The sequence below is a fragment of the Vidua macroura genome, chromosome 8, assembly GCF_024509145.1.
Source record: "Vidua macroura isolate BioBank_ID:100142 chromosome 8, ASM2450914v1, whole genome shotgun sequence".
NCBI classification, from domain to species: domain Eukaryota; kingdom Metazoa; phylum Chordata; class Aves; order Passeriformes; family Viduidae; genus Vidua; species Vidua macroura.
Genome location: NC_071578.1, coordinates 6,031,971 through 6,104,059, shown reverse-complemented (window position 1 = coordinate 6,104,059; position 72,089 = coordinate 6,031,971). Strand labels below are relative to the sequence as shown.

Genomic DNA, 72,089 nt, shown 5'->3' with positions numbered 1-72,089 from the left:
ATCAATTATAATCTATACATTTGAGCCAAACATTTTCTCCTGCAGTAGGGAAGGGATAGGGGATTAGCCTTTCCCTGTGCCAGGAGTTTGCCTTGCATTGAAGAAATAGCACAGGTCCAGTGAATTATTAGCTTGGTGCAGCACCGTGTGGGGGTTGAGAGTCAAATTTACTGATGTTCACCCATGGAGTCACTCCTGTCACAGCCCAGAGGCCTGTGAACCAAACAAAATTAGAAATTTTGCCCTTCACTTTATGCAGGAATTCCTAATTCTAATCATTCCTAATTCCTGGTCCAGGCAGAGTTCTTTCCCTGCACAGGGGAACACATTTCTAAGCTGACACCTGCAGCAGCTTGTGGGATATTTCATAGCCAGGCTATTACAGCCTTTGGAATGGAAATAGGAGTGGTTATTAACAAAGCCAGCACAAGCACAGGCATTGCAGAGGAGCATTAGAAACCATCCAGGGTGGGAGAAGAATATATAGAAATACACGGATGTAGATATAAATTGATATAGAGATATAGATATAGATATAGATATAGATATAGATATAGATATAGATATAGATAGATGGTATAGATGTAGATAGTAGCTCCTGATATAGAAAGAAACTCTTTCCAACACATCATTGCAGATTCTGAGTGGAGGAAGTAGATTGACTCACCAAAAACCTTTGCTAATACCAGCTTCAAGAGTTTGACTTTACAGTCCTTGTACAACGGTTTCCCAAATCATTTGCTCAATGTGCTTTCTTGGGAAATGTATCAAACTGCATTTTCCAGCCTTAGGGATCCCATGCTGAGGTCAAACTTCATATTGTGCATTCCTGTGGCTCCCTGACTCAACCTTGGGGTGCATAAAGTCCTATCCCCGATGACACCAGCTTTTAACAGCTTTTATTTTGTAATTAATTGTTCTACTCACAGTGCTTAGTTACTAGTGTAAATTACAGCTTTGGGTATGGAGTTATTTTTAAAATCAGCCAATATTCAATAATAACCTTTTAAAATTTTATTTGAAGTAGCAGAGTAATTCCCCTTCTTCTGTTTTTTAAATTCCACTTGCAAGTCTTCACCTGTCTGATGCAGGAACTGGAGGTTTTTTTTTTTGTTGTTCAAGTTAATCTCAGAAACTCAGGTAATCAAGTTCCCACAGCACTGAGTATAGCCAAGGAGATTTACACAGATAATTTAAAGGCACCATGCTGATCTGTTGTAAAATCCAGGCTGTCAGGAGTTCAGAAATTAAATCAACAAGAGAAATCACTAGGACTTCAGCAGATCCTTTAAGTTAAGCTGATACATTAAAAGATGCCCTAGACATGAACTTTTATTGCACAATTTGAAACCCTTACACTGCAGAAACGTTAACAATCATTGAAACATGTCTAACTTTAATGTTTTAGCTGGTGTAGTAATCAAAAATAAACATCTGTACTGACACTGGTTCTACAACAACAACATCCTGGTGACACTGAACATTATTTATAACAGAATGATGCAACCACATTGTTTGATTAATATCTGCAGAGTCATTTCTGCACTTCATACCCCTCTTGGAACACAAACCAGCTTTCTGAGGCTGCATGTGTGTTTGGGGCACTCTGGGGCATGGTTTGCAAGATGCTGAATGCCCACATGCCTCACTGTTGTCCACAGGGCCATTTAATTCCTTGCAACATCCACCCTTTAGCTCCTTGTCTGTGTTCTCCTCCCTCAGATTCCATTTGGTGTTGGAGCCATCAACATGTTTGAAGGGCAAGAAATGAGGAAGGAATAAGAAGCTGAAAAAGCAGAGTCTCCCTTCTCTCCAGTGCTCCTTTTCTCTGTTTTCCTAATCCTGCTGCCCAAAGGAAATCACAAAAAAAACCCCAAATTACCAGTGGATACATCCACATGACTTCTGCAGCAGGGAAAAGTGATTTCTAATGATGTCCAGGGAGCTCCTGTGCCTCTGAAGATGACGCTTTTTAAACTTAGAGCTGAAACATTGGCTCCTCACCATCACCCCGAGAAGCTGTGGAGCTCCCATCCCTGGAAGTGTTGAAGGCCAGGCTGGATGGGGCTTGGGGCAGCCTGGAGCAGCTCAGGGTGTCCCTGCCCGTGGCAGGGGGGAGGAACCAGACGATCTTCAAGGTCCCTTCCAACACAAGACCAGGACCAGGTGCTGAACTTTGATTGCTACCTGACCTGCAAAAGATTGTCTTGACACAAGCAGTGAATCCCTCAGGCCACTTGTTGCACCTCCTAAAATGTTGTAGCCCCAGATTTCCCTCAGTTAGTGGCACAAGCTGTGATTCCTACCAACAGCTTTTAGCACAGCAGCCAGCAATGCAAACAGAAACAGGAGCTGACCCAAACAAATCAGGAGACAGCTCTTCACAAGTGATGCACCATCCATAATTTTATATACCATAATATTATATAATTATATATAATATATAAATATATATATATATAATTCAGTATGTATATATACTGAATATATATATTCAGTGTATATCTATATATATACTGAATATATATAGCATATATAGTATATAATATACTATATAATTATATAATTGTTTATTATAAATATATAAATTTAATTAATCTATTATTAAATTAATGAATTTAGTTAAAATCAAAATATTTCTTTATTTTAAATATTAGAATATTTCTTTTCAATATTAAAATGTTAAATATCATTAAATTTATAAATTTATTGAATTTCTTATTATAAAATATAAATCTAATTATTTATGATTTTATACTTTTATAATTTTATATATAATCAGTAAAGGCTTCATTGAACACCTACAGGCAGGTACTGGAAAGGCTCACAAGAACCAGCAAGGTTGATTTTTAGGTCCAGGGATTCAAGGTGATGCAGTCACATCAAGAGAGTACAGTGTGAAAGTACTGAAATTGTGCAGGTCAGAAGGCAGGAAATCACTAGAAAGGAAAGCAATATCCTGAAAATAAAATACCCCAGATAAGAAAACATAAATGCAGGTAGAAAAAGCCAATCCAGCCTTGCATGTCAGGGCTGCATTAACAAGGCTTGCTTTCCAGAGATCAAAGGACACTGATCCTTCTCCCAGATCAGTCCTTACAGACAGAACAGGAGGATTTTCCTAAGTCAGGTAAGTAAGAGAAAAGAGACAGCAGCAGAAGTCATGTTTGCATTTCTCTGTCTTAATTCCTCACTGTCTCCAAGCATTTTGAGATTTACAGTTCAAGATCTCCTGTTCTCCACAGAGCTTTTCCACAAGCAGTTCTCGTGCAGCCAACTTGTTTTAGTCCCACCTGAGACATAAAAGAATCCTTTTGCCAAAAGCATGTTTCTCTGGGGATCATTCTTGCTCGAACATGTTTGTCTCTAAGCCTCACATTCAACCATGCTGGTAAAAGTGCAGGTCAGAAAAACACTGCATTTCTTTATAAAATAACAAAAAAATATTTTCCTAAGGGAATAATTATGTGGAATTTGTATGTTTTATATCTTTACCCTTCACATTCTGCACTTTGGACTTATTAAGAAATAATAAATGTCCTGAGAAGAGTAATTTCTGAGTCTTTTCAACCACCTGTCCCATCCAACACACTTAGCGCTCATGGATGCAGCTACAGAGCCTGAAGTAACAACAGCAAGAGAGATCATTGTGGGGCTTTTTTATTTCTGAATGGTGACAAATGCTTGGACTGGTTTGCCAAGATTTATCTTGTAGGGTGGGACTCCACATCCTCCAGTGGGGATCAGACTCTGGATGAGCTCAGATGTGGCAGCAATATGGTTAATCTAGTAGCCATAACAACCATAATCCTCACTGCAGGACTCTCAAAAACTTGTCTTGCTCCTATTTCTTCCTAAAAAACACTTTAGCTCAAGGAAGATCAGGGGTTTGCTGAGGTTTGGGGAGCACAGAAGAGCACAAATTGAAACGAGGAGGGTGAGTGAGGTTAGAATCAAAAGAGGATAATGAACAAATTATCAGGATACAAAGGGCTGTACAAATATCAGAACAAAGCACTTCCTTTGGTCCTGCAGCAAACGAGATGTTAAATACCCCAAGAGGCATGTCAGAACACCTAAAGGAACAGCTTAGGAAGTCAGGCACTTTTCTGTTAAATCACCTTGTCATGTTTACAGCTCCCCAAAGCCCTCCTTAAATATGATAATAGGAGTCTGACTAGTCTGACTTTGTCATTTTAATTAAAAGCTCTATTCCTCATGGCAGGAGCAAGTGAAAAAAAATACAGTTCCCACTGCAAGCCCATGGAAAATATGAATGTCTTCCTCTATTGCTAGCTTAGGGATTGGTCTGGCCTGTGTTCCATATGTAAACATCCATAATTCACCTTCAAAAATTCACAGATTCACTTTGATAACGTGAAAAACATCAACCATGGACCCATTTTCACCACTCAGAGAACTTTTGTTTTTCTCCCTAGAAGATTTTTCATCCAGAAATGTCCAAGGTTTCCACCATTAAAAATCAATTGAAGCTGCCAATTTTATAAGAAAGTTTCCACTAATTTGAAATTTGTATTCAGAATTTTATTCTGCTTGAAACTGTCACATTTTAGCTAAACTGTGAGTTACCCATTAAAGAGAAAATCCAGCTTCCAGCCTGTTCCATTAAGCCACATGACTGTGCAGAATATAATAGCTTGAGTCCATATCCTTGCATGTCTTAAGTCCAAACCTACAGATTGCCAGGCACAGCAGGTAGATCCCACTGCCACCAAACTCATTCCTACTGTTGGATCACAGCTCCTACAACTTAATTCCCTCTTTGCCAAACCTGGAGAACTCCCTCAATAGTCCCAAAATCCAGTTTGCACCTATTAAAAAAAAAAAAAAAAAAAAAAAAAAAAGTCACTCTGGCACACATAACAGGGGAGGATAAACGTTATCAGGCATTAAAAACATCATTTTCCTAAGTGATTGCTGGCAGCTGATGCTGCCCTTTCAAAGGGCAGAGATATTTATCTGAATAACTTTCACCAGCCAGCTCGGCACACTCCTCTCTGATCGTCAACCAGCGATTCTGGTCCTTTTTGGTGCACAGAGGGAGCACTGGAGTACTTTAGATGGTTTCTTTTTATCCAGCTGAGCAGCTCCATTGTCCCCCGGGTGCTCCATGTGAACCCAAGAGTCTCAGGCTGGCATTGCCATCCAGCAGTGGGTCAAGAACACTCTCAAGGAGAAATCAATACTCTGAGAGTTCAGATGACAACAGCAGAGATCAACAGCAGCTCTGGCTGAGAGGGGTGACAGCCGGGGTAGTTCTGTGCAGTAAACTCCCCTATCTGCAGAGGACAGAGGGCAGCTCACGCCCTGTAATGTTTTTGCTGCTTGGAAAATAAGGATGTGCAGACGCTGCATCTTCAGCCCAGGCTGTGAACTGCTGCACCTTTAGGTGAGGGACAGAGGGCAGGTGGGGCACAAAGGGACAGAGGCAAACCCCCTTTTCCAAGAAGAAGAGTTTAAAAATGAACACTAGAACCACACAAACATCCTTCATTAGCCAGCACAGCCCATGACTTGCAGTCCAGATGTAGATATGCATTTCTGTTTCCTAGACCAAGCTGGAAGAAAAGATCCATCAGAATCATTCCCTCGTCCCTTGAGCTCTCCATAAACACTCATGCTCTTTATTAATTCATTTCCTTTGTTGTTATTTATTAAAACATTATCCTACTCTGATTTCAGATGTTACTCCACAGCAAACCTCTTCCCACAAATCTGTTGGTTTCCTTAGTGCACAGTAAAACCCTTAAATAAAACATTTAAAGAAAAAATAATAATAATGGATAATTGATTAAGATAGTCCCAAAAATCATATAGCACTATGTGTAGGTATGAAATTAGTTTAGATATAGGCTGGGATTGCTTTCTGATGTTACAATAATCTTGTTCGACCAAGCAGTTACGGAGACATTTAGAAATTAATTCTGTGACTGCAAACACCATGCAAGAGAATATCTTTTTTCACCTTGATAGCATTAAGAACTAAGACATTTTATGGGAGGAGATAGTAGAAATCCTTGGAGAAATCCAGACACTAGTTTTTAGGCTTGGGAAAAATAGACGTGGAGGAGCAGCAAGGAAATGTTTCAGCAAGGCTATGAAATCTTTCAGAGTGGTCCCAGCCAAATCTAGACATCTTTTAAATCCCCCCAGGGATGGTGACTGCATTAATGCCCTGGGCAGCCTGTTCCAGTGCTTGACAACTCTTTCAGTGAAGAAATTTTTCTGCTGCCCAGTCTAAACCTCCCTTGGCACAACTTGAGGCCATTTCTTGTCCTGTCACTTGTGACTGACCTGCACCTCACTGCAGACTCCTTCCATGTGGTTGTGACAGCCAGAGGCATAACCTTTTTTTGCATTCCATATCCTTTTTATACACTCTTGGCACAGCCAGCACTCACTGGCAGAACAATAATACAGCCAGACAGGGAAAGAAATATCTGAGAGTTGCAGGTGCAATAGAAAAGCCACTGAAGTTTGAAATTAGTGCTGCATTCACTCACTGGAACCCAAAGAGAGCACTGAATTTATAAGTTTCTGTTTTCATAAGACCAGTTCATTAAAATGAAGGTCACATAGTTTGGAAATGCTCTATGATAAACAGATCAGGATTTATGACATGGTATCTAATTTACAGCCAACTGTGAAAGCCAAAACAGTGGAGGTTTAAGAGTGGCTGCAGGGAATGCTGAGGGCTGTAGGTTTGGGGTTCTAACAAATGCTTTCACCATCACATCCCCTTCAATACCAGATTTTTCACCATTGCCTTTCTTACAGAATTTGCTAAATCACAAATGAACAAAAAAACATCCCTAGGTCCAGGCTGGGCACTGCAAGCTTCTCCTTCCCCCATTAGTCAGAATTTTCTATAGTTAGGTTTTCCTCACATTTCAGGATATTTCTTTTTAAATTAATCCAGCAGGTGTTGTGAAAATAATTATGAATAGAAAATGGCTTCATGGAACCAATTTGGCTCCCTTAATGGCCAGCAGCAGATTGTAGCCACCCTGGAGAAAGCATTCTTCCAGCACAGTTATTGTGAGCCACAGCAACAGGAATTAAACATTCTGGTCCAGAATGCCCTTGGTGCCCAGCAAGGCAGGCACCCACACGTAAGACTCTGTATCACACAGTGTTCTTCTTTCCAGATGTTCTTTTATTTCCCTGCAATTGATTTTCAGTGTGATGATGAGGGCAGGAAACTGTTTCAGGGTGCATTTGGAATAACAGAAGCACCAAGGACTGGATCTTGCAACCTCTATTTTTAATAACCTTCAAGCTCAACACACGGAGCAAAGCTGAGCTGGGCACCATTGGGAGTTCTTCAATTTGCATACTCTACTATAGACTTAAAAATCAAAAGCAGAAATTCAGTGGACCCTCCTCAACCTATGAGTGGACAATTAAATAATCCCAAGAATTCTGCCAGGAAGTGAACTTGTCACATGCAGCACCCTGCTGCCTTTTTCTGCTTTCATTTCTATTGAAGCTGCAGGTTCCTTTAATTATCTAAGTGAATAACTTAATGATAAATTCCATTCCATCTCTGACAGCTGAATAATTCAGGAGAATTTTAATAGGGAACAATAAAGCATTCACTTTGGCTCCATCTCATCTTTAATTAAGTCAGTTTTGGAAAGATCCAAGTTTTAAAGGTCATTGAAAGATGCTGGCAAATTCATCAACTACATTAAAATAATAAAAAAAAATATATAGGTGCAGTTTCAAGGCTCTAAGGTAACCTTAAAGGAAACTGTATGTCATGACCAAAGTATCCCTATATATTAGTTTGAAATGTAAAAGCTACCTAGGGTTAATTGTAAAATCAATACTTCTATTCTTAAATTGCACTTGCAATAAATTTGCTTTAGCCAAAGTACATGACGTCGTTTTTCAATTAGTGACCAAAACTTCATAAATAATGATCTTTTCAGTGTTTGGGGGGTGAACTTTGGAAAACAGTTCATGTCCAAACAAATAAAACAAGAAAGTTTTGTTTCCAAGTCATCACTGAGACAAGCAAACAAGAACATTCTGCTTGGAGTCAGCCTACAAAATTGTTTGACTTGAAAGGTTGTTAAAACCCATTTACTAATATTTGCTGTTGGATCAAAGTTTAAATAAGGGAAACTGTTCAATAAAAGTCAACATTTCAAATTAAAAATAAGTCAGTGCTTCCAAATAGAAAGTGATTACTTCACCCCCCTCCCTAGCTGAAACAATTCACTAACCTTTCTCCAAATTCACAGTGCACATTGATTTTTTGGGGTCAGTTGCCTCTGTTGAACCCTTCAAGATAAAACCTGGAAAGCCAGTGGAGTCTCCTGCAACCATTAAACAGATTATTAAAATATTCATCTGCTGCTCAGTAGGGTTGTTACAGAGGTAATCTAACAGGGGTGCACTCCTGGCTGACCCCACTTTAGGCAATGACAAGCATTCATGAAAATAAATGAATATATTTAGAATGACTTTACATATATATATATGGGAGATATATGGGAGAGCAGGAGCACTGCACCTGCTCTCATAGAATGGGACTGCACTTAGCAAAAATCCTCTGGAATCACATTTTCAACCTAAATGGATTAGCTCCTAAATGTATTACCTTCTTAGCTCAGACTGGACAGGAGCAGAGCTGCTGTCCCACAGGAAAATTCATCATCCCAAATCATCTCATCAGCCAAGAACAAGACAGAGTGCAGATCTCAGAGCAAATGCAGCTGTACAGCATTCCAAGAACTGGTTTGTGCCTGACTTCAGGCCTGATGACCAGAAATGTTCACTCTCCTGTTTCCAGAAGAAGCAAGTTTGCAGCAGCTAAACAAGCCCTGGCTGATTTCCTGCTGTTGTGGAAATTGACTCCATATCCACATGCCTGGTGAAAATGTATTTTCTCCTTGTGACAACTCAAAGTCAGGGAAGGTCATTTACAAGTAATGATGATTTAATGTAAAAATGAAAGCAAATGTTGCACTGAATTTGTGCAGTTTGGGGGCTGGGGATTTTTAGCCTGTTCCAAGAAGAGAGATCCCATGTAAATTCCAGTTAAGATAAGAGTCCCCATCACCAGTGCCATCCAAAAACCACTCGGGATTAGGAGCAAAGCAGTGTCTGGAAAGCGACGTGGCTGATCAGCATTCCCTGCTAACACTCAAATGGTGATTTCCAAATCACTGCCCTTATCTGCCCCTCCAGCAGGAGCCAGTCACAGCCTGCATGCCAAAGCTGCGGGCCATTCATCACCCTGCAGGTACTCATCTGCCTTCTCCCTTGGCTGGAGGGATGCTGGATCCAGCAGGGACTGTGCACCAGCCCCACCCTGCGCAGGAGGAGCCGCTGTCACCGCGGAGGTGAGCTGTTGGCACCAGCAGCACAAATCCCTCCCTTTCCTCTGTTGTTCTCCCCCTTTTCACGAGCTAACTCCAGTCTGCAGCGTGGTCCAGACAGCGGGTCCCTCTGCACCCACTGCTGAGAGAGAAGGGCTTGCTCGCTTCATCACAAAAGCCAAGGAGCAAAATCCCCAGTGAGACCCAAAGCAGCAGGTGGGTGGTGTTAGCCAAGCCTGGAAATGTGATGCCGTGCTGCCACTTCAGCAATTGCAGAGGAGGAGGAGGAGGAGGAGGAGGAGGAGGAGGTGTCTCTTTTGAACAGATAAAGAGTCAAGAGGCAGCAGAAGCTCCCGCCAAGCTGCTGGGTTATTCCTGTGCAGGAGGAGAGGATGGGTCTCACGGTGCAGGCACAGCTCCTTGGAGCACTCCAGAAGGGAGGGATGGTGTCAGAGGGGTGGGGAGCCCCACTGCCCCCCACCCAGCTCCCACCCATCCCCATGGCCCCAAGGAAGAACAGTTCCTCCTTGAGCTGTTTGGTGCCACCCTCAGATGCTCCCAGCTGAGGAAACACCCACAAAGGAGCTCTGTGCTGGAACAGTGTCAGATCAGCCACTGGCACATTACAGGCAAACCTGGGTGATGATTTATGCACAGCTGCACCACCTCATTTCCATAGACCTATGTGGCTGTGGGGTCAAATTAGGGAAAAAGGCTCTTTGCATGCTAGATTCCCTAGGTGCTGTGTACAGGCAAGACAAGAGAGCACCAGGACAGCCAAGCAACTGGAACAGTCCACAAAAAAAGCAAAACGGATGAGACTGAAATGAGATGCAAAGCAAAAGAATAAATCTGTGCAACTTCTCCTGGTGGGATTTACAAAAATACCAATTTGTCTTGCTTTCAGACTGAGATATTTCTTGCTGCCAAAGGCCGTGGCTTTTTCTTGTTTGTTTTTAATAAGACCAGGGGTTTTTATTAATGCCTACAAATCCAGACATACATTTTAATGCAAGATATGTTCCCAATATTCTGTGAACTTGGACCATCACCTCAGAATCAGGGAGCAGCTCACTATCTCAAGTCTCCCTGCTTGAAAATGCTTCCCCTCACACATGAAGGGCAGCAGTCAAACCCACTTGCTGGATTTGGACCTCCTACTCAGAGACTCTCCAGTTTTTCTTGGCTTGCTTTGCTAGGGAGAAGAACACAATATCAATATCAGGCTCAGGATTTCTGAGATGTTGCATTGCTTTGGCTCAAGCTGATGTTTTCATGTAAAGGGTGAGCAGATGATCTTCTCAAATACAGAGCACAAACCCATGAAACCTGAGGGTTAACCTGGGGCTTTGCTTTGAGCTTGGCTGCCTTCCCCAGCTCATCAAACAGCACATCTTGAATGCACTTTTTGCAGTTGCTCAAGAGCTCCCTGGAGCAGTGCAGACCTGGATGGGAGGGACAGAGACAGCCAGATGCAGAGTCATTGCCCATTTGTTTTCCCCTTGTCGTTTACACCAGATGCCTGGAAGGAAAACACAAATTGAACACAAATCAAACCTGATGTCTTTCATTCCCCTCCACAGCCAGAGTCCACTGTTTGCTCTTTGGTTGCCCTGAGTGTCTTCCTCCTCTCTTGAGGAATCCTCTCTAAAATGAAGGTGAATAAATCCACTCCTCCCAGCAGAGCCAAGGCAGGCACTGGTTACAGGCTTGCTGCTGACCTTGCTTCCCCTGCTGAACCCACTGGATCTGCACGAGCACCCCACCCTGCTTCCAGCATCACCCCCAGATGCTGAGCACCTCACCAGGGCTGCACCCAGGGCAGGGGCAGCAGCCCCGGATCTCCAGCTCAGGAAAGCTGTGCAGACTTCACAGAGCACAGAGGGCTTCCTACTGAAAGAAGTGAGTGATGATAAACCTGTCTCCAAGTCCCACAGCCCAGAGAAACTCCTCAGGGCCGGAGACAGACCCTTGCCCACGGCACAGGACTCTTCACATCCCCCCATTCCCAGCACAGGGACTGCTGAGCTGGCTCCTCTGCCTCACAGGGGACATGCCATGACTGACTTCATTCCCCAACATGTTTGTTTTGAAGGTGATGGTACCAGAGCTTGATTTCATCAGTGCCACCAACCTGGGTCTGTCCACAAACACACTGAGCACTGCCAATGTAAATGTCAGTGCAGCTCATCCTCCCTCTCAGCATTCCCAGCCAGCTGCAACGGGCTGAGCTCATCTCCTCTACCTCAGAAACAGAATTATCAGCATCAACATCAGCAACAGGAAGTTCTCCTTAAAGGATCAACATCTGATTCCACAACAGACCTAGAGGCCTCACCCAGTGTGACACAGCTCATTAATTAGGGTTCACATGATGGCTCTGGGAGTTTCACTACACATGTGAACCTATGCAGAAACCTGGAACGTGCCAGCTTTAAAGCTCACTGAAGGGCTCTCACAGGAATTTTTAACTAAAGCATCTCTAGCTCCTCTTGAAAATGTTTTCCTTCAGTAGGATCTGTGGGCAGGACCAAGCTCAGCTGTAGGTGATTTCTGCCTTACCTGGCTCTGGCCCCCTGGGCTGGGGGATGTTTTAAAGCCCAAGGACTGGGTGTGCCACAGTTCCCCAGGCCAGTCCATAAACAAGGGTCACACAGAGCCCATGGTGGAGCAGGGGGATGAACACACAGATGTTCCTGAAACACCCTCACATGTAGCTCCATCCTGCCTGTGCTGCAAACAGCAAAGTCTGCAGCTGACTGAGGCACAATTTGGCAAAAGATGGAATTCTTAACAATGAGCCAGTCTAGACATGGAGACATCTGGATATGTCACCTTGACCCTCCCAGCAGCTTCTTCCTGCAGTTTATATCATGAAAAGAAATTACTCCTAATTCATCCAGCTTCACTTCTAATCAGTCCCACTCTCTGTCACTTCTGTTGCTATATTAAAAAACCCTTTTATCACCAAGAATCATCTCCAAGGGTTTAGCTTGCTCTAATCAAGTCCGTATTTCCATTAGATAAACAGGCATGTCTGCTTGACTCTTCCAGGCTGTTTTCTTGTGTCTGGTTCTTTTCTGCCCACACTTGACTTTTTCTCCTTCATTTTAAGCACACGGATGGTGACCCTGCCCAGGGGTGCTCCCACCAGCAGCCTGCACAGGCACTGCATCCCCTCCCTGCTCCCATACACTGCTTCCCTGCTCACTCACCCACCTCTGCCAGCCTCTTTTGCCATCTAGTTTGCATCGTGATGAGCAAGACAAAAAAAAAAAAAAAAACAAAAAAACACAAAAAACCAGCAAAAAAAAAAAAAAGTGCTGAATGGTTCCTGTTCATCCCAGCCACTTCTCTGCTTTCTAGCAATTCATCTCGGTATTAAAAACAAAGTACTAATGACCATCATCCCATCAGTAATCACCTTAATCTGATCAAAATTCCTGCAGTTATCAATCACTACAAGTTTTCATTACCCTTTTCTCTTTCTGCTCTGTTATCCCAGAGGCGTCTCCACCACCAACATGAAAAATTTTCTTTTATTCAGAGAGCCTGTTAAGGATCTGTAAATCAGAGCTACCAATTTCCTAAACATGCAGCAAAATCACATTTTTTTTTCCTGGTCCCAGAATCAATCACCTCAGAGTGATTCCAGTGATAAATTAAATTTCATATCTTATGGGCAAGATAGTGAAAATTATTGTTTTCCACTTGAATAGATGCACAAAGAGTTGTAAGAGCCATTCACATGCCATTCACACAGCAACAGGTATCTCCAAGGACTCCTGCTTTCAGGTAATGGCTTGAACAGAATACCCTGGCCAGGAAGAAACAGTGTTACACAAATAAGTACTGTAGTCAAATTGCTGGAAAATTGGAGTTTAGGAATAATTTCTTTTTGGTCAATGTAATCCTGAACAAGCCAGTGTAAGATGCCAAGCTGTAAACAGCCTTCCTTCAAGCAAAAAATCGAGTCTTTTAAGAATTTTTAGGCATGGTACAGGTGAGGTCTGCAGCACCTGCTGTTCACAGGGCAGGGATGCAGCACCCTCAGCTGTCTGTGGTCCAGCGCCCTTTTGGGATTCTGGAGTCTGTCTTTGCAGAGAAACACTTGCCAACAATAAAAAACAAAGCCCACCGATTTTCCTGAAACCTGTCCTGAACAGCAGGCACTTAGGCACGACTTTAGATGGTTTTGCCTTGACTTTAGATGGTTTTACCTTGGCTGCAGCAAGAAGCCCGAGGGCTCGGATGAAGGTGTGACAGTGCAGACCTGGGGGAAATGAATGCTAACAAAGGAGCTGCTACAGCACAACATCTAAATAGAGGAGAGACAATGGAAATGACCCATTTCCAGACAGCCCAGAAACTGAATTCCTGCCATCGAAAGGCATCCCTAATCTCTTAATGCATTAAGGGATTCAGCAGTCCTTGCAATTGCCTAAGCATTTAAAGGTTAATTGCAACCAGGATCTTTCAATGAAGTTATGTCAGAGAATAAAGGTTTCAGGAAATTCAACCGCTGTAATTAAGAGATTGATATCAGAGATTCACATCTTCCGGAGCTTTGTGCACTGCCTAACACTGACTCCTCAGCTTTTTTTCTGGGATTCAGAGCAACACAAATAAGTACAAGTCTCCATGAGGCTGAAGGTTTCAAAATCCAGCTGATCATTTCTTCTGGGTCTAATCACTAAACCCAGGACTGTATTGGAAGACTCCAGACATTTCTTTAAAACTCCTGGATGAACAACAGCACCCCAGATACAAACATTATAAACTTCTTTCTTTTGGCCTTTTTGTTAGGAGTTTTAGTTTTGCTTCTCCTGTAGATGTCCAAGTTTTCAAATTCCCACAGTGACCCACAAAGGGATGCCATGAAAAGCTCTAAGGATGGGGTGCTGCTTCTCTCTACAGCAAAAAGGAACTTGTTTTGTTCATCTGTGTCAGCAAAAGGCTTCATCACACCTGTAAATTTGTGTTTCTTGGATGACAGCTACAAGGGCCTTGCTTGCCTGGGATTAAGGAAAGTGGGGAAGATGTAAAAAAGCTCCTGGATGTGACACCAGAAATGGCTGGAGGTGATAGATAAGAGTGTGAGAAGCTGATGAGACAGACAGCACAGAGAGGAAAGTCTGTGTTCAGGGGTAGTGGCAGAGGAGTTAGGTGAGGAACAGCCAAATTTCACATAATTGAGGGCCTGAGCTCCTGGTGGGGAGCAGAGCCAGCATTGCCCAGGTACTCAATCCCATCTGTGACCTCAGCTGCAGAGCTGACAGCTGTGACATCCACGGGCAGAGCTGGGTAACAATTTCATGCCCCAGCCCTGCCAGAATCAGCTCATTCATTTAGTGCTCAGCCCATTTCACACCCGGGGTGTTCTCCTTTGTTTAGGAGCAAAGCAGACAAAACCCACATCATCTGCCTGCTTGAAAAAATAGAAAATATTCTCTTAATCAACTGGTGTCTCATGGCTCTAAGACCAGTGATTTTACTCTGGGACAGTGACTTTCCTCATGGAACAAGGTGAGAACAGGCTGATGTGTGGGGCTGGCACCCCAGACTCAGAATTTATTCTTTCTGGATCAGTCTCTTTCACAAGCCCGAGTTCATTTTAAGAGCAAATAAAAGAGATGCCCCAGAACAGAAACAAGGAAATCTCTTAGCCAAGCATACAGGATCACTAGGACTAAGCTGGAGTACTTAAAGCCCAGCTTTCCCCCTGCTGCCTTTACACAAGTGCTCAGGAGGGGACAAGAGAGGTGGTGGATGCCCCATCCCTGAAACATTCCAGGCCAGGTTGGATGAGGCACAACTTTTAGCAGTCCACATCATTCTTGGGATTTCATTAGCAGGGTTGCTAATTAGAAATGGGATTGAGATACAAGTGAGCATTTTCCTCCCAGGGACAACAAATTGACCAATACTCACTAAAAGAAGCAGTAAAAAGCAGGATGTGGGTTCTGTGCCATCTGGGCAGTTTCCACAGAGAACGTGACTGGAGTCCTGGCAGACCTGGAGGAATCCACCTGGCTTCTAGTCAGAGAATGTGTTGCAAGATACATTTGTACCTTCATGTTTCAGATTTAAGGCACTCCCTAAGCTCAGAATTTGGGGTTGATGGGTGAGAAAGGAGCAGTGTCCAGGCCTCTCCAAACCTGGGAGCAGCCACTGCTTTCAGACTGAGCTGAAAGGCTTCACATCCTGCAAAGCCTCGCTTGCCAGGAACAGCAGAACTCCACAGGCTGGCAAAGGTGAGCCTAAAACTTCATCTCCACGAGATGAAAATCAAGAAGAACTCATACAATCTTTCCCTGGCAGAAACAACAGCAAAACAAGCAGCCCTTGGCAGGCAAGAGATGCTCTGCAATGCACTTTGGGAAGTGCCCTGCAGTTGTACTGACACGACCTGCTCAGCTCAATAACTGCCACGGAACAGAGAGCAGGCAGTGGGAAGGTCAGGTGGAAATTAGATTCCAAAAGAGACACTGCACATTTAAAATTCTCCAGCCTCGGGAGGACAGAATTGAGTTGTTTATCCAGGAGGAAGCATGTCTGGCTAACATTGAGTTTGCATTTAATTGGCACTGATGAACAATAAAGTTGCAAACTCCTTTTGCCAGTGCATGAATGTGCAGAAAACAACCTGCCACAGAACATTATATAGGAAATATTGTCCTTCAGCATCCTGCAGCCTTCTGCCATGTGAATCACAGCCCATTTAACAATGACATGGATGCTGGGCTGCTCAGGGGAGGGAAAGGCAGCTCTGACCATTACACACCAGCCAACATCATTAGAGTCAATTACCCTATTAGCATTGAAACAGACCTGATACGTGCACAGGGAGCCTCAATGCTCTTCAAGTGCTGCTCTTCAATTGGAGATCAAAAACGGGCCCAGGAAAACATCCAGCTGCTTACAACCAGCACTCAGCACCCGGCAGCATTGGGTCCCTAATTAGGATTTAATAAGCTGGTAATTGTAATGGCAGCGGTCTCATTAGCCCGATACCTCATTACTGTGAGCACAGATCAAGTTGAGAAAGCCAGTCAACCTTGCAAGCCTTTCCAAACAACCAGACAAGAGCTGATTAAAGCAAGCGCTGCTTTTGAGGCAGTTCCTGATGAAAAGTCCAAATTCACGGCCAATGGGAAACCAACAGTAATTTGTGTCACTCTTTTAAGGAACATCTTTAGTGAGAGGCATGGGACCAGGAAGTTTCTTAATGCTAAATAAATGCCCAAAATAAAAAGGAAGAATTTGTAGTCAGCACTACAAAATAAGGAGCACCGAACTGGAACAATGCTTGCCCCAAAGACAGTCCATGGAAATTACTAATGGCTGTTCAGGGTAAAATCTCTAAAGCAGACCAACACATTTCTGAATCTCAAAGAACTGCAGGGCCCTTGGTTACTCTCTGTGTTTATTGAAGCTGTCACTTCAGGTGCACACTGGGGCACTGCTCAATAGCAGGTGAAATCACGCTGCCTTGTCTCTGCAGTGCTCAGAGTGTCTTTGATCAAACAAATGTCTGTCTGCTGACTCTCATCTGCCTCTGTTTGTGCAAGATCATAGCTAAGGGTCCAAAATAAAGTCGTGCATTTATCAATAACAGAAATGCAACATGTTTTATAAATACTTTTGATTTCAGGAATTTAGATAAAAAACTAGACTATTTCATTAACAAAACTGGAGCACAGATGCCATCTCATGCTGGGTAATCCCCTAGAAACCAATCAATCAAGAACTTCTGAACACAAATCAAAAAGCCTTTAGGCTCTATTGCTCACCTTTTTTCCAATCAAAAGCATTAAGTTTACTGAGGCTAGGATTTTGCAGCAAGTCATTTTATACCACCTTTTCATCTCAAGAGAGCAACATGAGCAGAGAGTTGGTAAAATGAATTCAAAATAATAAATTCATTAAAAATAAATATCAAAGTGGCTTCATGAAAATCAAATCTCTAACAAAAAAAGAACATTTCTGAGCTTGATTTCTAAGTATCCAACTAGAAAGTTTTAAAGTTCCTGTGAGTGGTTACCAAGGCAGAGGCATGTAAAAAATCTTATACAGGAGGGAACTGAAGGATTAACCTTTTTTCTTTATTCTTTTGAAAAGATGCCTGCAGAACAAATCTTTATATAGGCTGCCTTTCAGTCATAAAATACCTTGACCTACCACAGAGAGAAAACTCTACTCTTAGCCTTGTGGGTAATTTTGGGATGGCAGAGGAGCAGCAGCCACCACATGGGCTGTCACTGGTATCACTCGGCAGCTGTTACCTCCCTGTTCACAAAAGTAACAATGGTCATGGCCACCAAAAATGGAGGAACCCCTCAGGAGCCTGAAAATGAGAGTTTTTAAGCAGTTGAGGGGGTCTTCTTTACTATGCTGATATCAGCACTAGTACTTCCAAGAGCCACGGGCTGGTGTCTGCCCGATCCTGCAGGAAGCTGGTGCAGGGAGGACACCCAGCAGAAATCCTCTCCCGTGCCTGGTTTTGTGTCTTTCAGCATGAGGAAATACATATCTTTGTGGGAAAAACCCCAATGAGTTTTGATAGGTAACTTTATGGCATTATACCTTTTGTTCCAGTCCCAAGGTCTCCTTTCCTTCCCTTAAAATGAGATTTTTCGTGGTGTAAGTCAATGACCTCCACTAAGCAGAGCTATTCACTAACATCAAAATTAATGTTAATGCTAGAGTAATGCAATTTATGGACAATTCAAAAAAGCATTCAGCACTTACAATTAGGACATAATTACGAGTTTGAAAGGAACCCAAATAACTATACCTGTTTTTCCTCACACAAGTTACTGGTCTGACAGCCCCTTGCAAAACAATTCCTTCTGGAGTAATCAAGTAGAGAAGTCCTGGTCTTTCTAATGGCATTTTGTGTAACATTATGTTGCTACTGGAACCCACAGGTTTCCCTATATTTACCCAGAGGCCAGGCAGCTCTGTTATCTGATGGAAAAATCTGTCTATCCATGCACTTAGAGGCTTGACAAGATGGGATGAATTTTGCCTCCTCTGCCCAAAGCAGCTGGGCATTTACATCATGTACTCAGCAGCACTGTGCTGGCTGTGGGGGCCAAGGAATGGCCCAAAGAGCACCAGGCAATCTGAGTTTGGCAGATATTGCAGGCTGACCACTTGTGTGGCCGCTGATGTGGGGTTTTTTTGGCTGTTTTGGTACTGCCATCCCTCAAGAGCTGTGAGCAGAGCCATTTCCTCAGGGAAAGCCTTTCCACCCCTCCACCACCAAGGCTCAGAAAACACTGCAGGCAAACTGAGCCCACAGCATCTCCTTTGCCATTCCTTGGTGAAGGAAATGATCTGCAATGAACTCTCTGATGTTACAGGCCTCAGCAGACTCTAATAAATTGTGTAATTTATTGTCTAAGCAGACTCTGTATGGATCTTTCACATGTCCCAGTTTAACACAACATCCCTATTTGGTTTGTGCATAATTTAGAGAACAGCTGAGTGCTGTTTCCTTCCTTGTGCAAGACTAGATGCAGCCACATGTCTGAGCACTTCCCTGCACAAACATCTCAGCTCAAAACTGCAGCATTTGGTATTTTGCAGGGAAGTCCTTGCAAAGTTCAGCAGAGGCAGAGCTTCAGTCTGTCTGTACCCCTGGCAGCCTTCACCACTGGTTTGTGTCACCTCTTTTCTCTGTTTTCTTTACAACCACCACTTCATTTTGTGGTGCAGGGTTTGTTCTATTGTTTCGAGGAACTTAAAGTATATTTTCTTATTAAAATATAGACAAGAAGTTACTCTGTGGTGAAACTAACCCCTAACGTGCTGAAGGAATGGCCAGCACTGCCAGCTGGCCAGACACATCCATCTTCAGCATACACATGTCCCCAAAGAGCCCCTCTGTGTCTTTCAGTAATCAGGCAGGTTACTGAAAGTTCAGTGTTTTTATCTCTTCAACTTCCAGGAATTCTCCACCAAGTGGGAATAAGCCTTTCTGATAGCTCTGAGTCAGAGTGAAAGGCAGAAAAAGTGACAGGTTTGTATGACTTGAGAATAAAACCAGAGAGAACACATCTGCAACTTCATACATATTGAAGTAGGCTACAAAAAAAGTGACAGCAAGAGAAAATCATACAATGTTGGAACCTACAAATCAGGAGAACCTGACTGACAGCACAGCAACAACTAGAGAATAACAGACTAGAATTGCTGGTAGAAAATTTAAATATATTTAAATTAATTCCCCCATTCCTGAGAAAGCAATTATGTTGACGCTAGAAGTACCTAAGATTTCAATCTGTTTTGAAATATCAAGCTGTCAATATTTTCATCCATTTTGCAAATAACCATTAAGGGGAATTAAAATGCAACATTGCTCAAGGATTGCCAGTACATCATCCACACAGGAGAGAGATTAAAGCTGCCTTGACAGCTGCAGCCTCACCCAGCTGCAGCAGATGAGCTGCCCACTCTAGAGCAGCACTCAAGGGCAGGAGCATGGAGAGAAAAGGATGCAGACAGCTCCTAACATGGTGTAAAGGCTGTCCAGAGCACATCTGGACAGCCAGAAGCACAGATCAGGACCACTTAAGCCAGAGGATTTCAGGTCATGATGTTTCTTCTCAGGAAAAGGCAAAGAGACTGTCTGGGTGCATTGCTGCTCTTCCTGAACTAAGCAGTCTTGTCCTGTCCCTGCCTTTCTCCTCCAAGCATTTGTTTTTGGAGACACACAAAGTAGCTCAGACTGTGCCCTGGGCTAGGGGGAAGATTTGAAGGTGTCCAGCATCTTCCAGTCAGAAGACACTGGACAGCTGAAATAGAGACGATATGTGAAAACCACATGAAAAGTTACAAGTTTCAGACACAACTCAGCAAGAAGCTAAAAAATACTGAAATTGTGCCCATTGGGGCACACACAAGTTTTGCACAGTATCAGTTCTTGGCCAGAGATGAGCTCTCCCAAGTGGTGAAGTGCTCCCTCCATTCTGCTCATGAGTTGACATGTCCAGCATGACCCAGGACTTTTTAAATTAGCTCTTTGTGACTCTGAAAATTCTCAGAGATTAATATTGAGGACCAAGCCTGTGGTTCGAAATTTATCTAGCCAAGAGAAGAAGTATTTCTTCTGTATGAATATCCTTCTTTTGCTTTAAATTCAGTTTATTAGCCTTAATTTGACTGATGAAAAATCAAATCAGTCACATGGTTCAATTAAAAGCAGCCAGACATGTTGGGCTTTTTCCTATGCATATGCAGCCCACAAACAAAGAGAATAATATAATAATGGCCAAAGCTTCTTTTTGTATTCAACAGAAGAAGAATTCATCAGACTAAAGCAATCTTGAACTAAGTCACTCTGAGGATGCAAACCAGCAGAAAGTTAAATTAGCTCCCCTAGGAATTAACTTCAAATTTATTGTGTTTTCAGGATGCTTTTAAAAATCAATAGAGCTCTTGAAATACTTTATATACAACCAACAGCAAAGCAGCTAAATCAGTTTCAGCGTGGTTTGTCCCACCCTGGGAATGGCTAAAGGAGCACAAGCACCATTTGGTGGCACAGTGACACCCTGCCCTCCCCAGCACACAGCTCCCAGCCAGGCTGGGCAATCCCACTCTCCTCAGAACACTTTTATCAGCACGTAGCTCTAAACTCTGGAACTCGTGAAAAAATGCCCTCAACCAGCCAGGGGCAGTCACTGCTGCTCTGGCAGGACAGTGTTTTCTAGTTTGCTCAGCTTCATTAAGCTTTCTGCTCCTTTCTTCCCCAAATCCCTTGGGAGAGTGGTGTTTTCATAGAATTACAGACTGCTTTGGGTAGGAAGGGACCTTAAAGCCCATCCAGTGTCACCCCTGCCATGGCAGGGACACCTCCCACTGTCCCAGGCTGCTCCAAGCCCTGTCCAGTCTGGCCTTGGACACTTCCAGGGATCCAGGGGCAGCCACAGCTGCTCTGGGCACCCTGTGCCAGGGCCTCTCCATCCTGAGTAAAGAATTTCTTATATCTAACCTGCTCTCTCACAGCTTAAAGCCATTTTCTGTTCACTTACATAAATACAGAGCAAAGGATAATCTTTTGTTTCCCCTTTTATTAGGCAAACCACCTCCCATCCTTGAAGGTTAGCCCTGAGCCATACACACACTGCCATTACACCTGTAATGAAAAACCTTCCTGCAGCACATGTGGAAATTAAAATAAAAAACCTTCCTGTGGCCCAGGCCTGAGGCCTTGGGGACCACCATGCACCCAGCCCCTGCATGCCCGTTCCAGCCAGGATTTGGAAACAGGAACCCACAATTTTGATTTCTTACAGAGCCCAGAGATTATAGAGCTCAGGAGGGGCACGGTGGCTTTGGCAAATGTGCCTCAAAGGTGATTCCTGACATTTGCAGATCACTGACTGTGGCTTATTTAAAGTAACAATCAGAGAAGTGTGACAATGAGGCATTGAAATGCCCCGTGGATGAAACAGCAGCAGGTGTGGATGTGAGACCTCAGCCAGAACCACTGGGGCTGCTGCACTGCTCTGCTCAGTCTCCGTCCCTCAGTTTGGACCTTCAGGTGCCAGGAGATTCTCCCAGGATGAGCAGCTGTGCTGGCAAGCTGACAACAGGACCTGGCAAGTTATAAACTTGTCAGTCCAAGTTCAGAGAGTTTGCAGCAGATTTGCAGAAACTCTTTGCTAAATAGAGCAGAGGAAATATTATGCTAAAAGTTTTTTTTTTTTTTTCCTTTTACCCAAGGAAATCCCCAATTCATCAGCAGGGCCAGAATGTGACACCACAAATTTCCACCTGAACTTTTGTCACCTGTGATGTGAGAGTTCAGACCCTTAGGTCTGTCCAGCAATTCCTATAATGGAGAAGCTTTTCCACATGAAGAAATTGCCACTGGGAAGCTACACAGCAGGAACTGATGTGCTCCCAACAGAGAGGGGTCAGCATCACATTCCCACATTCCCACAGCACTGGGGTCCTGCTCATTGCTGTGTTCACCATAAGCTGACAAGGAGGTGAACAGTGAAGAGTGAGGTTCCTGTGCCATCACCAAGGGAAGTGCAGAACATTGGCTATGAAGAGCTACAGGATTTAATTTCACTCAGCAAGGGGCTGAGAGCTCCAAACACATCTGATTGCAGTGACTTACAAAGAGAGAGGCACTGGGAAAACGTGATCCTAATTCTGCTTTCACAAGGAGGAGCTGCTACTACCCACAAAGGGCATCTTGGCTCTGTAACAGCTGTAAGAAGGGTTAGCTTGATATCCAGCAGTTAGTAAGAAAAGGCAAATTCAATGCTGGGAATTATTAAGAAATAAATAATAAAACATAATTATGCCAGAGCATGAAAAAACCGGAGATCCAGTTTTTCATTCCATGTCACATTCCCAGAGGGAAACAGGAAACAGAAGTATGGAAGCAGGATTTCACTTTATGGGTGTCTCTCCCCTGCATATCTGTAACTATGGCATTCTCTGAAGCAGATCAGAGCCATAACTGGCAAGCACATTTCACTGGAATATTCAGAAGTTGTAACTGAGGGAACAAATAGGATAATGAGATTATTTCCAAAACAAGTGGATAATCACCAGGTATGACGCATCTCTGCATTTTAAGGGAAATGATTATTCTACAGCTTGGATGGAATTCTGCTTCAGATCCATTCCAACAGACATCCAAACTGTGTACCTGAAACAACTGAGACTGTCTAAGCAACTGGGAACAGCAGGTGCCTGCTCTATAAAGACTTAATACAGAAGTAATTAAGAAAAAGAACCAAGCAGGCCTGTTTTCCTTCTGCTCTTGTACAGGTAGGACTGGTCCTGTCTGCCAAGTTCTCCTTCCACGAGGTGGGTTCAGATACCAGCAGCCATGGCCAGTAACTGAGACCCCAAACCAGAAATCTGGGAGCACATCCATTTACAGATGGGTGGTACCTGCTGGAGAAGTCTTTTGTTTCACATTGACCACACAGGGAATTTGAGTCAGGAATAGATAATCCTTAGATTTCAAGCCCTGACCTGTTTCAAATGGGCTGAATGTCACTGCTCAGCCACTTCTGCCACAGGAACAGGCAGCTGCAGAGGTAAGAGGTGAGTTTTACAGTCCATCAGCTCTCCCATGGTGACTGTGTAGAGGCATTTGGGGTGTTTGCTGGCAGTGCAATTCACTCCATGGTCAGTGGATGTTTCCACAGGACAGCAGTGTGACATTCACCCCAAGGATCACCTCAGCAGAGCCTTCAGACCTATCCCACCTATCCCATCATTGAACAGGAGCTCTCATCCTGGCAAAGTACTTCATGCACAGGGCAGCATCTACCAGCCATCCTGAGATATTAATTAATGAACTGTTCTCTGTACAAAACCATCCAGTTTGCTGATAAATGGCCAATGGTGCAAACCATGAGTAATAACAAATAAATTATCCACTGCTCTCTAACAGAACCCAGTGCTGACCCAGGTCATGACTGAAACTGGAACAGTTTCTCGTAAGGAGCACTAATTGAAAAACAATACTAATGAGGCAATAAGTGCCATTATTAAATCCATTCTGTTGTCATCATTAGGCAAGTCAACATTCCTGTTCTGTGCTAATTAGGTCAGATAGCAGAAGCTCAGAAAAAAGAACATTAACCAAGTGTATCTGGAACATCCCAGAGACAGCCAGAAGGGATTTCTGAGTACTCATTGCCTATGGAATTTTGGAATCCCCTTAACAAGTCATTCCAGTTAGATCAAGATACATTGGTTTAATCCTTTCCCTCACTCTCTCTAAGCAAAGCTCAAAGCACTTTGTCAAGTTTTCAGCTGAGGCCAAGTCAGCAGGTTTGTCCTGTTTTGCTCATGCAGTAATGCTGATTTTCTGTCCTTCCTGATAGACAGGGGACAACTTCCCCTCACACGTGACTCTGGTCCCCATTCAAAGCCCCTCTATTTCAGTGCTACAAGGCTGAAATTTAGATTCTCCTGCCTTTTTCTTTTAACAGGCACTAGGGACATTGAAGTATCTTGCTGGGCCAGTATCACACTGACTTGTGCTAAATTTACAAAGTAAATTCCCATGGCTTGTAACTACTGGAATGACACCTGCCAGAATAAGTCCACACCTGCTTCACACCTGCCATGATTACCCATACCTGAAGTTTGTAAGCTACCAAAAAGATCCTTGTTTATCCCAGATTAAATCCAGGATGGTTGTAGTCAACCGACCCTAAAGGCCCTGTGAGCTGAACTAAGTGCCCTCTGGATACCTTGTGCATGTCAAGGCAACACACAAAAATAAAAAAACCAAACCAAAATTCTTTGTTATCTCTCTGCTGGAGCTGGGTTGATGACAGGAGTCAAATTCAAGTGGTTGTTTTTTATTCCATAGTTCTACAGAATACTCCTTTCACTAGGGTTGTCACAGTGTACATGAGAAACATTTTTCAGTCACTCAAACATGCCCCTTGTAGTTCTTGGGGGTTTTGTTTGGTTTTTGTAATTTTTAGAAAGTAAATAATCATGTCAGTGACAAATTAAAAGGGATGAGTTTGGCCGATCACATTTCTATCAAATGACAGGAGTCATTTGCATTAATGCATTAATCTGTAAACATTTCCCCAACAACTGCAGGAAGGAGATGCAGCTGAAGAAGAGTTGGGTACTTACTTGGTTAGACCCCCAACCCCATCATTTGTACCAAAGACCATCTTAACCATGTATCAACAACTGCCAACCATTAGTCAGCATGCTGAATTTAAATATTTCAACTTCTCAAATAAAGAAATGAAATTAATCTAAAAATATTTTAATGTAGCAAGCTTGGCTATAGAACCAGTGCAACATAAAAAGGACACCCATTGTATAACCAACTTTACTGCTTAACACAGTAAGCTACAGATGCAACAGATTCACCACAAGTTATTTGGTTAAATTAAATACTGAAGTTAGGATCATGCTGTTGGTAATTCTGGTTTTACAGTACCAATGCTCAAGTTGGCTGAGTTAGTTTGACTGTAAGTAAAATGCAAGTTTACAGAGAAACAAAATAATTTAGTATAGCATCCTGTATTCTGTTCCATGCTAAATCACAATGATAATGTCTTCAACAGATAAATAACATTTCAGCATTATGTAAATAATGCCAAAACATACAGGAATTGTAATGCCAAATTTACAACATAATACAGTGCTTAACAAACAGATTCCTCAGGCATGGGGGCAGTGGTGACAATGCTAAACAGGACTAGAAGCATCCAAGCCCTACTCAGTGCATACACAGTGGACCACACTGACAGGAATGCTTTACCTTTTGATGGAATTGTCACTCTAGGAGTTTGTGTCCCAAACATAATGCAGTGGAAAAGGAATGTTAAACCCTTGCCTTAGACATGAAGCAAAAGCACATGTAATTTACAAACCTGAACCAGTAAAACCACATTAAGACCAGAGAAAAACTGTGATCACTTGACAGAGATGGCAGAGCTTGGTTACTGTACTGTGTGAACCAGGATGGCAATGAAGTTGTAAACAAATTTAACCAAATTAGGTTAATGCATCTATTCTTAACTCAAGAATATTGCCATTTCAGCAGTGATTTTTAAAGCTAAGGACACTATCAGAGGTTTTATTTTTGTTTAAAGCCAAAACTTTAAAAGCCAGGAAGATGGCAAATTATTTTTGTTCCTTATTAGCCTTCATTAACTTCTCCACAGCACACTTCAACAAAATTTTCAAACCCCCTGATTTTATCTAATTCTGCTCCAACTTAAGTAGCTGGTAGCAAAGTTGAAGCAGGAACTACCAGCACCTGAAAATCCCTTTCAGAGAGGCTTGGTTTACACCACTGGGGATGAGCTCAGATTGCTGGAATTGTTCTACATTGAACAGAAAATACTGAAGTATTAGGTCTTACTTGGAAAAGAAACACTTCCTCAGACTTAAAGAGGCTTTGCAAATATGCAAAGAAAGACACAGGAAAATCATATTTGATTCTGTCAATCCCAGCAGTGTCAAACTCATTTCTCCTCCCCACCCTCCAACCAAACCACATTGCCAAAGTGGCTGGTGAGACACTGATGGAATTAAATCCTCTGACACAAAGCCTGGATACAAAACAAAAAGAAACTTTGTCCCTGCCGCATCTATTTTTTTCTTTTTTTCTTGCACTTTTTAATGAACCCATACAAGCATGAAAGGAGTTGTGTTGGTATTTTGTCTTGTTTTTTAAAACAGGCATAAGAGTTGTGCCAGACAAAACTGAACAAACTTTTATTTCATTTCAGAAAGATTGTTTTATATTACCAACCTACTTCTCTTCATAACTAAAACTGTTAAAAAATAAATCCATAGTAATGAAAAAAAAAAAAAAACCCAAACCCTGTAATAAAACTGCTTTTTCAAGTATGTTTCTCCCCTCATGAAAGAGCTGCATTAGCCATACTGCTGACTAAAACCCACATCACAATGAGCAGAATTAGCCCCTAGGCCCAGATCCCCTGGAGATGGGCTCAGCTGGATCTCCAGGACACAAAACTGGAGGCAGGAGGCAGATGGGCACATGCACACTTGGTATCACTCCTGAAATCCCTGACTCTGACTACATCCACTGTCACAGCTCCATCACATCCCCCCAGCAGGAGAAATGGCACAGGAGCCACAGAGTGATGTTGGATAGGTACCGTTGCTCAGCCCAGTGCAAATCTTGTGCTGATGGAGATGCACTTTGCAGAGCTACCAGACTGGAGAGTTTTGCCCACAATGTTCTTACAGAGCACAACATAAACCATATCCTGGTCTTTTGTTCAGTCTGGAATTCTCATCTTCATCTACTGCAATTATGGAATCACAGAATAATCTGAGCTGGAAGGGACAAGGATCATCCAGTCCAACTCCTGAGGCCAATGAAATATCAGTGAGGGAGATTCTACAAGAGTTGGTCCCTGCATTAAACACTAATACACGTGAAAAATAACTGGGGACAATCTTCCAAGTCACTATTAGTGATGGTGACAGGTTCAACTTTTCTTCCTTCCTCCTTATTTTCACTTCCTATTAATGCAAGAGAAAAGTGCAACTTTGCAGCATGTTTGTTCACATCAAGTTTTTCCTCAAGAACACATTTTGCAGTAACAAAATATGGTCTATAAAGTTGCAAAGTGCACAAGCTGAAGGCACAGAGTACAAACACATAGGAAAACAGATTTCAAAATACCAAACAACAAAAAAAAGAGATAAAAGAAAAATCTGGAATTCAAAACTCCCTGACAGAAGATACATTTATATGGGACCAACTCTTGAAAGGTGACAGGTTTTAAACTAACAAACAAATACTGCAAAATAATGAAATTTTATTCTTATTATTTAAGTAGAAGCTCCAGAAAATAACTTGAAGTTTAAAATCTAATACACTGACATGTTAACTAGTTTTAAGAACGTCCTTAATATTAAGAAAAGAGTGCAAAAAGGATTCTTCCGTTCTAATGCTTTTGGAAGCTGCTGATTTTGGCTGCCCATTCCCACTTTGAAAGGATTGTTTTTCAAGGTGCATTCCTCACAAAGGTCACAGAAGAGCTTGTTGATAGACCAGACCAAGGAATTTGTCTTTCAAAGTCATTCCAACTGTAGCAGCAACTGACATTTTAATATATAAAGAAGAAAGTCCAAAACTCTTCTTTGAGGCATAGTTTGTGTCAGAGCTTGAATATCAGCAGTTGCCAAAGGAGGCTCCAGATATCACCTGTGCTCCTCCAGTGTCTGTTCTGGCTAGGAATAGAAGCTGATCCAGTATATTCACTATCTGTATCCCCTGGAGCTTGCACAAGCTGACGAGCCATCTGAAATTAAAGAAGAAGTTGAGAAATTCCCTCACGTTAAACTTTCACATTACGTCCCTTGCCAGCCTTCCCCCAAAACACAGCAGTGTCTGCAAAACATTCACACATAGATGTCCATTCAGTCATTTCAGCCTACAATAAGAATTCATCATAAAACGGACATTTTATGGTAGGGAATAAAGTGAACATACTCAGCTGAAAGTACATGAGGAAAGTTGGGGGTAAGAGCAGAAAGTAATAATAAAATAAAATGAGCAGAAGTTATCAACAGTACCAGAACAAATACCATTCCCCAGCGGCTCCACATCCAAGCAGTTTGTATCATTTCTTGGCATGGCAAAGGTTACATTGCAGACAGCTGTTCCATGTGGAGATGCAGCCTCTGACACCTCCCCACCCTGAGAACCCAGAATTCCACCAGGACTTGTCTGCCCAAGCTGTGAGGGCAGGGCTGGATCTGAACTTACTGTAAGCTAACTCTTCTCCAGCTCTCTTGCGTGACTGGTCACCTCTGCGGGAGAAGGTAAAGAAAGATGTTTTCAGGATAACCTCAATTAAAGATGTCCCTGCTCCTCTGGACCTTCAAAGATCCCTACCAACCCAATCATCCTGTGATTTTCAAAACAACAGTGAAACACCTTAACACAATCAGCAGCTTCTAGAGATTTAAGAAAAAAAAAAAAAAAAAGCAAACATAGCAACAATACTACTACTGCAGGAATCTGAATTTACTGAAAGTGTAAGATTTAATTAGCTCATCCTTTTGCTACACACAGTAGGCTTGATCTCATAGGATAATTTTTTACAAAATGAAGACGAGGAAAAAACGTTCATATGCAGTTGGAGCTTAAAACATGCATAAAATTGTCTTCCTCAGTTTGAACTCCTCAACCAAACTTTATAGAACTATGTGAAAAAACTCTGTATCTCTCAGTCTGAAAAGATGCTCCTGAATCTAAGCAAGTCTTGGCATTTACAGACTCTAAGCAAGTCTGACTCTAAGCAAGTCTGAGCTGACAACACTTGCTCTTTAAGCAGAAGATTTTAGCACTTCATGGTGTTGATAAGCTGTTGTTCTTCAACTAGAAGCTGATGTGCAATTACTGCTGCTGAATACACCTCACTGTGCTGTGTTCCTCATGGTTATTGCTTTCAATCTTAGTAATTCTGTAGGTGGCTGATAATAGTTCTGCTTACAAATGCATTTCACCAGTTTCACACTGCTTAGAGAACCAAACGTGACATTTCAAGTACTAACAGTCTATATCCACAAAACCAACTGGTTTTTTGAAATGCATTTTGCCTTGCAATGGTCAGTGTCCCTTATTACCCTTCCCAGCCTTTCATACAGTCTCTCATCCTTACAGAACCAGCCAAAGAACTTCACAGCCAAGTCTCTCATTTTCAGGTAACTAAAGAAAAACATTTTTCAAACCAGTTGGTTTTGTGGATATAGACTGTTGGTACTTGAAATGTTACGTTTAGTTGTCTAAGCAGTGTGAAACTGGTGAAATGCATTTGTAAGCAGAACTATTATCAGCCACCTACAGAATTAGTAAGATTGAAAGTTTGACAACACCAAATTGTTCCCTTTTCTGTTTTGTTCTGTACATTACATTCTTTTGTCAGCATTATATGCCTACTCAGTTACAAAGTCTCACACTTCTATTTCTTGGGCCAAATGCACTGCTTTTCTCAGCCCAGGGTCTCATGGTTTTACTTTTATGCTTATCTCTCAAAAAATTCTTTTCCTCAACAGCCAGCCTTTACAAGGTTTGCACCACATCATTTGCATTTGGGTCAATGGTACAGCTCTGCACTCAATAATTTACCAAGCTCTGAAGAGAGAGATGACCTTTGAGGAAAACCATTGGGTATGAAATCCAGAAATACACCTAACACTAAACATACCCATATCTAGTGGGTGTTCAAACTACAGGGCCAGACTCTCAGCATTGCACAGGTAACAGGAAAAATGAAGGTGTTTTCTCCTTATGAAGAAATGAACCTCTTGGGAGTAGAGCACGAGGCTTCCCCAGCCTGATCTTACATTTTGAGAGTACTGCAGAAATGGTGAAAAGTGCTGTGCCTTTGTCTGGGCAGAAAAATAGAACAGCACAGAGTAACAGGCACAGCCCATAGGGAACAATTTACAGTATGAACATTTTCTGCTGTGTCTTTTACTGTTTGTTCCTCTCCCTTTTCCCCCTCCCCAATTCAATATTCAGATAGGAAATGTCTATTTAAAATAAACACTTTTCCTGTATAAATAATTGTGAAAGTGGAGTAAGGAGAAAACTAACTAAATTTTCAGAAGCACCACAACTGAAAGAGAGCTTATAGAAAATAAACAGCCAAAGTAAAGGTTGAACTTGAACAAAAGCATGATCATGCAGTAGAAGCACAACCAAAACCAAGAGATGCATGAACTGCAATCAACCAGATCAAAAAATGTTAAGCCTTACAGTCATCTACTTTTTAGGTACCATCTGCAGGGCTGTTAGTGCTCAAAAGACATTGAAAATAAGGGCATATTTCAGATACTGAATTGTGAAGGTTCTGCATTAACTCTTAAATTATTTCTTCAGTATTTTTAGGTTTTTATCATTTCAGCACTGTCCTGCACAATCACCACTAAAGATTAATAATTATTACCTGGTAAATCCATTCTGAATAAGCTCTCTTTGAAGTTTCTGGTCTTGAGCAGCATATTCATGAAGCTCAGATTCCACAGCAGGGGGTAGAATATTTGGGATGAATTTAGAAAATAAAGCTGGTGCCATCTGTACCCATTCTGTAAGAAGAGAGAAAGCAATAACAAAATACATGGAAGAGATATTTTGTGACATTTTTACTGTTTGACAAATGTAACTTTATTTTGAATACATATTAGGATCTTGAATTAAAAAAAAAAAAGGAAAAAAAACTCCAAATCCACAGAAACCATGCCTTAAAGCTGAACAAATAATGATACTGTTGAAATCAGATGTTTACATGTAGATACAAGAATTACTATTTTTCTCAACCTCATCATCAAATTGAAATTCAGTTCTTGCTGCATCTCCAAGAACCTGCTGAGTCCCTGGACACTCTTAAGGACAGGCAACTGATGATCAGCAAACTCACTTGGACAATTAGATAATGATTCTAACACTGTACTCCAGGAAATTTATCCCCAAAATGTACCCTTCTCTCCCTGAGCCTTACTTCTAAAAGGCACAGTATCATACAACCCTACTCCTCCATCCCCACTTCAAAGGAATTCATGCCTTTCTCTCACTGATCTTCCAAAGCTCAGACAAACACTTTTTTAATGTTCATAATATAAGTCTAAGCTGTACTAGTTCAGCTTCAGGACAGAAATGTGATTTAGATTTCACTACACTAAACACTGTTTTACAGGAGCAAGACAATTTACCTTGAAGCTGCTTCAAGGCTTTAAGACTAAGCAAGGGATGAAAATTGGGTTTACAGCAACTGTATAGGAAGTTCTGAGAAAAATAAATAGCCTTCAACTATTTCTGCAGCCAGACTTTCCACAGGCTGTAGGAGTTACCTGAAATTTGATCTTAGAAAAAAGGGATGTTTCTAAATTCACTGAGGAACATCACAAGTTTTTACAGAATTCCCACAGTCCTGCAAACTAACTGAGGGAGCACTCGACCCCCTCATCCAGAGCAGTGATAGAGGCTTTAAAAAGGACTGGCCCCAGTACTGAGCTAGGATTAAAAGAGAATTTTCTCTGGCAACATTTGGAAGTGTGACAGCTGTTAGGAACTTTCAACCTGAAGAGGAAACAAAGGAAGAGAATGAGAAGGGAAAGCCCCTGGCTGCCAGCTATGGCACTGCAGACACCCACAGGCTGCTCTAATCCCACAGCACCTTCCCTTGGCCCCAATTTCTGCTCCCCCTCCCCAGTCCCACCATACATCCAATGGAGCAATCCCACAGGGAAAGTGAGCAGCACTGTCTCAGAGGAACCTTTGCTCTGACTGATTCAGAATTCATCCCCAAGAACTAGGATCACCAAAGAACAGCCTTTTACACCAAGAAGTCTATCCTGGGTTCTTCAACTATTCAAAATCTGGTTAGTCCCATGGTACCAACCCAAAGCAGTGTCTGCTGTGCTGTGGACAGCAAGACAGGGATCACCTGAAATGGAAAACTGTGAAATCTTAAGTCCATCACCTACAATACCAAAGAACAATCACGCTGAATTGTTTTCAAAAGAGCAATACTTTTATATTTATGTATACACCCTTCCTATCTTTAGTTCTGAACCCTTTCTAGAACTGAAATTAGCATTGATGGAAGTATGTTCATTTTGCTGATGTAAAAATAATCTTTGCTTACAGAAAGTGCATTTTGTACATGTAGAGTCCACTTTATTCCTGGTTTCTACACATGCTAAATATTGCACTAAAGCTTTTGGTAAAGGATTCCCATTCTCATTTCTATTTCCATAAATGGGGACTGCAAAAATAGACTGAAGCTGAGGAACAATGCTCTCAGGCACGCCACAGTAAGAAACTGTCAGTACTGTAAAAGGAAGGGAAACAGGTACCATTTATTTATGGATATTGTGAACACTTCCTGTTTCTAATAACTTCTCAAATACAGGGTAAGGCCCTCCTCAGTTCTCCAAAACTTGGAAGATTCTCGTACAAAATTGATTAAAATCTGCAACACCATCTTCCTTTCAAGATAATTGTTGTAGCATAAGATGTCACAAAATATTCACAAGTCAAATTAAGCTCTTCCATGAAATAATACCTACAAAACAATGGCTTCATAAAAGAAACAGTCATTCACCTCATGCCAAACAACTGATTGTTTGAAGAGTGACTCTCAATACAACTTCCACCATTTCTAAATTTCCACCATGAATGACCCATTAACATCCTTCTTTCCTTATTTCTACAGAGAAGGAATGCATCTTCCCTTTGTCTATGAACAGAGGGCTGGGATTTTTGGTTTTTTGGTATGTTTTTTTTTTTTAAGCATTTGGTATTCACATGGTACCTTACCCAGGTGACAGATAGGGCAACAAGAACCAGGGTGGAACTGAGCATTAGATGCACAAAACACAACAGGCTTTGACTGCTAACTGTGCATTAGTTAGAGAGAAGACACATTTTGGCAAACAAATGACAATCACAGGATGAGATCAGTACAAACATTTTTCCTTTTTACCTGGTCGTAGTGTATACAGGCCTTTCACAATATTTGCCATGGTTGAAGGAGTTATTTGAAACGGTGTTGACTGAGCTTCCAAAAGTAAAGCTGAAACAAAATTAACACAATCAGCAACTTTTCCAACCAAGAAATACAGGCTTTTACACATAAGATTTTTTTAAATTAAAAAATACAATAATCGTGCTTTTTTTGGCATCTGATGTCCTCAAAATTAAAACAGCCACATATCTGATCTCAACTTATTCTCAAGAGTAATAAAACATCACCTTTAGATAGAAGCATCCTGCTCAAATTATGTATAGTGAAAATACGTAATAATTTCTTTTTCATCCATTGGAGGTAGCAGAGGTTCAGCAAAACCAAGCAGGAGATAGCTTTAAGTATTCAGACACAGAACTGAAGCAAACTCATACCAAGTGTGTCAAACACTTGAAGATCCACAGATCCTTACTTTACAGCATTTAGAATCGTGCACACAAAACTAAGATGGATTCAAAGTCTATGCATTTGTAGTGCAAAAATTACAAATGTCCCAGAAGAAAAGTTGTTCTTTTAAACACAAGTTAATAATTGCACCTTCCTCTTGAGGGAAAACCTGGCAATAGCACATTTACTGCTTATGTTATAATGTACAGGATTTTATCCTTATTTGTATTTATATGAGCTTTGTACATACATCTGAATTACAAAAACACACACACACACAAAAGAAGGAAATTAAGAAAGTGTAAAACAACTGCGTCATCTTGATTTTTATTTCTCTACCAAGCAGTTGAGCACCTTTCTGTGCCCACCACAGGAGGAGAAATGACTCTTACAATTCTACCCAAGGGACATGTCTCTTGGGCTTACATTGGAGAAGCTCTGCTTTTTAAGCTTCAGAGCATCTCCAGTTCTGGCTTCAGCATCTGCCACTAGAACACTTAAATAGAAAGAAAAATCTTCAGTAGCACGTTTTTTCTTCTCTTTCTGAAACTATTTAAGTGGCTCATGTCATAGGGAAATGAAAACAAAGTACTTTTTTTTAACCTTCAAGTAATCAAAGTTGTTATATTTAACTGTTATAGATGAATTTGTTTTACAAAGAGCCGTGTTAAAAGTGCTTGCTCATTTCAGCAGAAGCCTTGAGGGTATGAGAGCCTGTGATTTGTTCTGTAATGACATATTTACAGCCCCTTTCCTAAAGGTTTGTCAAACAGCCTCTTGGCAGCCAAGAAAGCTGGAAATCATAGAATTAAAATGGGCATAGTGCTTTATAATGTGACAGCAATGCACAATCCAAACAATGTGTGTGCATATATAAATATTTATATCTTTAATTAGACTGCAGCCACTTCAGCCTAAGCATCACCAATAGATTTGCAAAGTAACCAAAGAACTGTGAATTTTTTCTTCATAGGTAGACACTGAATTAGGCAAAACAAATTATTTAAAACAAAAAATACTCATTACTTGATTGCAGCTTCAGAAATTAACATTTCTTATCTTGCTTTCTGCAAATGCACACATCACCTGCTACAATGCAGATTTAAATCACTTACTCCTGATTTACAGTCAATAAATACAAACATGGCAGCATCATGTTCAACAAGATAACAAAGTAATAGCATATATTTCCTGATTCTTAATAAAGAAAATTAAAGAACATCGTGTTCAATAAGCCATACAGTATGAACTAACCCAGCTTGTCCAAAAGCTGGACATCAAGCCTTGAAAAATGAATAGGACTTTTGTTTTCAGAATGATTTCCCTAAGAGCAAACAAGACTCCTCTCTGGATAGAACCAAAAGATCTCAATGTAAATTTAAATTTAAAGTTGTAAATTAAGATGCAAAGATGTAAAACTTCTTTGCACACGAATTCATTTTCAGTTTTGTAATAAAACAAACAGACATTCATTCAACCCTGTATTACTTCTTGAGAGGCTCACTCAAAGAATAGAAATTTTAGCATGTCTGGCTCTGCCAAACATGCTGAAATTACCTCTGTTGTTATTTTACAATCTTACAAAAGACTAACAAATACTAAGGCTTTGACTCTTGCTTTATTAGAATAATTGGTCAGTCTACAACACAGAAGTTGCACAGACTCCTTCTACCCAGAACTGCACCTGCAGCATTTACAAAGATAGAGGAGGGAGAGGCAAAATAAAACTGAACCTCATCTGAATGAGAGTGGCAATGGCACCATGACTACCTCCACAGCTCTCACAAATTAATACCACATTCTACAGACTAAGTAACTAACATGTAAACCAGTTAATTAACCTGGAAAGAGTCTGGAAAATAACTCCTGACAGAATCAAAGAAGAGAAGTGTGGGTTCCCATGATGAAAAGTATTAAATGCAGAAAGATACAAAATGCTTTGAAATGTTCTTGAACACAATACCCAAAATGGCCTCAAGGATTCCTGAGAAACAGTGAATGAACAGTATTGGAATAAGTGAGGTATGAATGTGCAACACTTCAGATGCTCTGCAGTAACCAAGTTACCCCAGTACTGCACAGTAGCACGGGAGAACCATGGCCCTTGATGAACATTTAAGCTACTTCCTAATTACAGTGAAGCACTTGGGGCAAGATCCAGAAGCCCAGTAATTCCAGGAGTAGCAGATGATATCTCAACAAGTTGAAATTCACTTGTTTGTAATTCAAGACTGACTTGCAGAAACTAGGGTTTAGCTGTTCTAAAAAGCATTTTCTATCCTTCAACATTCCCTTGAAAATAGATTTCTTTTACTTGCTGAAGATGCAAGTTTTCTGGCAGAAAAGTGAAATTTTGCATATTAATACAAGGGCTTTTTTCCTCCCTTTGTAGTAATCAAACAGAATTTCTAAGTAAGCTATTTTAACAAATCATACCTAAGTATGACTTAGGCAGATGTGTTCAAAGTTGTAACTACTCAACAATGCACCTTAAAAAAAAATAGAAACCATATTCCCACTAAAAGCAACCCCAACAGCTTCCACACCCTGGCATTAGTCAGCTGCTGCTCTCCAGTCTCCAACACCAGCAGAACCCATTGCTTAACATAAACAGATGCTGGAGATCTTTGTCCTGCTGTACAAACTCTGCTTTTTATAATTCCACTGTGTATGCCATGTCTGTATTATTGTGCAGAGTGACAACTTCAATGCTTCCAGGGAATTGAGCCCTTACATAAGTGCACAGCATTTCTTCCTTCTTGGGAGGATCTGCAGATCCCATGGAGTCAAATCTGTAGTAGGATAAATTACCTTTCCTTCAGCCAAATTGTTCAGGGTCCATCTGACCACAGAAACATTTCCACCTCACTGTGATAAAATCCCATTCACCTCAAAGATGGTTCCTTTAGCCCAGTCCATGCAAAGCACTGGATTGAACCCCAATGCCAAAAGCAATTAAACAGGGAGGGGGAACTGCCACAGCTGCCAGCCAAAATGCAGCTGAAAGTTTTTGTTGTTGCCATTTTGGGTTGTGGTTTTCTGTAGGTTGGTCAGGTTTTTGTGTTTGTTTTTTATTGTTGTTATTTGGCATTTTTGGTTTGTTTGTTTTTTTTTTTTTTTTCTACCTGCTGCCTATTTTATTATTAAATTGTCTGATGAAACTTGATCATATATTACCTTTTCACTTCTTCAGTTCCTCCATGTTAATTACTGATCTAGAACTTCAAAAGCCTTTTGAATGAAAACTGACTCTCTTTGGCTTAACCCTCACATTTGCAGTTATATCAAACTCCTCATGATCCTGGGGTTTTATCTTCCTTTAAACAGAGTTAAAAATAAATTTTTACCAACTTAAATTGGTTGTAAGTTTGTAATGAATTAAACTGTAGATCAGAAAAAAAACCCATAAAAATTTTATTACTATGCATTTGCCATGAGGCCTTTAATAAAGCTACTGCTTACTTTAAAAATGTTCATTACATAGACCAAAAGCTTTATTAAGTACATAGTAAAAGTGCTACAAAATAAAAATTCCGAGTCTTAATCACAGGGAAAATATTCAGTGCTGTAAAAAGAATAAATATGAAAAACAAAGCTATAAATGTAGAGATATATGCTTTTGGACTTGTTTAATTGGAAAATAGGGTGGCATTTTCACATTTATAATTTTATGATGTCTTATTGAAATTGGAATATTATTCCTATTTCTTTGCCAAGGAGCTAGATTAACCATGGTGGTCATTACCTTAGACTGTATTCTCCAACTTAATTTGAGGTGCTGCAACTCAGCCAAGATGAAACAAGGAAAATAAGAAACGTGGCTGCAAGTTTTTTAAATGCCCTAGAGTTCTTGCACGAAAGGTTTAGTTCCGAGCCAAAATTTGCATGTAGATTGTTATTTAAAGAATACGAATGTGTTCTACAATACTTGGTAACAACCCAGACTGCTTCCAGTATTGTTACAACACAATTACTTAGTCCTTAGCTGTCAAATTACAGCTGGGACTTCAGTATTAGTGATGGCCCCCTTGAACTGCTGAGCTTGTAAATATTGATTATTCCATCAGATGTACAGAGCACAGAGGGTATAAAACATTAACAGCTACAAAAGCTCTCTTAGTTAGTCTTGCAGAGTGTAAAGGTGTCTGCTGAGGTCTAAGAAAAGGGTGACATGAATGTGACAAGAGTTTTGAAGGAATGGTTGAGTTTCCTGCAATAGTAGCATCCCAGCACACTCCCCACGGGCTGGAAAAGAAGTGGAACAATACTGCAGTTGATTTTCACTATCAATATTTGGAAGGAAAGAAGGAAGGAGAAGAAGGAAAACATTATTTAGAATCTGGTTAGAATTGGAAATTTGAAGTGATTAAACTATTTGCCAACATAAAGTAAGTTCGAAATTAAATACTGAAATTCACAATCCTGTAGATGCATAAAATTCTTCTAAAATTATTTTTGCTTTAGAATAATTTAATCCCTTCCCTACATCTCAAATAAAGGACTTTTTATGCTACAGAACCCTCTTGCCCCCCAAACCAATTACTGTCAGAAGCTGGAACTTCAACAACTTTATAGCTGGGGAAAAGAGTACATAAGCTTTTAGCTTCAGAGGAATTCTAACAGAATTCCCTGATTTAGTCTGGCACAAACCTACTGGTATTAATTGGTTTTAATTTTCTCCTAGTCTTCCACTAGGCTTTCTTCATTTTTAAGGTCCTGAGGAAGAAACCTCATTTCATTTTACCTATTCTGACACATATTCTGATGCTAATTCTAAGGACAGAGTCACTCCACAGGCCAGTAATTCTGCCTTTTAAAATATTTTTTAAAGAAAACTCCCCTTTTTTCTGTCTCATTCTTAAACTTAAAAGCAAGAAATACAGTTTATGAACATGGCAGAGTAGAGTAGTGCAGATTTTCTTCTCATACTAACTTTTCAGAGTTTTAGGAGAAAGCAAAGCAGTGTCTAGAGGCTGAGTAACATCCAGTATATTGCCGAAGGAAAGGGTCTCAGTAATGAAAAAAGACATTTTTAAAACACATTGCTTCTGTCATCACAGTAGTCACTCTGAATCCCAAACCAAAAAGAATAATGATTTTGAACTCCTGAGGGCAGTTTCTATATTAAAGCTTTAGTTGAGATTAGAAATGTGATTTTGAAACAAATTCACTGATCATCCCCACACTGCTGCTCCTTGGCTGGTATGACTGAGCTGTCTTGGAGCATATTACTTAAATTCCTTTTGGGCAAGATTAAACCAGATGTGCTCAAACTGCTACTCCCTGGCACTCTGTCCAAAGGAGCAGACATGAACAAGGAGGAAATAATACTCTCCAAAAAGCAGGGAAAGGTCAGCACTGTGTCCTCAACAGAAACAGGAAGGGGTTTCATATTCTGCTCCCTTTACACCACCCCACTTATTGATGCAGACATAGCCTAAACCATGCAATGAAACCCTCAGCTCTTCCTACAGGGCCCAAACCTTTCAGATAAAAGCCTGTGGTTATGCTGCACCAAACCTATAATGATGCTCCAGGCACTGCTGTCAAAACCAGCTCAGGACAGACGTTCAAGAACAAGATCATTTTCCTTATGAAACAGTCATTACATGTGAAGCACAAAGAACTTCTTCAATGTCAGCAGCATACAGAAAGGCTGGGGGCAATGCTCTCTTCAAGAAGCTGAGACACCTTGAGTGTGTTTTCTCTCCTTGTCAGGTGTTTTCTCTGCAGTTTGTGCATCAAGGCAGTAACAGGTTGCTTCTCATGTGCAGATTGTTTGAGACAGGTGTCAAAATTGAGGGGGAGGGAAGAAATGCTACCGCAAAGAGGGTGAACGTCAATTCAATCCATCTTTTTCTTGTCTATCTGTGCCAAAGGGCGAGGCAAGGGGAGTGAATAAAAAACGCAGCACACATCAAAACAAACCCTGTGGTCTCTGTTGTAGCTGTAGAGTCACTTGGCATCAATCACAGTCCTTGTCTCAGCCTTTTGCACTGCTCCTCTCAAACAGAGTTCTGTGTTCACAAACAAAAGCTGGATATGGCACTTACTAATGAAAGGCATTCTGTCAAAGCAGCACACAGCTGAAGAGATGAGGAGGATCCCTTGCTGCACTGGCATCAATAGGCTTTGGGAGGTCAGCACAGCAAAATACAGCTGCTAAATATGTAGGGCTGGGTGCCTGCAGAGCAACAAACACCCCCAACTGAGGCACTGCACAGCAGCAGGAGAGTCCCTGCACAGGCAACATCCTCCCTGCTCCATTCATCAGCCTCTAACAGATATAAATAGATTCATTCTCTAGAATTCTGCATTGCATTTCTACCTGTTGAATCAAAAAGCTGGACAATTTCATTGTTGAAGAGCCGATAATGTTCGAGTTAGCTTTTCTGGTACTTTATAGAAAGCATCAATGCATTGGAAATATCTTTCCTGTTTTTATAAAGAAAAAAGCTTTTCCAACATAAACAACCCTTCTATTGAACTTTAATACACCTCCAACCAAAAAAATAAAGAATATGGAACAAAAAGATCTCTTCCCCTCATCTAAATCCAAGTGACCTAACTAGAAAGAAACAAAGCTGTCATATGTAAAAATCTTCAGAGAAAAGACTTCCTCTGTAACTAATGAGAAACTGAAAACATAATGAAGCATGCTGTGAGTGGTCTCCCTCCTCCTGACTTTTTTCAAAGAACTTTTTCTTGGAGCCCATGAGAAAAACTTCTACTTTGGCAAACATATGTGATGTATTTTTACACTGGGTTTTAGCTCTGATCTCACACAGGCATTGACATAAAGACTTACACTCTGCAACTGCCCATATGCCTTTAGAATCCACACACAGTAACCACTCTGTGTGCTCAGGCTTCAGCGCCTAATTCTGTAATTACCCCAGCCAACAAGAACAAAATCAGAAGTGCAGCACAAAGCTATTTTCCTTCTGATAAAGTTCACTTGAATACCCAGTTGAATAACTAGTGTACGAAAGTACAGTACAGCAGGCAGATGTTTTTTTGGGAAGAACCAACTTGTACTGAATGATCTGTACCAGCACTTTGCTCTTTCAAGAGTAAAAAACACTTCTTGAACTCAAAACAGGAACGTGTAAGGCAAGAAACAGCCCTACACACCCAGATATAAATGGCTGAAGTACTACAGCAAAGAATTAGAAGGAAGGAGAGGAAGAGTGTCCTCTAAAACCTCTTTTACCTCTATGACCAGCTTAACTTTCTGTTGCCTTTCTATAGTATGGGAACATCATCGACCTCCCAGAGCAGGATTACAGTCTAGCATTCACCTTCCTTCCTTCAGTTTTCAGGAAGAGAACAGGAATACTTGCAAACTCTTGTAATTTAAACCCAAGTGATCCCTCCACCAAGGAGACACAACACTATGCTCTTAATGGCTTTTCCTCTTTTGTTAGATTTAAAAGCAAGCTTGGTTTGGGCACTAAGCTGCCAATATCCAAAAGGAGAAGAGTGGCAGTTACTTGCAAATACTCTTCCATTGAATTTTACCTACTGCGAGTACTGGAAGTAGAGAGTTTCAGGAGCTGCTTATTCACTTTCACACAGTAATTGCCATTTTTCTAGACAAGAATAAACAGGCAGGATGTTTCCAGGGCATGGACATTACACTGCAGGACTATCAGGGGAGACAGTGGCTGTATAAGGAGAAAATAAACCTATTTCTGAGTTTTTCTGCTTACAAGTCACCTCATGCAGGACTGTAGCAAGAACAAAAATTACATTCTTCACCACCCCTTTCCCTAGTGACATGGGGATATTATCTGCACCTTCTCCCGTTCCCACACTCATTTCTGAAGCTGCCTGTAAATAAGATGCTGTATCTTTGCTTGTTACATTCAGTTAAGCAGTTCTGCACACAGCAACTTCTCCCAAGCCATTGAATACAACAGTCTTATCAACAAGAGCCAGCTTTGGCTTTGTAAAGAAAATAATCAGGTTATATTCACTTAGTTTAAATGCACCCACTTTAATTTGAAGAGCACTGACTTGATAAATGTGTGAGTGTAAAAGTGTTTCACAAACAGCTGTGTTCATGATCTGTGTATTGTGGGTTTTTATTATGTATTTACTTTAACTAATGAGAAGTGCTCCAGATAGTCAAGTGCTTAAAAAAAATCATCTATCAAACCCCAAATGGAACCAAATCGGTACAGGAAAAATTTGCCAAAGTAATGTTCACTTAGGCAGTATTTCCACTGTAGCAATGAATTGACACCTTGATCACTCAAATTTTTGCAACCAAGTGCTCGGAGAAGTGCTCCCAGCACAGAAACAGGCACTGATCTTGCACCTTCCTGCCTCCCAGCAGCCAGAACAGGAACGAGGGGACTCAGCCTGGGGGAGTCTGAGCAAGATCAAACATCAAGGAATAGATCAGGGCTGCACTGCTTCTCTGGCTTCTCCCCCTCTCCTTCTGAAGTGGAGCAGGAATTTTTTCAAAAATCAAATGAACCTGAAATGTACTTACAGTCCTTCCCGAACACAGCTTCAAAGAGAAATGCCAGATTTCAGGCTCTGAGAGAATGACAAGGTACTATAAACAAAACCCATTTTGTACAAACATAGCAACAAATTTCAGGAGAGAGAGCAGATCTTACTCTGACCCTCCAAGTCTAGATCACAAATGGATTAAACCAATTTTGTAATTTGATTTTATTTTCAACCAGAGGGAAGGCATGCTTCCTCTCACTGAACTGGCAGTTACAGCATTTCTTTCAAAAACAGCCTCAGGATTCCATTTCTCCATACCAATCACAATTTCCTTTACTTCAATTTCCAAAGTATCCCCATTCATATCTGTACTTTTTTCCCCTCACAATAGAGAAACTTTTTTTTGCTGAACCAAATCTGTATCAAATATCAGCAAAGAGCACCACACACTGACATTGGGAAGCAAAGTAAGTAACAAACACTGACTTGCATTCTATTTTCACAGAGCCCTTACATTTCCAAAAAGGAAGGTGCTACTCATCTATTTTGGTTTGAATTTCAGGAAGCTAGGAAAAAAAGCTGAGAAAGGCAGAAAAAAATACAATACTAGAAGTTTTTCAGCACATCTGCAGTGCTATATCATGTGCAATGTACCTTCAATTATTTCCCAAGAAACTGTTAGCAAATTTAAAATTTTATATAGGCATACTTTAACTCAATTCATATATCCTCTTATCCAAGATTTAATTAAACCAGATCACAGCTAGGAGTTCATGCCTGTCAGTATTTATCATCTTACTAAGGAGGGAGATAAAACCCAAATAACTTAGCTTTAATAAACTGATGGTCAGACTGCAATGAACCCAAGGAAATGAACCTCTTGCTCATTAAAAAAAAGACTTCATATACAGCAACACAGACAGCTTATATTTATTTTTCTTTTATTTTTTCATTTTACTACTGCAATTAACAGAGCTGGGGAAAAGTATTTCTGATTACACACACAACACCATGGGTCTTTTCCTTTCAACAGTTCATCTGCAATTTCTATTTGATTCTGCTGTTATCACTGCAGAAAGTTAATTACTTAGCAACAACACATCTGACATCACCTTTGTCAGAGGTTTATCCACTGTTACACCTTTGCTTTGCCACTGGAAAAAAAGTTCTTTGCCTGAAAAATGCCAACATTTTAAGGCAATTATCAGCCAAATTTTCCATAATCTTGTTGCAGCAATCATCTTACCAGGTTTCATACCAGTAATTCTCCTTAGCACAAAATAAAACATCAGGCCCATGGCTGAGCATTTCTCACTGTTCTGCTATTTTTAAGGTGATCTGCTCCTAGTGACACTTTTCCAGATGGCAAGAACAAGACTTCATCAGAGCTGGTAATCTCCCATCCCTGTAGGTGCCAGGCTCCCTGACCTTGTAGCCGCCCTGTTCACCCACTCCTCACCCAGGAAGCCACCTCTCAGTGAGCCTGAAACAACATCAAAGCTGCTTTCCCCCAGCCCTTGCCTGGAAAGAGCAGGGCATTGCTACCCAAGCAAGGACAGGAGGAGCAGTAAACTCCACTCCTACTCCTCCAGTGCTTTGCTAGCTGCCCTGTTGAGGGGCCAAGCAGGCCAGCAGCAGGTCCCTGTGCTCACACAAAGCCTCCCAGGGGTGGCAGGTTTCACACAAACACTGTGGCTCACCACAGGAGTCACACTTCCCCTTCAGTGTTCCTGTGGCTGTCACTTGCAGCACACTGTATTTGCATTAACCCATTAACCTAAGAGAGAAACTGCTGGCAGCATTCTGCAGCTCACCACCCACAGCAGAACTCGAGCACATCATGACAATAACCCCAGAGGCAGCACAGTTCTTTGACCACACCACCTTCTTAATGACAGCTGTCAGTATTTTGATAATGAAGTTGAAAAGTAGCAGCATAAACAACACAACAAGAAAACATTCATTCTGCCATAATCACACATCACAAGGGAAAATAAATATTGGTTCTCCCAGATCTCAAGCAAAACATTACTTCATACAAAGTCGGATTCCTGAAAAAAATAAGCTGCAGTGTGTCACATTTCCTCATACCTCAAAGGAATTTGTATTGAAGTTCACTAATATTTGGCATTTTATCCCTATTTGCTCTGGATCTCCACAGTATCTGAAAGCACTGTAGCTCTCCGGGCTTCCATTATAAGAAAAATTCAACAGCTTTACTTACGCATTAGGTTGTAAATGTGCTTTTCTGCAACATGTTCCGTAAACAGCTTTATAAGGTCATCTTTTAAGTCTCTGTTTAACTTGGTTTCTATGTAAAATTTATTCTGGAAAATAAGACAGAAGTTTTCAAGTTTGTTTCTCATAATAACAAATAAAGTAAACTTATTTTTTCTCCCTGAATAAAAACAGTTCAGAATATTAAAGTTGTAGAATATTTCACCTATAAAGTGTTTCCTTAGTGACTGCATTTAAACTAAATAGAACATTCCTGTACAACAAAAAAACATGGGTGACAAACCTACTTACATGCAGCCATACACATTTATTTTGTTTTCTCTATCTACAGCTATACCTCCATATTGATCCAGACTGTAGAGCTTGTATAAAAACACTTAATTTTAGAACTTTAAGAAATTTTGTAAATTCTCTTAATACCAAAATGCAGCTGGACATCATGCTTGCAATGAAAGAAAATATTTTTTCCAATGATTAAAAGTGATTAAACCATTAAAATAGATGGGTTACAATAATAAAACATCAGCACAATTATCCACTTCTGGGTTCATTGACAATCTCAGAGGATAGCTACTCAGAATGAAACTGTTGTGGAAATAACTGATACATATAAATCTACACTAAAGTGAACTACATTCAAATTTTTAGGATTCCATTACTTTGACCAATTCAGCATTAATGAAGAATTCATCTCTTTGAAGGAAATTCAAAGATAATTCTATTAATGAGTTCCTCGAGGGCCCCAATACCCCAAATAATGTACTATTTGGTATCAATGCTCCATTTCCTGCAATTAATAGCAAGCTTTCTTGTGTGTGTCTTATTCATAGAGGTGTTTTAAAAGCTTGAGGGAAAAAATTGCTTCAAGATTAATCTGCTACCATTAAAAAGTTAACTTGGAAGTTGAACAGCTCAATTAACTGATTTGGACAAATGGTGTAAAACAGATAATCTAACAGAAAATCAACTCAAAAATAATCCACGGGAACACTGATCTGAGAGATTTACTAGAAGAAGGGATATCTTAAGGGAGAAAGATTTTTTTCCATGCTTTTAAATCAAGTTTTTCTCCTATTCACTAAAGCATTTAACAAACCCAGAACAAACTTTCAGAACACAGAGCAATCTTCATGTTTTTGTGTGAAACCCATTCTCTTGGCCATTACCAAAACTACAAACACACCGTAACAATCTGTCCAGACAGAAACCCCTTAAACTTTTGAGAGAACATTTACCAGCAGTTATTTACCTTTAATAAAGACTGCCTGGTAGAACAAAAATCTGAGGGCTGAATACATGTCCCCACTGTAGTTTAAGTTTGTTGACAGCAGCCTTAAAAAGTTTTTTTATTAAATTTACAAAAGTTGCTACTGGTGGTTCCCTCTAATACCCTGAATTTATCCTGCCTGTAGAAGTTTTATCAAGGACTAGGACTCAGTTGTTTCCCCTCACCTGGGCCTGTGAACAGAGATTGAAGGAAAGCCACTGCAGACAGAACATCCTAATTAGAAACAGACTCACTTATTGGTAATGGCTTTGGTCAATGGTGAAACAGAAACCCACAGCAACTAAAGATACACTTCAAGGAAATGTTAAGCTACACACCACACTACAGCCTTTCACCAGAGCATTTTCCTAAACCAGTTTGCACAAGATGTGCAAATTATGATGCTTTGTTTTACTCAGGGGCTGGAAAGCCTAAACTTTTAATTCTAGCAATTTCATTACTAGAAAAGCAACAAAAAAACCCCACAACCCAGCAGTTACAAGAAAGTACAAACACAGAAGAAATGTAAAATACTCTTCACATTTGCTTACTTGGAAACATCTTTCAAAAAAAGATGTTCCACTTGTGTGAGCTTAAATAGACAGTGAAAAAGCATCTAACTGAAGTACTTCATTTCCAATCCTCAGTGCTGAAAGGAGAGAGCAGAAGTGCTGTCACCTCCCCTGTTCTTGTTAGGCGTAAATCAGGAATATTTTCTGTATAACTTGTCACTACCAGTGACAAGTTATACACTGTGCCAGTATTTCTTGAAAAATGTCTCAAGTTACATAAAGGTCTAACTGACACATAAAAGGTAAGCAGATATGAGTAATTGAGAAAGTCAGGTATGATACAAACATTAATTCTACAAAACACCTTATGATAAAGCAATCTGGCAAACCTTACAAGATAAAACTCAGTTAATATTAAGAGGAGATCAATAAGTATTTGAAAGAAGAAAACACAGTATATAGGTGTGCTTATCACATCACACTCACATATATTTGAGTATACAGACACACAAAATGCCCTCTAGCTGATAAGCAACAAAATGCAATACTACTCAGTAGGGATTACAATATTTTGGAGGCAATGAAAAAAATTTAACTATCCCAAAACCACAGTGCTCACAAATGTTAGGCTCATATAACATGGTAAAATAACAGATTTTCAGCTATATCTCAAAGTAAAATGAAAAATTGATATTCTATAAGAAAAATATATCATCTAAATTTTTTTTTTTATTCAAGTGGAAATATTTTTTCATTCATGTATGTAGCACAATGTGATATGTACAATCTGTAAGCACCTAGAATAATCCCACTTAAATCTGCAAAACAGTTTTCTGCAAGGAACAAAGCACTGTGTATGAAGCTAACTTCCAGTTTCATTTGCTTTACCTTCAGTTACATCCCTGAACTTCTGAAGGAGCCTAAACCCACAGAATCTCAGTCTTTTGGCCTCCATGCTTTTCTGACAAATCTGCTGCAGCAGCCTAAGACTGAAAAAATCCATCACCACGTGAAAAAACAAAGTGGTTCCAGCAAAAGAAGTAAAAGGAAACTCCCTCAGTTGCAAGGTCAGTCCTCTCAGCCACCCTCCCTGATAAGCTTGGAAACACCCCTTGGTCACCACACAAGGTAAGAAATCACCTTTACTGCTTTGGTACATACCAGGAAAGAAAAGGGCTGCTGCTGCTTTTAAGACACACAGGACTAAGTTTTATGCCATATTCCAATTCTATATAAAAGCTTTAGTTTTTCCTCACCTTCATAGATTTTAAAAATACTTAAATGCATATTAAAAGTTTTCCTAAGCAGCAATATAATTACCCTTTCAGAACAAAGTCCTCAAGAGCAACTCAACAGCCTTGGAAACCCCTGATTAAAGCAATCACAGAAAGAGAAAGCCTCTCCTCACCTCTGACATAAAGGCAGAGTTTAACAACTTGGTCCACTTCAAAATGCTTTGAAAAGTATCTATTAAAGTAGCTGCAAAGCTGTAATTTAGACTTTAATTAGGCTTTCACCTCTTGCAGTTGCTTTTCAATTGTACTTTTGGACCAAAGAGAGGAAACTGTTGTTGCTGTATGAGAAAACTTGGTTAGACACTACAATTGTAAGAGTACCTGTACATAAAAGTACTTCCAAATGCACACAGAAAAAACTAAGAAACACATCTGGCACCCTGACTTCTCTAGACATATTTCCCACATCATGCACAACACTAAAATTATTTCAGTGATAAAGTATGACAGCGAATTTGCCATTAGCCCTATAAAGCAGCTGTACAGGTGAGCCAAGTCAGCATTGCTTTTGGCAGCAAGAGGAACTAACAGGTAACAGAACCAGATAAAAGGGCAGATTAGAAGACACCAAGTTCAAGAAAGGCAAATTCCTCTTTTAATGCAACAAATCTGTATGGTAACACAATGCCAAAATACTGCAGCAAGTTACCTAAATTCACTGAGACACAGGAGAGCCTCCTAAAGGCTACTACTTCTCAAACTCTGTGAAACTACCAATGAGAAAAACTTTGAAGAGTTTGAGGCTTACTTAATCCTTTTTTTTTCCCACTTCTAAGTGATGCCAAAACAAGGACAGTTTCTGGGAGAAGGACAAATTTCAAGCTTAAGTTATTCATTACCACAAAAAAAAGGCAATAGGAGTTTAGGTACTTTGACAAAAAGGATGCAAATTATTGGTTTCTGAACCACTCCAAGTACAACTGACAGTGCTATGAGCATTATTTTGGCTTCATCCATCAAACACTCTGAACTGCTTTATCAAATGATGAAGACATTTCCAAGCCACATTTCTTTCTGTATTTTCTGAATCTGTACTATTTGAAAGCAAAACTTAAATCATCTCCACAACCTGACCAAACTAAGAGGCCAAAATTTAACAAGTCAGTAAATTATCTCTATACAAAAATATATCAATAATTAACTATCTGAGATGGCTTTTTTTCCCTTTAAAATCAAAACCATTCTCCCCACTCCCAGGAAAGAAGTATTAGGGCAGAAACCAACTGCAAAACTCTGCATTTAAAAAGCATGGCTTCCCCTTCCTCTCCCCATACAATTTGATCAGCATTGTTAGGCAGGCACCAAAACTAGGCACGAATCATTAGTTTTACATGTCAGAAATCATTATAGCTGCATTTTATTCTTTTCACTTTCAGTCAGCATCTTGTGTATGGACATATTTATTTGAAAAGAATTTTCTAAAACTTACCATATATATGAAAAGAGGCACAATGCTCTGCAATGCTCCCATATACTGTCCAAGAGCTACGTTAAATCTTTCAATATAGAGATCTGGAGGGCTGGCCTGCAAGAAACCGTAAAAGTCAGGTTGTAATTTGAACAAGAGAAAGATCTGGAACAGCATGGGCTATGCTTTCATAGCAAACTCAAACAACTACAAAGGATTTGATACACTAGGTTCACACAAAGCAAGCCACACATCATTCCAGAGTTTCTGCTCTAACTCCCTCCAGCAAAACCAATCTCCCTTCAGTAACTAGGTTTTCCTAGGACTATACATCAGTGCCCAGCACAAGGTCCATTCAATAAGAACTACAGTGAGCCTGTAACAAGCTGACATTTGGCATATGCAAATAAAAACACTTCTGAAAGACCAGAGGTTTGTTTTGAAAGCACCAGCTGTCATGCCTAGAATCCATAACCAAATTTGCACAAGTGCTGCTGTGTGTGCTCCCACCCCCCCTGAGCTTTGCCTCCACCAGAGCAGGGTGGCATTAAGCTGCTGCTTTGCAGCTGAGCTGGTGAGTGGCACATCCTCCAGCTCCAGGGAACACTGCCCTCCACAGAAAACCTTTCCACATTACTGCTGGGTCACCTCAGGCAAGGCAAGTGTTCAGGGGGTTCAGCTTCACAAAGCAGCAACATCTTCAGAGAGAACTCTGCACTCAGGTCTCACGCCCCAGGTTAGGCCTGTGGAAATCCAGCCGTGCTCCAGCACACAGCATCCCCCTGGAGCCCCAGCCTAAACTTGGCTACACAAAACCTGAATGTGCTATTTTCTGGCTACAATACCCTATTTCCCAAAGAAGGGGATAAGGAAGCTTAAAAGATCAGTTCAGCAGCAGGTGAAGTTAAATTGAGAAGAGAACCAGAAGAATGGGAAGCACTAAGCACTGTTTCTGTTACAATACCCATTTGGAGGCCTACAGGGGAGCTGCACTGGAGCATTCAGAAGTGCACTTAGATACCCACAGCTGGAAGTGGAGCTACAGCAATGTCTTCCTCCACTATCCACTTCTCCACCCCAATCCTCCCCCTTACACTGCCCTACCTCTGGCCCAAGCCCTGCTTTGGTCTTTCCAGAGGGGCTGGGTGGCTACCTGAGTTCTCACTGCTCACATATATAGATACACTTATAGAAAGGGCAAAGTGTTGCCTGCCAATGGGAAGCAAAACTTCTCTTCCCCTGAACTGTTTTCCCCTCTGACAGCACCAAGCCAAAAGAAGATGAAGAATACATCAATAACTGGGACCTTGCAAGAAAACAAGTTCAAAGATTTTCCTAAAGCCAAAGAATTCTCTGTGGCGTGAGAAACAATCAAGTCTTAGTTGCACCTCGACCCCCCATCAGAATTTAAAGCTATCTTCACAAACATTTTTCAGCCTTTGTATGGACATTCACCAGCAGGCCTAAGAGAAAAGTTAAATTTTATGTTGATATTTTGCTCTATTAAATATTCTAAATTTATGACTTTTTTCCCCTTAAAATAGCTTCTTTTGCCTCCCTTCTTAATATGCTTAATGAACACGTGGATAATTTTCACAGCAAACACCAATACAGAGCAGACAGTTCAGAAAGGAAAGCAAAACTGGCAAAGGAAGAAAGAGTGTTATTCCCTATGTAGTTGCCAAAGGCTATATATGGTTATTCCTCATTTTGATTATAAGGTTTTAATCTCATTGCAAATGCAGTTCTCAGGGGTGGCCAAACAATTTTAGTTCAAAATGCCAACAACGTATAAAAGTGGCTATTAGCTCCAAGGACTCCCTTTCATATACAGCTACATATACAATTTGTTGCAAATAACATGCAATGAAATCTGCATTCTAAGCAGTATGTATTCCTGCTTCACTCCTTTTCAACCTCAACTTTAAATATGGCTATACCCTCTGATTTGTATACAGCTTCTAAGATTAAAGAAAAAGGAAAATTCTATGTGAAAGAACATGTCAGACAAAAGGAGAACATAGCCCTGACACAGGGCACCACTCTTCTCCCACTGATAGACTGCCATTTTCATTAAAAAAACAAAACAACAATAAAGCCAACAAGAAAAAAAAACAGTCAGAAGCTGTCTGGGCAGTGGAGATTTAATCCCAGGCAATGTGTGCAGCCAGTCTGCCACACTTTTGATGGGGGATATAAGCACAGATATCTTTTTTCCTCTCTGCAGATGAGAATTCTGCTAGCTCAGCTCCCAAAGACCATGTCACAGTAAGGGAGGCTGTTTATGAGGGTACAACAGCTGAGAATGACCTCAGGAGCCCTCTAATGGAAGGATACCTGGGAGCTGTCAACCACCACTTTGCCTTGCAATCAAGTGGAAAACAACTGCTCTGGATAAAGACAAAAAAAGCCAAGAGAGGTTCTGATGGCTTCAGAGGAAGTGCCCCACTGGTGTCAGGCAAGTATCAGGCCTTGGTTTTAACCTCTGCAATACAGAAATTATGGTGTTGTCTGCTTTATCAGCATGAAATGTCACTTTTCAATTTTATTCTCCTGACAGTGTTTCATTTCAAGCCTCAACAGCCAAGACAGTAACAGCGATGGACAACAACAACAAAAAAAAGCAAGCTTGACAATCAAACTCTGCTCATCTAAAGCTTGATTTGTAAACTACCAAAATACCCAAGCCAAAGAGAAATCAATAATAGTATTTTCACAGCTCATCTATGAATTACTGTAATCTGTGTGGGGAAAACAGAACCATCTGTTTTCTGTTCATCACAGTGTTACTGTACAGCTGCTCCAAACTGCCAGACTGAAATCAATTATTTGCTTCAGCACAGGTTCTTTCTCCACATCTCTACATTCACATTCATAGGACAGTAACTGGAGTCGGAATAGTTTTATATAAACTCTTTGAACTGTGTAAACTAAAAAGCAGCACATGGCAACAAATTCATGAGTAAATAGAAGTTGCTAAGATTTCTATATTAAGTGGCCATCATTACAGCACAACTTGCATTTAAGTCTATACTTATTCAGATATAGCTATTACAAGAAAAAAAAAAAACAAAAACCTGCTTTGGCTGACACTTTTTACTCCTGGTCCTAGTGCAGAAAAAAGAGAATACATACATTCAGCAGTTCAAATTACAAGGGATGGGGCAGAATTAAGCATGATATTTACTTCTTACAGCTCCCCAGCAACTATTAAGTGTTTAAACCCACTCCTTTCTTACCTGAGGGATGTGTTATAGAAGGCATTCAAAAATACAAAATATATGCTCCTAGCTTAAGGTTTTCCAGGAAAGAAGAGAATCCCTCATTCCCTCACTCCTCATCCTGAATCCTATCAAACTGTCAATTCAGGGGTTTGGGGATGTTTTTTGGTAAGTTTATTGGGTTTTTTGGATTGTTTGGGGTTTTTTTAAAACACTCAATACAGGCAGACAGTTTAAATCCTCTCCTACATTTGCTCTTATCTACCACTTGTAGGGTTAAGAACAGTTTTCCAGCAACAATTGTATTGTGTGTCTGTTCACAGGAGCATTGAATGTTTGGATGGATTTCTCAAACTCTGATGCAGTTGCATTTGCTTAACATCTTCAGCTTGGTTGTGAGTCAATTGCTTCTTGGAATAAAATACTATGGCTGCTGTTTAAAAGCTGATGTTAAAGACACAATTTCATCTCCTTACACACCACAGTGGACATCTCAGCACCAACAGAAATGAGAAGTAATAAAAAAACACTTTTGGGAAAGGATTACATACAAGACACAGTCAAACAAAACAAGCAGCTGGAGATCCTGTGTACTAAATTACCCTGTCCTTATTTGAAATCTAATATCTAGGCATTTCAATGCACTTGCAGGCAAGAAACTATGCATCTGAAAAACATACTGGTTTTTTGAGCTTGAAAACCAGTCTCAATATCATTCTTAAACTGAACAGATGAAATCAGAAGGCAGCTGCTGGCTCAAAACAACTGAGAAACAGCTCACAAGAAAGAAACAGAGACAACACTGTTTATGAAGAGTTGTCTGGCACAACCAGCAGTATGTGTAGTAGAGCTTACATTCCTATGGTGAATGGGCAGCTCCATTTTCCTGGGAATATGCTCCCTGCCAAAATGCCAGTACATATGCTGCAGCATCCCTCCCACGCCTGCCAAGTGAAAAGGGAGAATGGCTATGACTACACAAATTAACCTGTTATTCATGTAAGTGGTCTGAATCTTCTAAACCACTCTTTGTTCTTTCTCAAGAAAATGTAATTTGTTTACCTTGCCTTGCAATGTATGTGATGCCCAGGTCTGCCTCACTAGACATTGGTATTATTAAAACATTTTACAAAAAACAGACATCAAATCAAAGCACAACTGACTCAAAGAATGTGTCTTTCTAGTCAAGCCTGCACTCAAACCTGTTCAAAGCCTCATGACATTCTCATGTAACTCTCTTACAGCAGGTTAGCAGGTGTGGGCCATGCTCCATTTCCATTCTACATGCTAGTAGAACAAAAAGATATTGTATCTGAAGACCATCAAAACCGTGTAGCAGTAAGAAATCTTCAGAAGTTTTTCTATCTATTAAATACATATTAACTTCTGCTGTACTTACTTGTATCTTTTTATAACTGCATCAAGGTCTGCAGCCCTAGTGCAGTGTGAGAAGCCACTAAAAAGAGCTGCAGGACTACAAGCCTTTCCAAAAAGCTGTGGGCAAAAAAGCTCCTCTCAGCTTCACTTGCTGATGGTTGTGTCATTTTTAATGGCAATTCTGGCAATATGATCACCTCTACTACTTCAAGTCAAAAGGCATCTTTTTGGTGTCCACGCACAGAGATTCAAACATTTGTAACACTTCTGGTTTCTACCATTTGAGTTCAAATCATCCATATGATCTGATTCAGTTCAGTGAAACTCACAGCAATGAATTCACTTTAATATTAAAGCTGCTTTTGCTGATACCTTCACCAGGGCTTTTTTGAGCACCTTAAAGCCCTCATTCAGGACACCTGACTCCCATACACATTCTCCCAAGGAACAGCAAGTGGGACAATACTTTCATACACTGCACTGACTGGTTTGAGAGCTAAGACAAAAGGCTGAGAAGTTGTAACGATTAATATCAGGCAGGAAACCTTTCTGGCATTGCACAACAAAGACTATAAACCTGCAGGTCCTAGGGGCTTAACAGCAGACATGCAAATCATCTACTAACACCAGTGACTCCAGTGCAGACATGTTCATTATAAAAAAATAGAATTCATCGTCATTAAAAAAACCCACCACAAACAGAAAACAACAGATTCCTTTTTATCTCTCCTCTAGACAAATAAAAGGTGCAACATGACAAATAAATGGTTTTCAACCCTCAGTCATTTCAAAAAGGAAGCACTGAGTTTATTCTAACTAAAAGGAAAATATTGCACTGCACCTGCACAAGAAAGCTACATTTGTAACAAGCAGGCTCAAAGCCACAGAGCATTTTGATTGTCAATGCTTTGAGTACTTTCCAGTATCTTTTGCTGAAGTGCTAATGGTAAAGTGCTTGATTTTAAATTACTTTATTGGAGTGCATAAGAATAAATTAAGCCAGAAACACTAGTGCCTAATGCAAATACAGTTTTACTCACTTTAAAGAGATGTATTTAATTTGAAAGCATATGTTTGTGTATCCACCCTACCTCATACATCTGAATGAGTCAGCAATTACCCACAAAAACAGCTGACATTATTTTAAACCACAACATAATGAACCATGTCCATTACCAGTGAAATGTTTCCAAATAAAGCATCTTAGAAAAATCATCTGCATGCTACAGGCTTCACAGACCTCAAGACAACAGGAAACAAGTTAATTTGTGTTTTCTACAGCGACACGTTATTTTTTTAAGCTGACAAAATCCAAAATTCCAATCAGCTCAGGAATTAGGGAGACTGAATTCTCAATTAGTGGAAGTCCACATGGTAAAACTCTGTCTTAACTAATTCAGAGAAGCTGGTCAGACATCAGCTGCAGAAAAGGAAAGCAATCCTTGCTGTGAGTCTCTCCATAGCAGGGTGAAGAGGGATCATTAACTGACTGATGCAGTAATGAAGGAGCTGGAAATGGCTTGGCATACAGGAGGCTCCAAATCAGTCTGATGACAAACAATTCATCTCATCTAAATGTACCATTTCTCAGCAAGCACTGCTCACTGCTTTTCACCCAATGCCCAACATGCAGAAATACACCAGCCCAGCCACATTTTCCTGTGGCCTCTGCCACCACTGACAGTAACTCTCGAGCTGAAAAGCTGCGAAACAAACTCTCAGGAACACACAGGACAACAAACACCAACACCACACAAGCTGTCCTGCAGTCTGGAAAAGCAGAAGTCACACAGGACAACAAGGGTTCGTTCTGAGTGTCCCAGCACAGTGCCTGGGACACCCAGCTCAGGACATGAGTGTCCATCACTCTGCTCACTCTCCAGCTGCTCAGGCAAGCACAGGGCTACACATACAGGGAGGGGGGAATAAATATATATAGGGAGTTTCTGCAGTGAATGCCCCAAAGAGAGAAACCAAACTCCATTAAGACTAAATCCATGCAAGAGCAAGTCTGACCAGTCCCCTGAGGTGCTCCCACTTTTACTGTTTGGTATCTAGGTTTTACTGGTTTGGCTGTTGATGAGTGGTTCCTGTAGGAGACAGCTTGCTCTGGCATGTTGGTTACATGCAGACATTCTGTAGCCCGCTTACCATTTAACTGTTACACTGCAATGCAAAGAAAGTGCTGCCTTGTCCAGATAAAGACATTCCATTTGTCTGCCGTTTCAGTTTCTATAACCATCTGTTTTCTTAAACACACCAGCATCCCTGCTTCTACTGGACTACTTTTGCATCTCTGAACATTAAAAACCAACAACTTGCATCAAGTCAAAGCTTGCCAAATAAACAAAACTTTTAAATGTTGTTGGCAGGTGTATGAGATTATGTCAAAAAGCAAAACACCACAAACTGTGCATTAAAAGGATTCACATATATAGGTTTTTTCATTGTTTGCCTGTGGGAACCAGGAACTTCCAAGCAACATTTACAAAGTAATTTGCTATTTGCTATTGTTACCCTATTGCTAGGGTAAAGATTTAGAACTGCATTTTCAACACAAATCCTGAGTGACTGAATGTCACCAAAATACAGTAAGATCGAAGAAGTATCAGGATAATAAAACATATTGTAGCAGAGTAATTTCTTAGGAGTAAATTTCACAACCCACAGCTAAAACAGCTTCTTTATAGAATAATTTTTTGAGGCACAAGAGAGTTTTACCGCCAGCAGCTCAAACAGATCCATTTGTCATCCAAAAGCCAAGTCATGCTCACACGTCAGACTCAAGGATGGTATCGTGTTATATTACAGGTGTGTCTAACCTACATAAGGAAGCTTTTGCAAGGCTAAGATTGCATTAAACAGTTGTCTCAATTATTCTTTCAAGAAGCTGATATTCAGAAGGCAGCCTTATTTTTAGGCAGAAGTATTTAGGCTCATATGTGCTAAAACAAACTTTAAAATCAGCTGCCTCAGTTTTGGGACTTAAGAGAAAAGAGTCAAGGATTAGCAAGTAAAGAATTTGGGGTATTCCCAAATTCAAATCAAACTAAAGCTGTGTATTACCATGGGATATATCAGAAGAACTGGCCAAACCTGTATAGCTGAAATGATTCATAGTTCTCACAAACAGAAGAAAAAATGTACAGGCTGCACCACCTCAGCAGAACCAAGGGAAGGCTTTATTTTAAATACTATGTTCACCAACTTCAAGCAATTTTTGCAGGACACTGAGGCTGTCACTCCATGAGGAATAAAAGAGAACATAAAAGAAAAAAAAAAGAAAGAACCTAGCAAATATCATGCCTATTAAATATCTTTATAAGGAAAGGCACAAGAGGAAAACAGCACAACAAAAAGGACATCAGAGAGATCACCGTGCTATATATTTTGGGAATGCACGTTTAGCCAGAAATATCTGATGCAGTTAAAGCATTAAGACTGTTTTGGGCTGACCTAAATTAGTTATCAATGTGTTAGAAACACTGAAGAAGCTGCTGTAGTTTAGGGTTTCTTTGCATGTGTTTTCACGCACTGCAAATAAGTACAGAAGTCAAACATCAGTTATGGAAGTGAAAAAGTTTCAGGGAAAAAAAAAAATCAAGCAGTGTTGCTGCCACAACAATGACAATTTCAAGTCCATATCTGAAGATTCTAGTCTAAAAGGAATGTTCAACCAGGTACACACATGAAAACAACCATGAATGCACAAGTAAGATGCAGAGAAGGATAGGGATATACAAACTGTATATATTAGCACTGCTGTAAACCACTGACATCTACAGATAGGCAAGAAAAATGCAGAATAAGCTGTAATGGAACTCCATATGCAATAATTCTTAACTTATACTTCACAATCTATATTTAATTCACTTAGTTTGTTTCCTTTAGATTTTCCCTTTTGTGCTGCTTGTGGTGCGTAAGAACCATAAACAGTTTATAGACATTTTACACAGGAATGGCAGACATTTATCTCATGTGCTCAGATCACTTTGACTGAGGTATTTACATCCCAGATTATACTTAAGATTTCCCATTCTCCATTCTTTCATTCTGTATCATACATTTAGGTTTACCCATTGCTCTCCACATGGTTGAGATCTCCAAGGTCTGGCAGTGCCATACCTTGGATCTAGTAGTTGGTTTTCTGTCTGACAGCCCATTAGTGAGTGAAGAAGTTGACAATTTTGTAAGTTAATATAAATCAGTCATAATAGCAATCCCCTCCATGGGCCACCTACATACTGCTCTGATATAATCACAGATCCCAGGAAAGAGAGAATTAGATTGTGCAGCTTCTTACCTGCAGCTCCTTTGAGACTCTCTCTAAGTGGTTAGTTATCTTTTTTATTAGGTCACTATACATCTGTTCCGAATGCTGCTGGCATACACACTTATACACACAACTGCAGAAACAAATATAGGAACAAACAATGAACTTACAACAGTTTGCAATGAAGGGTAACAGACTTCAAAACATTTTGTTCAAGTTTCAATTTAGAGGATTACAGAGTTAATTGAATGATTGTTGAACTTTTAAATACAGTTCTAAGCTTGGAATGAGCTCCAGCAGGCTCTTAAGGCTCCCCTGGAGGCTCCAGGGCGTCCATCCCATTCCCCCTCCCCAACTTCATTTTAACTTACAATGAGTTCTCTTACAGTGCACTTCAAAACAGCCAGGACAGTTCTGTCAACAGCACATTCCTACTTCTGGCTTTTGTCTCTCTTTTGTGAATGAAGTCTCCATTAAAATAAGCAGGTTTAACAATTTTATGAATATTCTAGGGCAAAACCCTTACTAAAAGAAGGGGAATGCTGACAAGTATCATAGAAGTAGCATCAAAACCATGGTAGTGTTAAAAAGAAATGACAAGAGTTCTACAACTACAGACCCAAACATGCTTGTCCATTCTTTGTTACTTAAATTGTAAGAAAATTTTACATTTTCATAACAAAGAAAGATGCAGAAAAAGGGCAATAAAACTAATTCTGCATTCTGTGGCTTTGCTGTGTTATGTCTGTGCCACCTTTGAATCTTAAGAACACTTTTATTGCTTTCATATTGCAATACTGCAAAACAAGGCTATTCATTGAAGGCATATTTACAGCAGTTGTAAAACAAATACATTTATTACTTTCAGCAAGATATTACTGGAGAGTAGTCATCACTGTCAGGACTAACACCAACCTTCATCTGTACCAAGCAGCTTTTACTCCTCAGTCAGCATTTCAAAATTTAGCTGCCAAACCCAAGAGTTTGATATTATTTATATATATTCAGTCAAAGTCATTCTTTTTCTTTCATATCAAGTCTACCAATAGCAGATCCTACATTGAAACAAGCAACTGCAAAATATATTTTGGTACAATGCTCTTTGCTAAGAGCAAAAGCATCAGTTTGGTATGGATCAAAGAGAGAAACACTGATAAGAAAAGTGAAACTGATTTTTGTGATCTCTTACAAAATCAGCCAGCTGGGTAACCACAGCAAATGGCCACACATTTGTTTGCTCCACAGCTAACCAGTACACAGCCACTTCCACAAGTTGACTGCTTTATCTGTAAGCAACTAAACTGATATTTAAAGTACACTTGTCCTTAGTGTTACACACACTATTGCTGCCTCTATTTCTGCAACATGTTCTGTAGTCAACCACCAGTCTTCCCATGTACACACAGGGTGTGTTTACATTTTACTTGAACACTTCTACTTAGAGGTTCCTTCTCCATTTTGAGATCCTGTTTTCAGTTCCTGACTGTGGGCTAATTCTGTGAATCATCCTTGCTCTGATATTACCCAAAAGAAGGTAGTTCTTGTTAGTTCTTTAACATAACCAAACACCTTAGGAATAGGAAATCCCAAAAAGGACATTAAGAGGGTAAGCAGTGGATGAATATCCAAGCTCTCCAAGTTGTCCTGAGGAACAGAAAACTTCACTGCACCTGGGAGGCAGTGGAGACTGCCAGAAGTACAACTTAGCTGCTCATGTTTTCCTCGCCTCAAACCTTCCTTCACACCTCTCTGCCAATTTATCCAACCCTTTTATAACTGGAAGTGACTATGCACAGACAGGCTTTGGACTCACAGTTGAAAACAGACACTAATAACACTTTGATATGTTACAGATAAACTGGTCCATGGTAAATATCTGTATCACACCTTGGAAGTTATCTCCCAGCTCTCACTGCTGGGGAGTAAACACCTACAGCTATCGTTGACTATGTCAAATATAGCAAATACCCAAATATTTGAGTATCTAATAATATATTTTGAGTTTGCATTATGGAAAACTTGATTCCTTTAGTCAGCACAAAGATGACCAAGAATACTACTGTATTTTCATGTCAGTTTCACTGTAAAGAAAAAAAAAAATATATATATATGTAGCTGTTTGAACCACTTCAAGAAACAATCAATTTTTCAGACTAAAGAACTGGCTTAGAAGCAGAGAAGATCTAAACTCCAAGTCTGCTACAGACTCTCAAAAATACTCCAAGCAAACATCCTTATTAAATTCAATTAAAAAAAAAATCAATTAGCTTTCCCTTGCCAATCTATCTTGTCTAGACTGTCAATCAAAGGAACAGTCTGAAAATATTTTAAAAAACCCAAAATCAATCTCCTGGTTGGAAGCGGCTGTGGCAGAGTAATTATAATCCCAGACATAATTTTTAAAGGAAAACCAGAGACATACCAGCTCTACCAGTAACACTAAACTATGGAAAATCTTTAGCTTTGGTAATAGTAAAATATATGCAACAGATATCCATGCATCATGACAGTCCTGCACCAAGTGCCCCAGATGTACAGGGCTTTTCCAGGAGAAACTCAAAACCCAGTATTCCTTCAGTAAATAAAATTTTATAGGAGTAGAAAGATGACAAGGATGAAGTCCAGTTATCTGCAAACCATAACCAGGTATAATTAAACCATTAACTTTGCACACCTACTCATTATCAGAGACCACTTTTGAGAGATGTCTTACTGCAGACTGTTTGCACATTGGGGATTTCAAGGTGGGAAAGGATTCTGATTACTTACACTAAAGTTGACTCCCTTAATTCAAACAACCATCTCAATTATTTATATACATGATGACTGATCTTTGAGTCCTGTTAAAAGCAGTTCCAAAAGTTTGGAGAGGAAAGAGGAAGTTTCTTGAAGTTTTCAATGGGAACTAAGGGGCAAAACTGAACACCTGCCTTTCTTTTATCTGCTTTCCTAATCCAAAATTTTAAACTGCAGAGACAAAGCAGCTAAGAGCAAATGGGCATGAGATAACAGAGCTGAAAGTCTTCAAAAGCAGCCATCAGTGACCGGAGCTGGCAGCATTATTGCACAGAGATCAACACTGGTGAAGAAAACTAAGACAGCAGTGCCACAGTTGTGCAAGGGCCAGGGGTTTTAACAGCATCTGGGGCAGTAAATCCAGCAGCAGTCACCCACTTTCTATCCTGTTCACCAACACCCTGAATACCTGCCACCTACAGAACAAACATCTCCAATTTAGTTCATCTCTTAAGAAACTGTGAGGTCTCTACAGCATTTAGCATTCTGGTTTGGGGCAGCAGTGTGATGGGGAAGCAAACCCCACACCACCCCCAGTACTGAGCACTAGTTTAGCCTGAAGGGCAGTTCAGGTGTGTGATTAGATCCCTTTCAAACCAAACTGCAGCTCCAAGACAGCTACAGCCCAAGCCTTCTCCAGACAAGAATGGAGATCCAAAGGAGTGTCCTTCTCAAACTGCCTGGAACTTGGCAAGGGGAGAACACACCAAAACACCTGAGGCAAAACACACAAATGACAATTTACATCAAAGGACCTTGGCACGAGGTGCTTCTCTTTCCTTCTGCACATGAGCCACACCAAATTGGTTCCTATTAGCTATCATAAAGAAGCATTTTGATACATTAAGTCAACTGCTTACCATGCCAGTTTCTTTGGAGAACAGGATGTTGAGACTTTAATACATTTCCTAGGACATTACACTAAGCAACTGTGATGGTGCTTATTTTAATATTAATGTTAGGCATTTTAATTTTTTAGCATTTATTCTTGTTAACATGGTATGTCAAAATATGTATCTATTATTCACACTCTAACCATTTAAACACTACTGTATTTCCTATAACTTTCCCATTTGTCTCCTCAAAGGTACAAAATATGACATTTGCATAGACAGCAAAATCAAATAAACATTTGCTTTTAAAGATAAAATAAGTTAGGTAGCATTTAAAGTATTTCCTTACCTGTATATTTGTTCATAGGAGATAGGGATGTAGTCACCAGGACTCTGAGTTAAAAGCTGATCTATGGCACTGTCCAACTTTGGCCAATATGTGCTCTTATAGTCTTCAATTGTTATAACATTCATTACTGCAAGAAAAAGACAAGAATAGATTTAGTAACTTCACCTAGAAGATTAGAAACAAGTGAACATTTTGCGATTTCAGATCACACCAATAACAAGGCCAAAAAACCTGGGAACAGCTCACTTCCACCAAAATAACCTCATCTAAAACTAAAGCCTTGAATTTGTACCTTTGTATTTACAAAAAATAAAATCAGAGCACCTGCCAAATCAGTGCTTTGGTATTTCCCTGGGGCCTAAGTAACATGGAAAAGCAAAGACCTGGGAGTTCTAACATGAAAATATAAGAATAAAAATTCATAAAAAGATTAGTTCAGACAAATAAATTATGTAACTTTGTGGCAGTTCAGAATCAATTATTAACATGGCATCTTCACATTGAGGAGAACAAGCTCTGGCCAAGACTGGTAGGTTTTTGAATATTCCTTCCCAGCAGATGTATTAATTTCACAAGTCTCAGGTGGGACCAGCAGCTTCCTTGGTGCAAAAGATGATGCAATTCCCTCTGCCTTCAACTGCAGTTAGGCTTCCAGGCAACTTTTCTGAATCTGCTTTACAGTTCCCCTCTAGCAGGGACAATTACACTCCTTTTGTAGATAAAGATCACCACAGGGAAGAATAGGAAGTGTTTAAATTAACGTTCCCCACTGCTCCCTGACCTTCCTCCTGAGCTTCCCAACTGAACCCTCTTGCACCAGTGACTCAGAGCACCTTCACAGCCACAGAAGGGTATGGATCTCTCTCTTTTCAGAGAGGATTTCTGAACCAACCACTCGTGGCTCAGTTCCAACAGTTTACACCTTCCCTTCAGGGCCTTACTCACAGCACTTCCTCGCTGCCTTGTCACACCACCACAGCTTCACAGCACCCACTCAAAAAAGCCCTCAGCAACCAACAGAACCTCAGTCGAAACTATGATTTGAATTCAAGCAATGAAATCGAATCAAATCTATCAAAACAAAAAAGGGTCAAAACGATCCAGCCTTGGACATCTAGAATAATTTCTTCATTTGAACTCCACCTGTGGGTCTGGCCTAAATGGAACAGAGAATAAAGATACTTCTCACCTCACATAGACCATTTTAGATACAACACTGGAAAGAAATATTTTGGTTACCAATGAATTTTAAATATACACTTAAATGTAGATTCACTGATGGGTTTGAAAAGCAGTACTTTTGAAAGGTATTTTCAAAGGAGTTGAAAGGAGCTGGGCTAGTGAGTCACTTTTGGCAGCATTATAAAGAACAATTGTAAGGAAATTGGCAAAACAGTTATGAGTATCATGAGGAAAATAAAAGATTGTACAGAGAACATGGAATAGAGAGAGGTGTGAGACATGGAGTGTTGGAACTCTATCTGTACGAGCAAGTATTACAGATTTCTTTGTGTGTTGTGTTAGGGTATTTCAGCCAGAAACTTTGCTTAGAGAAGGATGTTAGTGCAGCACCCCTGAGTCCTCTTCATCCAGCTGCAGCCACTGGTGCCCTCTTGCTTCACAGCTGTTACAGAATCAGATCCAGTTAACCTAAAAGTGTCTGAGCAGTGACCAGGTCCCCACTACCAAGCGCTGCAGGACACTGCCCCATGAGCCCAGGCTGCAATCTGAAAGGACATCACTGTTTGTTAACGCGCGAGTCAGGGTCACAGGAGTGGCTACACAACCACCAGGATTTCAGTTAACAAGTCCAACAAGTCAGCTCCCCCGTGTAAAAGCACCCATGCAGTCAGCAACAGCAGAGCACCTCCCTGGCAGTAAACTCAGCCCCTGTTCCTTGCCTTGCAACACCTTCTCAGAGTTCTCATCCCTTACAGAGCCCACACTCCAGGCAGATGTCCTCAGCAGCAGCCCCACACAGCACCTTTACTATTCCTGCTTACACTCACAGCAGCAGAACCTGAGCTTTTGTTTTTTACTCTGCTACCCCAAAAAAGATGGGCTTCCACAGCACCACTCTGTTCCACAGAAAATATTAAGCTGAAGTCAGCATAAACATTAGACCAAGTCTTGCTTTTAAGATTTCAATGTATAATCACGCCCACATCTGGTTTAACATATTAAATGAGCCCTATTAATTTGGAAGAAAATAGTCAAGTAAGATTTGGGAACACTGCAAAATAATTTTAACAGGCTGTTGAGATGTTAATTTTTTAAATTTTTTTTTATAATATGGAAAAAGAAAGCAGCAGCAGACAGGAAGGTCTGCCCATTAGACATGCTGCACAGGTAAAGGACAAAATGCTTTTACAAAAAGCCCCGTGAGACTTGCACAGAGAAGTCTACATAGAAAATTTACTGATAAATTCACAGTAACACTCCAGAAAAGCTTCATTCTCATTCAAAAGTATCTTACAAGTACTAAGTAATTTGATTTCCACACTTCAGTTCTGAAACTAAGCCAACCACAATATTTACATAGCTAAAAATCCAAGACTACAAACTGAACAATCACTATTTTTATTCTTCTAATCCAGAAAACAAAGTACTTTAAAATTTGAATAATTATGAGAAGTTAGTAATGCCCTTTTTCTCCTGGCAGCTCTTGCACACAGAAGTGAAGGGTGGCCTGAAGACCCTCCAACTACAAACTGTGCAAGAACACGGTCGAGACCAGCAAGGAAGGAATCACACACATCCTTAGCAAGGAAAGATAGGTTGCCCTTTAATTTTTTATTTTTCTCTCTTTTTAGGATGTCACGCTTAAGTGTTTATCCCTACATTAGGTGTTCAAGATTTAAAAGGATTTGCCCAACAGTTTCCACTCCCAAACTGCAAATTAGTTGGTTTCTGGGAAGTGACACTGATATTTTGTAAGAAAGCATGCTAGAATGCTGGATTTTATCCAACTCCAGCAAGGCTGGGGAGGTGGGGCTGGGAGAGAAATCTGTCCAATAGAATCGAAAGAAGTCAGTATTTTCCAGAGAATTCAGCATTTTCCAGAAAATTATTAAAGACTTCACAAGTAAATCCTGAGCAACAACTGCTGCTTTTCCATACAAAAAAAGTTCAAAAGGAAAGCTTTAAGAGAAATGCAGCAGTGAAACCATTTTAGTAAAAAAGAATATGCATGAGCTATCATAACCTAAATATATCAGTATTATAGTCATAATGGAAACACAGTCTGCTTCAACCTACCAAATTCTTTGGTATCAACTTCAATGAAAAGAACGGCAAAATCCACTTAAAAAAAAAAAAAAACACATCAAGAGAAGGTATATATCCCCCCTTAAACTGGTAATAAAACCTTACACACAACACACACTCACTTTTTCAAATCTGTAGCTAAAATACAAGAGGCAGAGCAGGATGGCTGATCCAACCTACTGCCAAGTACGCAGAGAGCAGTCTGACAATTATCTGTCATTTATTCTGGCTATAAACACAAAAGAAAGCAACTAAGCATCTTTCAGAAGCTGTATTTCATCTCACCAAGTGAGATACATGAAACTTTACTGCTCAATTAGCAGTGCACCCTACAAACCTCAATATTTTGCTAAAGTGTACAAACTCTTCAGGGAGTTGTCCAAGAGTCATCTACAGACCATGGCCCTGTGCTTTCCTGTTTCTGAGCCCCCACGTGCATCTTTTCACAACAGATTTTGCTCTGCCCTCCTGCCTGACACACCCCAGCATACATTAGCAAGTTTATGAGTTTGCCCAGTGGTTGCTTCCAATTCTATTCTATTTTTATGACCTGTTTCTCAGCCTGAATTAAGGCTGGTTAGTAAAAGTACCTTTTTCTTCATCAGACCATTTGCCCACACAGCAGTGCACACACACTGCACTGGGCAATGTGATGCAAGAGGGAAGGCAGCAGATTTAGTGGATATGCCAATGCACACAGCCACATGTGCCTGTCCCAAATGGCACTGGCATCAACAACATTTATAACCATCCTTTCTTGAAATGGAGAAAAGAAACAAAATGGGAACTCTTCATTGCTCACCTCAATCAGGTTATGCTGCAATTACTATTATGGAAGAGTTCTTCTTAAAGTACTAAAAGTTCTTTGACTTCTTTTCTCCCTCATGAACTTTGAAAAATACTTTTCACAACACTACTGCTTTATAAATCCACAGCTATGACTGAAGCTGATCAACTGTAAATATTTAGTTTTAAGTTTACTACAAAATAGAAGTTTTTCTTAAGTTTCTTTAAGTAGAAGAAAAGCTATTAATGAAAAACTATTAAATGAACTATGCATTATTCTAATTTTAGCTCTCAGTCCTACCAAAATCTCAAGGAAGGAGAACTGGATTTAGCCTCTTTGAAAGAAAGGAAGGATACTCTGTCCAGGACAGCCTCTGCATCATGAAGCAAGGCAGGAGTTATTGCTCATCCAACTGCAGAACTGCCTTATGCAGCAGAGAACAGACAACTTTTCCAGCAAGCTTAGGACTGGCAAACTTCTCCACACATGTTCTGCCATTACTGGGACAGAGCAGGCAGGAGGGATCCAGCACACACTGATTCCCTCCTAGGGAACATTTCTATCCAAAGAGACCTTTCTCCCTTTTTCTGTGGGTGAAAATTAAAGGTGATCCTTTGTCAGAGCCAGGATAAGAACAGGCAGGAGCCCAACTCAGCTCCTTTAGGTTGTCAGTCAACACTGCTTCACTGGACTTGTTCTGTTCACTTACATGTACCACCACAGCTATCCACAACACAAAGGTGTGGGAAAGTTCTAATGAACTTCACTTAGAGAATTTTCTGTTTTGCAGGAAAATAACAACAACAACAAAAACATCAGTAAAATATTGTGTTGGGATACCAGTGCTAGAGAAGTGAAAACAAGAACTCCAAAACCACACCCTAAGCAAAATCATGCTCTGCTGCTGCTTCTCCCTCTCAGACATAAACTGTGGATTAGCTGGAAAGTCACCTTCCCACTTGCTGGAGATCCAGCTTGAAAACCATTTTCATTCTGAAACAGAAGGAAAAACTAAGATTCTGAATGTCTGGAGTAGGACTTCAAGAGCCTAGTTTAGCAAGGTCGAACGACATCTCATTTCAACTGTCTCCAGGGTTCAGAAGCCACCCCAAGGTACCTGGAGACCTGACAAGCAAGGCAGGCAAAGTACCAGGAAACTCACAGAGCCTGGGAGTCTTAACTTCAAAGCAAACAGCCTTGGCCATGTGCCACAAAAGCCAGGCTCACCCGAGAAGCAGAAATCCAGAAGCCTGAACTTTGAGCTTTTGATCACCTCTGGACATGGACAGGTCAGAGAGCACTGGGGAAAGCAGGGAGGACACAAAAAGTGCATTTCCCATCAACATTTTATCATGGCAATCACACAGTTGCACTTCCAGGAATGCTTTTAACTATCAAATCCAAGTTTTCCAATGGTCTATGAGAAAAAAAAGGTATATTTTGCCCAGAAAGCTGACTTTTGGAAAAAAAGTAGAACTGAAAATTACAGCAAAAAATCTTCCATTCCCTCGATCTTAACTCAGAAAAAAATAGGGAAAAAATGCCATTTTTGTTAGAGGCTACATACAAAAGCCATTTTGGAACCCCCAAGGCCAGGATGGATGGAGCTCTGAACAACCTGGTCTAGAGGAAGGTGTCCCTGCTCAAGCAGGGGGCTTGGAACAATATGGTCTTTAAAGTCCCTTGCAATCCAAACCATTCTCTGATGTTACGATTCTATTTTTGGGGCTAACTTGGGAAAATGAACCCCCTGTCGTTCTCATCAGCCCTTTGCAGATGCTCATCCCTTCTGGGACAGCACCTTTCCAGGGACTCTGCCCACAGCTGCCACCAGCAATCCCAAACAGGCTTCTAGGTTTTCCAGGCGGAGAGACAAAGTCTATAGGAAAGTACGGTCGGAGCTAAAGGGCTTCAGAGCCGGCCGAGAGCCCTGCCCACGCTGGCTCTCCCAGAGCCACATCTACCGTGACAGCAAAGCAGAAGTTGGGGCGCTGGGCGAGGAAAGGTTATTTTCGCCTTCCAAGGCGCCTTAACCCGCTTGACTTCGCTTCGAGAAGCCTCTCGAGGCGAGACCAGGTCGGGGAAGGAAAGAGCCGGGCAGGGAGGGGGCAGCGGGTTCAGCGCAGCAGGCGAGGCCCCCCCGCGCCCGGGCCCGGGTCACTCACGGAACTTGGAGGTCGAGGCGCTGATGTTGATGGCGGCGATGGCCCCGGCCGCCCCCACCCTGCCGGCGGCAGCCCCCGGCTCGCAGCCCCGCAGCCCCGCGCCGTTGTGCTCGGGCCCCGCGGGGCGCGGCGGCCCGGCCGGCGGCAGCAGCCGCTCGCCGAGCAGGTGCCGCCCGTAACCGCCCGCGCCCCAGTTGTTGTGGTTCTGGTCGTCCATCATGGCCTCGCCGCCGCCTTCCTCCTCCATGCTCTCCTCCTCCATGGCGGGCGCCTGGCTGCGGGAGCGGGGCGGGATCAGCGCCCGCCGCCCATCGCCGCCGCCTCAGGCCCGGCGGGGCTCGGCGGGGCTCGGCCCGGGCCCCAGCCCAGCTCCGGCCGCGCCGCGCGACACGTCGCGCCCGGCGGAACGCGGCAGCCGCGCCGGGCGGCACCGCCGCGGGGCATGCTGGGGGATGTAGTCCTGCGGGGCGGAGCGACTGGCGGGGCGCGGAAAGAGGCGCGGCCGGCGCGGGGTCCGTCCCCGGCCGCGCCCGGGGTTCGCTCTTCCCGGTTCCCCGATGCCAGGGAAGTTCTCTCGGGAGCGGGGAGGCTCCGGCAGGGCCCGCGCGGAGAGCGGGGCCCGTGCCCACAGCGCCCCCTGGCGGGAGCGCGGCGGCCGGGAAGGGCCCGCTCTCGGCAGAAGGGACGGACCGCGGTCGCGATGTCACTCGTCACTCGTCACTTGTCACTCGTCACTCGTCACTTGTCACTTGTCACTCGTCACACCCTCTCCCCGCCCTGCGGCACCGGCCCGGCACCGTGCGAGGTGTCCCTGCCCACGAGGGGCTTGGAAACAAACCATCCTTAAGGTCCCTTCCAGATGTGGGAAAGGTGTAGATGGAAACAACGCAGCAGCCAGAGCAGGCCTGTGCATTTGCTGAAGCTGTAATCTGCGATCTATGCATGATGTGCCAAAGAAAATGGAGGGAAATGTCTGAGCAGAGCACTGATGTTCAAGGTGTGATTTTACATCTGAGGAAAACACTCTTAGTTCAAAAATGTACAAAGCCCCCCCGTGCAATAGGGACAAACTGTTTTCATCGTTTGCCTTTATCAAAGCAACTTGCGATAGTTCCACACTGCTGTGAAATCAGTGGCACCTTCTGCTTTTATAAAACAGAACAATTTTACAGCCCAGCCTGTTCCAGGAGCTGGGAAGTGCCTGCACAGCGCTGCTCCTTCCATTCTCCTGTTAACAGGGGGAATAACCTGCACAAATAATGTATGAAGCCGTTTGTCTTGCAATAAACAATGTAACAATTAAAAAGTATTTTTTAAATATGCTCTTCACCAAGAACTGTAGTTATAGGGCAAGAAGTAATGGATACAAATTGAAAGAGGGGAAATTTAGGTCAGATATTAGGAAGGAATTCTTTACTGTGAGTGTGGTGAGACACTGGAATGGGTTGCCCACGGAAGTCATAGATTCCCCATCTCTGGCACTGTTCAGGGACACTTTGGATGAGCCTTGAGAAGCTTGGTCTAGTGGATGATGTCCCTGTCCATGGCAGCAGGGCTGGGGCTAGATGGTCCTTAAGGTCCCTCCCAACCCCTTCACATTCCATGATTCTGTGATTATATTGCCTAGTAGCCTTCGAGTACACTTACTTTAAGTTTTATTTTCATTTTCACCTGGGCACTGTGATGGAAAAATGGAAATGAGTAGTGGCTTCTTACTGAAAATAGATTTCCTCTGTGTGGGTTTTTGATCTTGCTTGGCAAACAAAACAAAAAAGTGAAAAATGTAGATAAAATCAAAGGTGCCTTGCCTTCTTTCCAAAATGTCTTATAAAAAGTGAAAAGCATGTCATCGTGTTTCCGAGTAGAAACACTAGGTTCTATTTTAGCATGAAACACTAGTTCTATTTTAGCATGAAACAAAATTGTTCTGTTTTATAACAGCAGAAGGTGCCACTGATTTCACAGCAGTGTGGAACCATCTCAAGTTGCTTTGATAAAGGCAAACGATGAAAACAGTTTGTCCCTATTGCACGGGGGGGCTTTGTACATTTTTGAACTAAGAGTGTTTTCCTCAGATGTAAAATCACACCTTGAACATCAGTGCTCTGCTCAGACATTTCCCTCCATTTTCCATCTTGGTAAAGCCCAAGCAGTCACAATTTGGTCCTGGAGTCCAAAAGCTGGTTTGGCACATCATGCATAGATCGCAGATTACAGCTTCAGCAAATGCACAGGCCTGCTCTGGCTGCTGCGTTGTTTCCATCTACACCTTTCCCACACCTGGAAGGAGAACAGACAGGACATTTTTGTTCACTCTGCTAAAATGTGTGTTTAGTGACTTGGATGTGCCAGGTAATGCAGGTATCAGTAGAGTCATTTATAATGGATGTTAAACTTGGAAAGCTAAAGCAGCAAACCGTTTTTAGCTTAGGTAAGTGTTGTGGTTCTCTGATAACCACATAGAAAAATAAATGGAGTTTGCATATCTTCAGTGCTTCAAGGAAGGCATGTTTGTGTTCTCAACCCTCAGAGCAACTCCATTGTAACCTCCCACTCATCTCCTCTTGCTGATCTCAGGAGTGGGTCTCTGATTGTTTCCCAGTGTTTAAAAACATCATGAGCTGAGGAGGAATCAAACTCTTACCAGCAGAGTTTTATCTTTGTTTTAGTAATTTCAAAAGTGCTTATGTTAACATCTAAGAGCAGTGGACAAACACAGCATTTTTCAGTTCTAGAATTACTGCTTTTCATTTTCAGTTCTAAAATTTCTTCTTTTCTCTTTCATACTCTCTTTCTGCCCATACCTATTTCTGTTGCCATCTCTGTAATTTACTGAACACCTGGGGGTTTGGTTTGGTTTGGTTTGGTTTGGTTTGGTTTGGTTTGGTTTGGTTTGGTTTGGTTTGGTGGCTGGGGGTTTTTGCCACAATCTTTAAAGGTATGTTGCCCTTCTAATTCCTTTTCACAACGTTCCATTCACTGTGACTACACTCACTGCACTTCCTTGTGGCAGGAATCCAAGAAAGCTTAGGAAATACTTCACCAAGCATTTCTCCTCCATCGCCTTGTGCAACGAGGCAGCTCATCTTACCAATCAAGCAAGAAGCCCTTTCTTGCCTCCCATAGGGCAAAGAACAAGCTGCAACAGTCATCCATGGCTCACACTATTCAAAATACACCTGCACGCTGATAAAGGCACTATCAAAGGGTTCATCACTGCTGCAGCACTTGTTTTTGCACGGAGACTTCTCTGCACCGCTTTTTTCCTTGTCAGCATGTGAAAATCCGACTCAGGCTTTAAATACTTCCTTGGCAAAGTTACGTTTTGAAATACCATAACTATAATTATTTTCACTGTTAGCTGAGAATACCACATAAAAATTCAATTCTGACAAGAGCTGAGGATCCTCACGTCTCTGTAACATCCCCGGAGACTTGAGGCTTGTCTCTGTTGTAACTAGCTCATCAGTAGACTGCAGCAATTTCGATGACAAAGTAACATGCAGATGTCACACTTTCACTTCAGTCTCCAGGATCTGCATGTAATTACCCAGACAAGTATCACAAGCATTTGTTACATCTTCATCATAATTTTTTCTTTTTTTTTTCCTTTTTTTTCTTTTTTTTTGGGGGGTGGGGGGCTCACAACTTTTGATAACCAGGTCACAGCCACAAGCTTTGCCACAAATTAAGATTTCTTAACAGCACCTGTCCATGGAAAGTGTGAGGCATTAAAGAAATATTTTCTACACAGGACTTCACAGAAATGAGACTACAAGGAAGCTTTTCCTTCCAGGTTCTCAGAAACAGACTGGGACATTTGCTGGATGTTTCCTCTAGTGTAATTTCAATTTTATATGAACATTTGTATCAATCAGATAAGGGAATTTTGTTTTTCTCATCGATTTGTGTTTATAAAGCAGAATTATTAGGTAGCCCAGAAGAGCTGTTTCTGCACTCTGTGTCCCAGCTGGGTGTATATAGGTAGCAGTTAAATGATATATGAGGCATGTTGGGAAAAGACGTGAGTGTTTTGGTTTATTTCCTGCTACTGGTA

The 72,089-nt window shown here is 41.0% G+C and overlaps 1 protein-coding gene and 1 long non-coding RNA gene across 3 annotated transcripts; one reads left to right on the top strand and one right to left on the bottom strand.

The window, feature by feature from the left end:
* The first annotated feature begins 14,707 nt into the window (after positions 1-14,707).
* On the top strand, positions 14,708-15,967 carry LOC128811020 (uncharacterized). The gene is made up of 2 exons (XR_008438202.1): positions 14,708-14,876; positions 15,435-15,967. It is a non-coding gene; the product is annotated as an uncharacterized LOC128811020 (long non-coding RNA).
* A 9,143-nt stretch (positions 15,968-25,110) lies between these two features.
* On the bottom strand, positions 25,111-68,400 carry CACUL1 (CDK2 associated cullin domain 1). Of its 2 annotated transcripts, XM_053983794.1 has the most exons (9): positions 68,033-68,400; positions 61,814-61,940; positions 57,866-57,968; positions 48,986-49,081; positions 44,469-44,571; positions 33,353-33,442; positions 30,815-30,953; positions 28,627-28,670; positions 25,111-28,159 (listed from the first exon to the last, which is right to left on the bottom strand). In XM_053983794.1, exons 1-9 carry the CDS (start codon positions 68,292-68,294, stop codon positions 28,119-28,121), a joined length of 1,005 nt encoding a protein of 334 aa, XP_053839769.1. In that variant the 5' UTR covers positions 68,295-68,400; the 3' UTR covers positions 25,111-28,118. The 2 variants fall into 2 exon arrangements, with proteins under 2 accessions (XP_053839769.1, XP_053839770.1); XM_053983795.1 differs by lacking the exon at positions 48,986-49,081.
* Positions 68,401-72,089: the final 3,689 nt, after the last annotated feature.

What these genes read in the sequence shown, in the direction of transcription:
- CACUL1 (XM_053983794.1), bottom strand. Translation starts at nt 68,294, where the DNA reads ATGGAGGAGGAGAGCATGGAGGAGGAAGGCGGCGGCGAGGCCATGATG. An exon ending in ATTCAGAATGGATTTACCAG is followed by an intron (nt 28,671 to 30,814) that starts GTAATAATTATT and finishes CTTCTCCCGCAG; the next exon opens with AGGTGACCAGTCACGCAAGA. An exon ending in TGGAGAAGAGTTAGCTTACA is followed by an intron (nt 28,160 to 28,626) that starts GTAAGTTCAGAT and finishes CTTTAATTTCAG; the next exon opens with ATGGCTCGTCAGCTTGTGCA.